The following is a 72,089-nucleotide window of genomic DNA, read 5'->3' as shown; positions in this document are numbered from 1 at the left end:
CCTCGCACGATAGTTTTCCCGCGCATTTTATTCGGTGCACTGTCAGTGTTGTTCAGTATGCAGTAATTTGTGGGCTCCTGAAGACGGTCGTACAGCCTTCATCAGTACGCGCTGCCACAGCCAAGAATTGGCGCCGTTCATTGCACATCGGTATATAACTGCTGTGTGATGGTGTATTGCTGTCTTCCCTATTGCAAGTCCCGTTCCGGGAAAACACCCGGTGTTTCTTTTCACCAGTTCCCAAGCAATGAGTTTCTAGCCCGAGTTTCTAGCGCTTTTGGACAAGATATTTAGACAAGATAGCATCAACTAATAAAGGGGAATTATAAGATGGACATAACAAAGATCGTAGCATTCTCCTCCGGATACGCTACTCGGCAAATACATAATTTCACTATAACTCCTTTTTCTCAAGCAGCAACTCTTTTAAGTATTCCTTTTTTTTCCCGCGCACAATAGTGGACTGGAACCAGCTAAAAAATGACGTCGTCTCTGCGCCAACATTTACTTCTTTGTTATCATGTTTACAGTGACATTATTTTGTTTGTGCCATGTTTGCAGTGACAGTGTTTTACTTCTTTAGTGCAACGTTGCGTGTGCCCAACCTGTACGCTTTGTATTTATTCAAATAACAGTTTTTTTATTAACCTGGGCATTTTCTGTACATATCAATGTATTCGTTATGCTTGTACCACCCTGCTAAAATCACCGAATGGTGATTGCAGTATTTATAAAATAAAATTAAGTAAATAATATCGTTTTTTTTTTCGATAAGGCCTCCGAACACCTGCCACGCAGGAATGTATTAGAAGTACTCGAAAGGGCAGTCCAGCTCTATTTACAACGTGCTTCCATCTTGAGCTGCCCTGAAGGTGCTGACGACAGTCATGCGATACGATCCGCAAATCTAATTGCCGAGAACTTTCTGAGAATACTCCTTGTAAATCAGTCAAACCAACTGACTGACGAAAACGACAAGCCTTCGGCCTATGTACACAAGCCTCCAGGGAAACACTTTAGATTGTAATTGTAAATAAGACACATTTGTGAGCTACTGTGTCCGCAAGAGTTTTCGCCTGGCGGTATGGCAGCCATTGGCAAAGTGTGGCAACCATTGTAAGTGCATACGAGCAATAAATACTTATTTTCATTCCTCAAAATGCATTTGATGGCGGAGATCTGTTCTCCCGGCGCATGCATCCCCAGTGAATTTAAAGAAGCTCGATGTATTAATACAGTTACACTGCATCCATTTATAAGAAGCCTAGACGAACAATTTACGCATCCTCTACAATTAGGCGACTTGTTCTTGAATGCACGGTGAGGTAAGAAGCCCGCCCGACCCAATCTACCAGCGTTGCGCGCGCTGCACAGATCGGCTGGGAGCAGCTGAGCAGGCATCGAGGCGCCCTAAGCAGGGTTAAATCCCCTTGATGTTAGAAAGTAGCGACACTCTCCCCCACACGCGCGCTTTCCTCCTCAATTCTCCTCGGATTTCTCCCCCTCACCGGGCCGGCGCGGCGCTGAACGCTCCAGTGGCTCGCTGCAGCCGCATTAGAATCAATGCGCGCGCTGGTTTACTCGGCCCTTTGAAGCGTTGTATGCGAATTTATCCCTTGTGAAACTGTCATGACGGAAGTACGTTTCCGATAGAACGTCGTGCCATTTTTTTAGGACGCTTCGATAAATACAAGTGGAAGCGCTCCGAAAAATGAGTGCCAAGCAGAGGCTGAGCTGTTTGCCTCTACGTCGCCACTTCCGTAACGCGGAGGTGTATTGGGCGCATATAATATAAGCTGCGTAGAGTAGGAACGAGAATTTGGTTCACTATCTTCGCTCTTAAAAGGCTCAGAGAAGGTAACCAAGAAGAAATGTGATAGTTTACTTAAAGTGAATTCGCCAAAATGAGTGGGCCAAAAGCCTTTGTACCAATGCCACTGTGCGAAATACGTGCTGTGTTTGCGAAACAGCCAACATAGAACTTTACACACGCGCCTGTATTCCGTCACTATGAAACGACGAGAAATTACATTCCATCACCTCTGGGAGTGCCCTAAGTCTCTCTCTCAAAAAAAAAAGGCTGATTGCTTACACGGAAACTGCTAAGACTGGCACTTGATAATTAACTTACAGACTTCAAGATGTCAACTTTATCAGAATTTAGGGAGATTATCAGAAGCGCGTGGCTTGTACTTAAGAGTATGCGCGAATAATACATAATACCACTTATCTACCTATATATTGCGGTTCATGCCTTCGCAACATAAAGTACATAAAGAAAAAAAAAGATGCTCGCAGTATTGAAACTTTGCAAAGATACAATAAGCACGCAATAAGAGTAAAATAGTTCCTTGGCTTCACAAGTATCAGGCGCAAGGATCACACGCAGACACACACGCGCGCACACACATACATGCACACACATACACGCACACAAGCACGCACATACACAAACACGCACACACACACGCACACAACTACAAAATATGAGTTACAGGCATTAACTCACAAATTACATACATTTGAAAACTAACGCACGCGCGAAAACACAAAAAGCTTTGTCACGGCTCGAAGAGTCAACGAAAATTTCAGCCGACTCACTTAAAAAAAACTATATGCACAGTTATCGGTGCTCTGTATTAAACTGAACGAAGAGTCCGGCTATGCGAAGAGCATTAAAATCCCCATGCAACTTCATCCACAAATATGAGGAAACCTGCAACATTCAGCTCGCAAAGAACGGCGTGCTTAGAAGGGGCGAAATCCCTTCTCCCGATGTTATGGAGCCACTGCTTCCGACGCACGACATTCCGTTCACCTCGGGAAATATAAAATAAGGCTTGCCCTTTCTCTGGTCTGCTGCTGCATTGAAACGCGCAGCAGCAAGGCATTTTCACGGAGAACGAATCTCAGATTCCTACGAAAGGATGGAAAAACTTGGGAAACACACGTTCGGAGCGGCAGGGCGACCACCACTTGGACTGCTCATGGCGAGCGGGAGAAACTAAAGGCGCGCGAAAGCAAGTTTCGCGCCGTTTTCGTGACGTCAGGGTCACCTGACGGGGTAGTCTCGAGCGCCGCAGCCATTTAGCGTGGCGGATGCGCTGCCTCCGCGAAAGAGGGGGAGAAAAAGAGGAGGTTAACCGCGCCGGCGAGGGTGTTGCGGCGTAGATCAAAGCGTGTCGCTGCTTTCTAACATCAAGGGGTTTTAAGCAGGGTGGGGTCGCAGCGCCCCCCTCCAAACAGCGGCGATAGGCATGAACTAGCCCCGATGCGAAGGCCAGTTGAGCCCGGCCGTGGTACAACTTAAGAAGCCAGGAGAGGCCCCGCCCAGATGACCGAAGCGCAGCAGCCGATTGCCTCCGCGACTAAATAGTCCCGCTGACGTGACTCGGACCAGTTCGAAGTGCGGACTGCCATGTTCTCCGTCGGCCGGGTCACCGGCTTTCCGGCTCATGACGTCAGTCTAGATGCGCGGCGATTGCTGGAGGCTCGTGTGCATCCGCCTTTGCGGGGCAAATGCCGCTGTTTTCTTAAGTTGTACCCGATAAGGTTTAACAAAAAATGCAAATTTTTTGAAACCTCCTTGGTTGTACCCGACCATAGGGTGCCTCGATGCCCTCTTCGCCCACCGCTCCCCTTCAACTGGGAAGTCGCGTTTGCTCTCCGCCGTGCGTTCACTCCCCGTGAAAGTGCGCGTCCCTCGCCCTCGCGCGCTTCCACTCGCACGTAAGTCGTGTTTCCTCTCCGCCGTGCGCTCGTTCCCTGAAAGCGCGCGTCCCTCGCCCTCGCGCGCTTTCACGCGTACGTACAGCATACGGCCAATGAGTTTTTTTTTCTATTGCCGGACGCGATCATCGAAGAGTGATGCCAGAGTGGCAAACGGCAAGGGTCCCAGACTACTTCCAGAAGGTGGCCTTACCAGGAGGGAACGCGCAACGTTGCTTCGACTGCGCACGGGCTGTGTCTGGACGGCGGCGCGGCTGCACGCCAAGGACGCTCCAGCTCACCGGCCTGCGAACGTTGCGGCGACCCCGAAACCCTCGAGCACCTTCCCTGTGCTTGCCGAGCGCTGGCACAGGACCGCTCAAAAGTCATCACTGCCTACAGACAACAGGGTCTACCTGCTGCGACAACCAGCGACCTCCTGTTCCCGTCGCCTCCCCACCTCCGAGCTCTCCACAGCCTCTGGAGTTTGTGGAGTTGAACGGGATCACCGCCCATCGCTAAGCGCTCGCCCCCAGCAGGCTATCGCCTTCGTCACCGGCCTCCTCCATGATCGGATGAGACTACTGCTGCTTTTCCTTCTCTTACCGTCCTCACATCTTTATCTCCCACTTCCCCTTCCCCTGACGCCGCGCCGTTCTCCCTATTGGGCAGCAGAAGTGGGCGTCATTTTCCTTAATAAACCACTACTACTTCTTCTTCTACTACTACTACTACTACTACTACTACTAGCTTCGCTTTAAAAAATTAATACCAGAATGCTTGGCTTTGATGAAAATCCGCCAGTATTTATTAATGAGCACGTGACAAGGCAAGGTAAGCAGTTACTAAGTGCTGCGAAACATAAGAAGAATGAGGTTGGTTGGAAATATGTGCGGACCACTGGAGGGAAATTAATGGCCAGGCGCAATGAAACGTCTCCTATGCTGAATATTTTCACCATTGATGATATCATCAAGATGGTAACCTAATATCTATTGCCTTTTTTTCATGAGGATAACTTTTATGGGTTTGAGTTCAGATATGGCTGCTGTCGATAAATGTCTGTATCATGATTACGTTTCATTTGGAAATACGAGTGTATATCTACCGGCTTACAAAAACATGTTTCCATCTGTCATTTAAACGTCCAAAGTAGAAAAAATAAGCAAGGTAGAATTGAAGAGTTGCTCCAACAGACCAAAACTAGTCCCGATCGATGTGCTTCCTTTTTTTTTTGGTTATCTGATAAGGACTACCTCATAGGGCTCGAGAACTACACGCATCACGACTAAACCGTACCTGCGCAAGAGGTGGCGGTCTAGCAGCTTATGTGCGAAATGATCTAAACGCGGAGATAATTGCAGATTTCTCCCTAATTATTCATAACGTTCAATACCTCACTATTCGTCTCAAAGCAGGAACAGTTGCTCTAGTCTTCAATCCACCCTGTGGCAACCAAAAGGCATTCTTTTTCTTTATGGATAAGCTGCTATTTTATCTGAGTGGGACGGGCAAAATGTTTGCCATACTAGGTGATTGGAACATAGATATGATGGCTGAAAATACAACAAGAAAATGTAATTAATTGCTGTACTCTTACACCTGCTCAAATATTATAACCTTGCCAACACTAGTCACATCACATTGTGCCACCTTGGTGGACGTCTGTATCACTAATATACATGTTCCCTCTGTGACTGCCGATGTCATGTCCTCTGACATAAGCGGTCATCTTCAAATATCTTGTTTTCTGCCTTGTTCCGAGAAATACAAGCAAAATGCTTCCGCATATTCCTGCCGCCTCATTGATACAACGATGCGAGCCCATTTTCGCTCTCTTATCCATGAAAATAACTGGGAACTGTGACCCAAATGAGGCATACCTGGCGATCGCATCGGGGAAGTCGGTGCTAGCGTTGCCGAGGCGTTCCCCACCGTTGTCGGGTTCCGGGAGGGCTAGACGACGCTGGTGTTTGGCCTCAAGATCGCGCTCTCTCTACTCAGAGGTCCGCGGCTCTTCGCTGACGTTTCGCCTGGGCTTCGGAAGCCCTCACAGTAGAATCGGCTCGTCGGTGACGAGCCCTTTCCAGAGCGCGTTCATTCTCGATGCATTTCCATAAAATTGCCTCAAAATAAACCTATCCCTTGCGCAAGACAATGAATGATTCATACACCTTTAAGCAATGGCTCATACCCCGTAAACGCGGCCTCCCCATTACGACGACAGAAGAGAAGTGAAATAGTACGCTGGAATGATTAGCGGCAATGCCGACAGGTGTGGAAGCAGACGACGATGACAAACGCGGCAGCAGTGGCACGAGCGCGTGCTGACCACCTGTGCATCTCTGAGAGCAGCTGGTTTTTTTTTTTTTTTTTAGCGTTACATCGCCGACGCAGGCTAGCGTATACAAGCTTCGCTTGAAAAATATTGCTTCCGATTTCTTCCTAATGTTTGTTCAGAATATCCCTCAAGCTGTAACTTCTAGTACGCTGAAAATTTTGCTTGTCATCTCCAGTAACGACGTTCGAAAGGCAGATAAAGTGCACCATACACTTGGCGTGTTTGGTGCACACTATCTGCAGACAGTATGGCGCTGAGACAGTGTTGCTTATGCTCTTTTCAACGCCAGTGGTCCGCGAGTTTCGCGGCGCTGGTTTTGCGCCGCCACCTTCGAGAGATGGTGCCACGCTGCGAGACCAGACCGGCAGCGCCGCCAGCGCCGGCACGCCACGGGTGGTTGTTTGGCCGAGACGAGGTTCAGTTCAAAACAGGTTCATTAGCGCTCAGTAAGCTTTCAGGCCTGCGTCGCGGCCCCAATCTGCTTTGCCGACAGCCATTTCATGCTTACATATACTCTCGATTACGGGAGAGGCGGCATTTATTCATTTATGGATTTCTGATGCTGCTGATTGCTGGATTGCGAGCCATTGCTGATGATGATAGTTTCTGCGAATAGACACGGACGTTCAGGCCAGACATAGATAAGCTTCGCTTGTAAAAATGACGCTTGCTGCCTGTAATTAAGCGTTGGCCGAATACATTTAGCCGGAAACTTCGTACTCTATACTGAAACTCGGCAAGAAGTTTTTTTTTCTGGTATGTGGCTTGTAGGCAACACTCGTCAATAAAGTGTTAAGTCCGGTGTCTTGCGCTGTTACTCGATTTTTATGTTACGGTATGATTATGAGGCGTGCCGTAGTTGGGGACTCAGGATTAATTTTGGCCACCTGGGCTTCTTTAACGTGCACCGAATGCACGGTGTGAGAGTGTTTTATGCATTTCGCGACCATCGAAATGCCGTCGTCGTGGAAGGAATAGAGCCCGCGTTCTCGTGGCACAACGCCATAGCCGCTAAGACACCGACGTGGGTAACACTGGTTGACATTGAAGCTGCACTGATGGCAGGTGCATAGTAAGACCGCCATCGCGCGGTTAGATAAATACTTTTGTGTAGCGAGAGCTATATTGGCCGTGTTCTCGCCGTTTGGCTGTGACCGGTGGCCGCACCGCGGGCTGAGCCATAGCAACCGCCGCAGCTGGCAGCGCCACTCGCCGAGCCATCTGGCATGACGTCAGAGGAGCAGCCGGTGAAACCACGTTGTAGAAACTTCTTCCTCGCTTCTAAACTTCTAAAGGTCCCTGGTTCGATCCCGGGTTTCGGCACCAGAAAATGTAAAACAAAGGAGTGTTCGCAATGAAAGGGCGGGAAGGGGAAGTTTATTGCCCGAAGGACCGTAACAACGCGTCCATACTGGCCGTTCGAATCAGCCCAGAAGCACCAGATCACGATCGAGCCGCTCGCGCTGAGCGCGCTAGTCGCCGTCGTCGTCCTCTTCCTCTAAGCTTTAACACATGTTGCAACAACAGAGGAGGATCCGGCATTGCATCGTATATATAGAAGGGACGGCTCGGTGGGATTCGTAGGCAGATATGGAAAGTGAGTCGGAGAGACTGAAAGAAGCCAGGCTTCGTCGTCGGAACAACACCAAGAGGAGGCGGCGAGCCCAGGAGACGGAGGAAGAACGAGCCGCACGCCCCGAGAAGCGTCGTAAGGGCCCATACGCGCTCAATCCGCACGCCCGCTCCGCAAGCATGCGGACCGGGGCGGAAGCCTGTCCCATCGTCTGGACGGGCGGACGCAACTTTGCCATCCGCATGCCTGCTCGTCTCTCATTGGCTGGTACGAGGCGGACGGCGTAGGACGTCATCACGGCAAACATGGCGCTTGCTCGAAGCGAAGCGAAGCGGTGGCGCGAGGCCTAGGCTACAGCCGCGTCAGAAACAGTCTATTTTGCTCGTTCTTGTGATTCTTACTAGAGTCATCCCGCCCCCACGAAGATAGTCGTTGAAGGCAGCAAGCCGGTGTACCCTCCCAGGCTTCATCAGTGCGAGCGATCGCCGACAGAATCAGACGGAGCGGAGGAAGTGTGTTGTGTTTGCGCGAGCGTCGGAAGAAATATTTCAAGCCGTCGACTTCGTGATTTCTTGTGCCATGCTTCGCGTGTGAATTGCAAACGAGAAGGCCATCACATACCCGTGTATTCGGAGTATACAACACATATTCAGGGCGTGGCGAAGTGAAAAGTGTCCGATCGGCGTACCCAGCGTACGCGACTTGTATGTGTTCCGTGTATGCAGTTTGTTGCCGCGAAGTGGTGAACGCCAGTCCTTTACAACCTTCAGAAGTGATGACAAGATCAGTAGCGATAAGATTTGTTTCCTCGTTATCGCTGTCATTCCTCGTGTGCTATACTGCGTGAGCCGTTTTGCCGCCGGCGATGCGCCGTGGTGACCGCGACGTTCGAGCCGGTTCGAGCTCTGTTGTTGCTGTTACGAAGTGTTCGCAAGCTACAAATCGGGATATATATGTGTCGCAGTGGTACTAGGCGTAAATGTGCTCGTTTTATGTGATGTGCGTATGCTAAGAAGTGAACTGTGCATAAGTGTTGCCGATCGCGTTTTCTTACGTAGTACCCCGAGAGAGAAGCCCTATCACACCGACCTTTCTGCTTCGTACATGTGTCGTTTGTTGCAAAAGTTGTTACGGCACTTTTGAAGATGCTTCTATCGGTGAGGGTAATATAGGGAACATCATAATAGTTACATACGTCAAGACATACTGTGCTGTCCTGAAATGTGGATGCGCCTGAGCACTAATGCTGTGAATGCAAATTTCTAGCAGCCTTGATTTGTATCATGTAGGCAGTGTTGTGAATATCAGGAATTTCTAGATTGCACGAAGGAAATAGCTTTATATATTGTGATGCAAGTGGCTTGCATACCCAAGAATGCTAACTACTTGGTTTTTGCTGGTGACTAAGCGGAGTCTGTGAAGAAACCAGTGGTATTGTAGATGAATATGGTATGAATGAGTACTGGATACTTCCTTATGATTAAGTACAAATTTACGTTCCCTGACAAAAAACAATATGCATGTAAAAAAAATAAGACAACACAGGTATGGTGATATATTCTGCTAGCAGCCAGCAGAATTGTATGCAAGAAATTTTGCCCAGAGTTCTTCCTCACTGGCTTGCTATGGTCACGTTAGTAATGCAGGCAGAATAAGCTAAACGAAAGTTTGCCGTTACTGTGTGCATCCACCTTATTTCGTTCTCTGGTTCGTGTCACCTGTTTTGGCACAAGCTTTCAGTTTAATGCAAACATTATTTATCACAGGGACCAGCATTATCTGACTAGGAAGTGCTATATTTTTTATCCTGTTGTTCGTTCTGCCCACAGTCATTACCAAACAATGTGTGTTAAACTGACTTGAGCCTGCAAAGTATGTCCATTAGGTGTTTTTCCAGTGCATTTTCATCTAGCTGTAAGTGTACTGCTACCTATTATTCGTGGATGTAGGATGTTGGACACTATGAGTGGCCATCTCGGTGATCTTTATTTTGCACAGGCCATGCTTCCACTCATTAACTGAACATTCTTCAGCTGCGCTGCCAGACTATGGAAAGAGGTGCCTCACCTCATCATTCTTAAGCATTTTCATGGCCACAGTGCATTGCACCTGAGAATTAAGCTGCTATCACAATAAAAAGGGTGCCTATTGGCTGTCATGAGAATATTCTAAACAGAAATTTCACAATTATGTCGGCACTAGATATGTGATTGAAGAGAGCCAATGAGAATGAATTGGTGGCAAAATTTTCCAAGTGACTCTGCCGATATCTGCTGATATTTGCTCCCTATGTTATATTAGCCGCAATGTTTTGGTCAGTGTGCTGCATTTCTTTTGCACAAGTTTATTACCCAGGCAGATAAGATATTGTCAAACCATCAATTTTAGTCATACACATGGACATTTCTTTATTTTGTCATATTTTGGAAATGGTAGCCAAGCCTAGCATATATTAGCAACATCAGCTTAACGTATGCATGCAGTTGAGTTGCTGCATGTGAGAAGTCATTGCGAAACTAATAGTGATTAATCCAGTAAAAAAACTTATTCGTATTTACGTATTGATTGTGTAAATTGTGCTGTTCATTTTATGCACACAGTAACACGTAAACACAAATTGTATGCGTACATTGCGTTTACATGCATGCGTGTGACACATAAAACAGCACAACTTCTAATATCAAGACATGTCACTACAACTTGACCCCATGAAAGATGCTCTATATGGTACTCAGCTGGTTTTATTTAAATTTTATCACGTGATGCGGTTACCTTTCTTACCTGTATGTAAACCAGTTTATGAACTGTATCTGCTGCATGTGAGAATGCATATTTTTGGCCAATGACAGTACCTGAGGCAGCAGCTTTTTATTTATCCTTTGCCATCACTTATTAGAGGGGTCTTGTTGATTATGCCATATAAACAACTCGTATAAAGTTCTGTGTTTAGTATACCAGCACTGAAATATTGAACACAGCTGCACTACTTTGCACACTAGTGAGATAATTCCACTGATCATCTTTCTGTCACATGTTGTTCTTCAATCATAAATTGTGACTGCATTTGGTGTCATGACTTCTAGGCTCATTTTCACTTGGGCCTTTCGATGAAGTGAAATCTATCCAACAGTGAATTTGTTGCTTTCAGTGAAAGTTGCTTTCAGTGTACTGAAAAGCCACAGCTTTGATTTGTCAAGTTATTTTACTGCACAAACACACAGCGCTGCAATAAAGTCTGTACAATGGTGAGCAATGCAGCAAGCAATGAAAGATTACTTGTGATGTGCAGATTTGAATAGTACATGTGAATGCATACCCAATTCACCAGTATTGTTTTCTTCTGGAACGATTTTATGTTTTGTACAGAGGCTGAGCCACTGTGGCCTCCTGACTACAAATTTCAGTGATCTCTTTCACGGTGTTCATGGGGGTACCATTCGTTTGGCTACTTGAATAGTGAATAGATAGATAATGGAGCGCACCAATCTTGCACTTTTAGGCAGAACACGTCACGCATTATTCACAAAGCTGAACCAAAATAACTATTCGTTGGTTTGTTATGAAACTAAAAATTGGCAATAACTGTTTCCTCACTTTTTGTGCGGGCCTGTCTTCCACCATATCATTGTCATGTGCATGTTAAATTGCTTCAATTCATTGTCATGTGCATGTTAAAGCAGCTACTAATTAAGAAAGACAAAAACAAAACCACTTACTACGTCAGATACCTTTTCACACCACGAGCGATCACTGAGCTCAATGCGAAGCTAAGTCATTTAATAATCTTGGTTTGCTGTCAAATAAAATACAGGTACTGGCCAACTGTTTGTTATGGTATGCATTTTTTTTCATTTTCCTAAAATCTGGCTGTGCATCAGCTAGCTAGGTTGTTGCTACATAAATACATAGACAACGCGTAGCCCATGCCCAACTCACTAAAATAACCTGAGTAGAGCTTACAATAGTTCACTTATCATGTGCATCCTGTGTGAACTTATTTTTCATATATAGAGTGATCGAAATAGAACATGCATGTATGATGCTGACAGTATCAAACAGCCTCAAGTCGATTATCTTTGTCTGCTGCCATGGCTGAGAGAGGGAGCATGCCTATCATGGTACTGCTTAATTTTTGTGCACTTTGGTAATGTGTTTTACACTGTGTAAATGCTGAATTAGTGTAAGTGCAGTATAATAGGTAATGAAAAGGCGGATGAGTTAGCCCGCAAAGAACATGATCACATAAAATTTATAAAAGTGTTTTTCACTAAAAGTGAGGCTTCAGCTTTGGCGAGCCGATATGTACTTAATGAACGGCATAGAAGATGGTCTTCAACTTCAGGTAATTGCAAGTTTTTGTTCTACATCAACACAGAACTCCAATCAAGGCTACCACAATGTCTACCACGGCATCTGGAGACCTTGTTTCACCGGCTTCAACTGAATGTAGCATACATGAACAATCTTTTTAGGGGCGAAGCTCCTTATAGCGGCACCCGTTCCGTCCCCGTCGTCGTAGTAGTAGTGTGTAACCAGTCTGAGAAAAATGAGAAAAAAAATTCCGAAGTTGTGTCCGTAGCGCGGAATCGAACCAGGGACCCCTCGCTTCCGAGCGCGCGGCGTTAGCCCACTACGCCACGAAGCGGACATGGACACACGCACCACGATGGCAATAAATACCCAACATTAACGAAAGGCCGCGTTTCTAGCGCGTTTCTAACGCGTTTGTGCTAGCGCGTTACGGCCCGTGTAAGAAACTGGTGTAAGACGCTGTGGCCTCTCCGCCTTACCTTCAACGCGTTTCGAACGCGCTGCCCAAAGCGGTGGCAAGTCAAGTTCAAGTCGAGGAGCGTTTATGAATACGGGGGGTATACTCTCTCAGCAGTCATGTGATGGCGTTGGCAAACGCGGTGCACGTTCCGGCATGTGTAAATGGCTGCGTAAGATGCTGTGGCCGCTCCCCCTTACTAGAGAGTACTGCACGTTTCTAACGCGTTTGTGCTAGCGTCCCCTTATGCGGGAGATCCGATGATTCCCTCCGGAGCTTCGCCCACTCATCATCATTCACCCCGTGGATATGCTGTGATTTTTTTTTTTTGCAATGGCCAGTCCACAAACCCATGTTGTGACAACTACATGTGGCACCGTGCAATCCCTAGAGCACATCTTGCTGGAGTGCCCAGCTTAAAGAGGCGAGCGACATCGATATAAAATGAACATGGAAAAGATCGACCAAGGCCCATTGACATGGGTGTTGAGTTCCTGGTTTTCCCCATCAAAACAGCACTAAGCCCTGGACTTATTGCTTTAATATATTGAGGTTTGCTGTCTATACTAAGACTCATGCGCATCGTCTCATCAGGAGTGTGATCTTATTTTCTTTTGCATTGGCCGTCTACCTTCATCACCTCGAACACTTACTCTACTGCTAACATGACACGAGCTGCATGTTTTTTGTTTTTTTTGTTTTTCTTCTGCTTACCCTTTTCTAGGGCCTTACTTCTTCGTCCCATTCGCTGCAGAGTAGCATGTAGGCAAAAATATGCTTGATGAACACTCTGAATTTTCAATAAAGAGCTTTCTCTCTCTCTCTAAGTAGTAAAGGGGCAACAGATTGGCCACCCAGGCTGACAAGAAAGAATGTAATTATGTGATTTCACTCGAAATAAGTTGTCTTATCAGCAATATAAATTATTATTAGCTTTAAAATAAATATTCTGCTTGAAAACATCTCATGAGTATGTGTCTGCATAAGGTGACCACTATACGTACAGTCTGTTTCACACTTAAGGGAAAACTTAGAGCGCCCGTTTTCCCCCTAAGTGTGAAACAGACTACATATTGCTTTTATGCCTGTCGTAATGAATTGTACACTTGCTGCTTAACCTTCAATTCCTTGCTGCGTCAAGTTAAGCACTTATGCACAACCTTTTTACACACTGTGAGAACTTCATCCATGACTAAGCCCATCTAAGGTTTTATTTTGTTTGGAAAGCTTACAAGCAGCAAGTATTCAATTTCTGAGAGGCACGTTTTATGCCGCGCTTCGTCTTCGGTGGTTTTATATATGCAAAAAAAAAAAGAAAGGAAGAAAAAGGCATTTCATGCATCCAAGGGCTTTTTAAGCACTCTTAAAATTGGCAGAGTGAAAAAAAAGCATGAAAAAGCAAATGCAAGCATTTGCTTGCACAGTCGTAAAACTGTATGACGAAACTGATTCTTTATTGGGCGAACCTGTGCCCACAAACGCAAGTATTTACACTCGAAGCACAACGAGTGGTTCGAAGCATAGCGGCGAACACACTCTGCGATCGTCGAAAATCTGATCAGCGGCGAAACGCGTCGGCTTTTACGCATGAGTCATCGAAGGTTCCACATTATTCCCTGGTGCCCGCTTGTCTTCCAGGAAGTTCTAGACAATTCGCGTCTGTCATGCAATCACATTACGTAAGCGTCGGTGACAACAGACAACGGATAGAAGCATCGATAACGTTCAAGAAACTTCGGAAACATGCAGGCGCGTCCTGCGCTTAGCTATAACGTTTAACATTTGGTAGTCGGTGAAAAGCGGTCACCGGTGAAAGATAAACACGTACACGTGTCAATATCAGCAAGGTGTACTCGGAGCCTCAGACGCGTGCTGAATAGTAAAGAGGGGTGTCGTGTCGACTACGCAGCTGTATTCCGCGACAGTTGTGCGTGTGTTCTGTTTTCTTGCAAACTGTCACTAGCACTACAGAAACAGCGCCATCGCACCGAACACGGGGATTTTGGTCGAATCGCTCGGCGATACTAGCGCTTTCGCGTAACGTAGAACGCGTCACGTTGGATGATTCTAGAGGTTTTGCTCAACTAGCCAAGGCAGCGTGCACTGAAAGTGATAGTGCGAGAATACGTCCCATGTTGCGACACGATGCGATTGCAAATACATATTTAAAAGGTGGCGCAGATAGGATGATTGTGTGGTGTTTCGAACAACGATGACAGCGCCAATGCAACACATGCGGATGCAGAACAGAATGTACAGCCTAAAGTCGCGTTTTCACTGTGACGCGGAAAGTTGAAGTCGCATCTGCAAAAATATGCCAGTGTCGTCTGCTATCAAAGGTAGTTGCCAACCTTGAACACTTTGCTCCGCCGAATGGTTGCCAGCTGTCAACAGACCGCGTCGTCCAATCGAAGTGCGCGTGCAATCCGCTCGTGCGGATGCAGCGAACGACGACTTTTTCGACACGATCCGCCTTTTGGCCTTCCGCCCTGGTCCGCAAGAGGGCGGAGGCATGCGGATTGAGCGCGTATGGGCCCTAAGTACGAAGCGGCCAGGCGAGTCGATTCAGATGAGGATAGCACCCGAAACGTGTTCAATTCACTGGACGACAACCCCTTATCGACCATCGGGCCATCTTTGTGGAAATTGAGAAATAACAAGATGAAGACTTTCAAATTTCAAAATAAATGCGTTACACTACAAAAATGTCTAGTCTTTATTGTAACCATAACTTAACTAGAGGTAACAACCAAACCTAAACACTTAGACGTACTAAACTAAACGATAAAGATGCAAGAGTAGAGAGAACCAAGCTAAACAATAAGATTAACCGCAACTCTCGCTACACACACCCAGGCATAACTGAGTTAAGCCACGGCTAATTTTTTCAGTTAATTTTTCTTGTGCGCACGGGCATGTGCTCCAAGTGAACAGGGTGACTTTCATTTGTCTTGTTTTCTTTGACACGTTTCAGTGTTCTTTCAAATAATCGGGGTTCTGTACCTATAACAATCACTTCAAAGTAAACAACAGCATTTGCAAATTGGCTCTCATCCTCTAGTTGTCTTGTTACTGTGTCTCCATTATATGTCCCCGGTTTATAAACGAAATGACTTCAGATCAAGTCAATTTACGCAAGGCTTTCGTAATGGGAGATCACTGCGAGCTGCAGGATAAAGGCAGCTATATGTATGTGACTGTGGTGTAGAAAAGATGTTAACGGGGTGATAAATATTTGTTCAAGGAGCAAAGCCTATATTGTCGCTGCATGGGCTTTCGTTTGTGGAATGATGAACGCTTCTATGTACTTACGGCAAAGCCGTAGTCGACCAACAAGTTGGCCACATAGTGCGTGAACCGGAACAGGCGCTCGTCGTCCCGAAACACCTTGGTAAAGTTGGCGCCGTCCTCAGGTTCTCCCCCCAGAGTCAGGTAGACGGGGATACCGTGTCTGCGGTGCTTGATTAGGGGCTGCGCACCCGCTGGCTGCGCCAGAAAATATGCCACGAATGCCTCATCCATCTCGGGGCGCCTCCACTGGACGCGGTCGTAGAGCACGGCCACAGAGGAGTAGATGACGGAGGAGCAGAAGTCGAACGGCATGTGCCCCGGAAAGTAGACGGCCCCCGCCGTACGGTAGTATCTGCGACAGTAGGCCCGTCAGGTCAAACACTAACCAGAACTGCACGCATTCTAAAAGTTAACGTGCATAGTGACATGTGTACCCGTTTATCTTTCTCGGGTGACCACTCGTCACCGGTTAACACATGTGAAACGTTATCGCTCAGCGCACGACGCGCCTGCATGAGCGGAAGTCTCTCGAATGTTATTTATTTATTTAGTACATACAGCAGACCTTTCGGTCCAAGCAAAGGGGAAAACAAAAGAGAACGAATTAGGAACAAGCAAGTACAAATTTATATGATTTTGAGTCACACCGTGTCTGTAAACTGTCGTTCCAGTCTGATATTGTTCGGGAAAAAAGAAAATTTACACGTATCAGTTCGAGCATAATATGGTGTTAGTGAGTCCAGATGATGCTGTCTTGTGTGCCGTGTTATTGCAGGCGTTATGCAAGTCGATGGTTTCATTTAAAGCCTGTTGTTGAAAAGGAGGAAAGGAATACAATCCTTGGCTGCTTTCGGCGTGATTCAAGAGTGGGTATGGAATTTTCTGTCATAATTTTAGAGGGAGAGTCCAGTCTTGCGAATTTATTAAACATAAAACTAACTGCCTTTCTTTGTATTTTTTCAAGACGCACGATATTTGACTTAGTGTAAGAATTTCATGATAGGCATGCATACTCTAACGTTGGTCTAATAAATGAAAAATAACACATTAATGTTACATTTGGAGGGGCATTTTTCAGTTTGTGTCTTAGGAAACAGAGCATGTGGAAAACACAACAAACATCATTAATGTGCATGTGCATTTCATTATGGTGCATCTATAGTTTTCTGTTGTCTCCGGATCTTGTGTAATCTGACTGCATGAGCGACGCGGAATGTGTAGTACTTGCTGGAAGACACGCGGGCACCAGCGATTACGCTGGAATCTTCGACGAGTCATGTATAAAGCCCGACGCGTTTATTGACATCAGATTTGGATAATCGCCGCTATCGTTGTGCTCCGAGTGTAACTTGCTTTTGTGGGCACAGATTCGCCCAATAAGAACATACGTTGTTTCGTGATTCACAGCACTGCAATACTGGTAGATTCCGAAAGGCACGAAGTTCAACTCGTAGAGGCCGTCCGGCTTGATGAAGGTGGTCTTCTCGCGATCCTTCTGATCAACTTCTATTTGTCAGTATAGTCATGCTTGAGATCCATCGACTAGAAATACTTAGAGTTGCAGAGCTTGTCCAAGGCGTCGGCTATGCGTGGGAGCGGGTATACACCCTTCTTCTTTCAACCGACGATGATCCACGGAGAAAAGCAGGGTTCCGTCATTTTACAACGAAGCTGTGTACGACTTGGATCCCGGGATTTTATTGTCTGCATCAGCAGAACAGTCGACAGAAAACCATTCCGCGAATTGAAGCGTTAAGCGCTACCTCCATTGGAATCACGCATTCACGACACACCCCAGTATTCGTTTCAAGGAAGAAAAGCACGGAACAAGTGTGATAACCACATCAGCACATTATTAGTGCGATATCAATATATGGACACTCCAGGCGCATTTCTGTCGTTGCCGTCGTCGTCGCCCTGAGATTCCGCATAAAGTTCACGGGCGATGAAATCGTCGCCGCGCGCCGTACGCTGCATGTGCGAGTGAAAGCATGTGACGGTGAGCCGGCAATCACGGCTCGTGCACGCAAGGGCGGGAGCGTTCTGCGCCGCGAGCGCTGTATCTTGAAAGCCATCTGCGACGGGGGCAGAGTCAGCCCTCCCTGTGTTTTTGCGGCTAAGGTCGCGTTGATGTGAGCGCCGGCACCAAACTCAATTCGCTCGCAGCTGCAGCCGCGCTGACTCACTCCAGCTTTTTGACAGCAAGTTTCCGGGCTCATCGAGGGAGCTGCGCTCATGTTTGCTTGTGCGCGCGTGACACCATGCTTGTTATTTTGCAGTCTTTACCTATACATTAATTTGCTATCGCAATCGATCCTCCGCCTCTCGGGCGAAACTGTGACATTGAACAGCGAAGCTATTTAAGCCAGCCGTAATTTGTGATTTGTAATAAGAAACAAAAGGAAATAAACTTTCTTGCCGAAGCGGGATGCGAGCCAGCGTACTCCCGGTCCCAAGGCGAGCGTCGTAACCACTAGGTTATACAGCCACGCTTGCAGAATAAGCATTTATGCGAACCATATGATTGAGTTCGAGGGTCGTCGTCTTCGTCCACAGCTGGCGCGTTCGCACGCTCGTGCACTGCGAGGTGAAGCGGTTTTTCGCGCTATGAGAGCGAGAGAGAGAGACACATTCACGGCGTGGGTCTGCTGGAATGCGTTGTCGACAGTGCAACGCGCAGTGACGGCCGTAAGTCGGAGACGCGCGACCAAAAATCATCATGAGTAATAAGATGAAAAGTTCCAGAGCACTTCCGGAAAATGCTACGCTAGGTTCGCCCACTTTCGCTGTGTCAAGCGTTGCGCGGCCGAGTGCAAGGCTAAGCGTTTATTATTATTATTATTATTATTATTATTATTATTATTATTATTATTATTATTATTATTATTATTATTATTATTTGGGACTTTACAGTGTTTTCGATGTCTAGTGCTGTTTACTTTTCAATGCAGTTGCCTTCTCTGCTAATGTAGGTCCTAATGTTTTCTCCACAATATTTGTGACTTATCTTGTACGTTACCTATGTTTTTCAATCTTTTATTACTTTCGTGCTTTCTTTTGTCTTTAGCACCATGTATAAGTATAAGTGCCTGCGCGCCTGTGACCCCCGCCTAGAGCACTGCACGTGCTCGGGCTTAAACGAAAGCCCGGCCGGGTCGGGCCGGGTAGGGCAGTTTTTTCACGGGCTTGGGCCGGGCTCGGGCACGGCATGTGCTTTTTGACCCAGGACTGGGCCGGGCTCGGGTATTTTGACGCGGGCCCGGGCCGGGCTCAGACTTTCTGGTGGTGTGCATGTAACGTGCAGCGAGTTATCCTCGCGCGTCTCGACTCTGAAAAACCTGTTGCCCCGGCGCAGCTGGAAGCTAGCAGTGATACTCCTGTGTACTTCCATTTTCTTCTTCCGTCGTATTTTGCACTGTTTGCACAGAATGTCCAGAAAGACCGAAGTCGCCTCAAACCAAAGGGTGCCATTGTATTCCTTACCTAAATCAATGTAATTAATGCTTTCAGTGCGGTGTAAGCGCGTTCGCGACTTGCTGATTCTTCAAAGGCGAATTGGTAAAACGATGACTAGTAAGATAAGATAATTCGTCATGCGGCTGAAATATGGCACTGCGTCCATCCATTATTGCACGCATGTTCACAACCGGCCGCTTAGCAGCAACGCTTTATTTATTTATTATTTATTCAAAATACCTTACAGGCCCATTGAAGGGCATTGAGTAAGGGGGGCAACAGTAATTACATGTTAAAAAAAAGATACAAAAAATAAATAAAAACAACGATACAGACGAAAAAAAAGGCAACAATACAAATATTACAAAAAGCAATGAACAACATCTTTATACAATATTAATACGCCACGAATTCAAGTTATCACGGAATGTTTCACGATTAGAGATGGATGCAATGTGATCCGGAAGACTATTCCAATGTGCAATAGCTCGAGGTAATGGTGATGAGTTAAATGTCTTCGTTATACCATGAATGCGTGCAAAACTAAGTGCATTGTGAATGCGTCGAGATGTGCGCATACGTGCATGAAGCGGCAAACAGCGAAATGTATTACTATAGATGTACCTGTGAAAAAGACATAAAAGAGCGATGACACGGCGCTCTTCCAATGACTGAAATGTAAGGTCTTGCTTTATTCGTGTAACACTTGAATGATAGTCGTAGTTGCCAGATATGAATCTGGCTGCCCTATTTTGAACACCTTCCAACATACGGATACCATGGAGGAACGAGAAGCTGCACCATGGAGGAACGAGAAACTTTCTGTCTCCATTTACTCCATCCATGCGCTGCGCTCACGACCGGTCGTGGCTGCGCTTCGGCTAGAGTGTACTAGAATACGGTTGAGTGGGACGAGCGGCTGGGGCGGCCCACGCTTTGCAGTGAGGTGACCGACGTGCAAAAACACTGTGGCGGCGCTGCGATTGAAGTGGACTAGGCCACATCAAGGTCGCGCCGTTGGAAACTGCTGGCGATATTGCTCGGCAGGGTCATTCTTACTACTTATCGCGCTGGTATTTGCGTTCAGATCGCTCAAATGGTGCTCATAATTGCCTATGACATGTATTTATGCCTTAAGAATAAATTCCTATCATTCTCTTCTTTATTTTATTTTTTAATGCCGCTCGGTGGTGTTTTTCGGTCTCGGGCCGGGTTCGGGCCGATTTCGAGCCGGGCTCGGGCCTAAGTAAAGGGGTGGCGGGCTGGGCTGGGCGGGTAACATGGATTATTTCCGGGCCCGGGTCTCACCATAAAAGTTTTGGTCGGGCTCGGGAGGGCAGCCCAACGTAAAGACGAGCCCGGGCCGGCCCCGGGCTGAAAAAATCGGCCCATGCAGTGCTCTACCCCCTCAATGTAATACCCTCGTAATGAGGGCTTTTGGGGGTATCTTGAATAACAATAATAAGAATAAGAGGCGCCTTCGAACAATCGATAAGGCGCCTTCGAACAATGCCAAGAAAGTAGCGTTCGCCGCACGCGTTTCCGAGGAAAGATTACGGTTGCATTAGTTGTAGTTGCCGGGAAGCGGTAACTGTAGCATACGAAGCAGCAAGTGACACACTACACTTTTATATGTAAAATAAGAACCAGCCTAGCAAGTGATTTCAATTGCGTTGTGATAGCGCGCTATGGGAAGGACACGCATAGTTAGGACTGCCGCAGAGCAGCGTGAACACGATGAGCGGCGACGGGAACAACAACGTCCCGATATCGGGACTCGCAGGCCCGATATCATGTCAAATAGCTGTCAGTTGGACGTGTTGGTAAATGCTCGTGATGGGAAAAGCGGAGCAAGAACACAGGACAAACCGCTTCTGTGTTCTTGATAAGTCTCTAAGTGCTTTCTCGTCTGTTCTTCATAAGTCTTCGTTTTAGTAGCGCTTTTCCCCCATGAACTATATCGTCTATAGAGTAACTTTAGCTACAAATCTCTCTAAAGTAGCAACGGAAAACCTCAATGTATACCACAGCGCTCACAAAGCAGTTATCAGTATCATTTCAGAGAAATAATATTTTCTTACAGAGCATTTATTTGCCGTGCTGTCAATCATTTCATGTAGTGCACTGCTCAATCGTTCAAGGCTACGTCACATTAATCTATCGGATCAGGTGAAGCTTCGCTGGCCAACCACGTGGATTGGAACCCAATTTTTCGTTCACCAAGACTACAGGAGACTACTACGGGTTCTTTGAAGGCTGGATCATTTCGCGTGCAGCTTTTCATCGGCTTGTTGCTTTATGGCTTCTCGCTCTCGTGTCGAAACTCGATACGGGCTCTGACGGAGTAACCTAGCGCATTCTTCGGTTATTACGCGATGCTTAGGAACTGTTGTTTGCCGAATGCTCTATAACATCGAAAAGAAAACTTTGTATTGTCGGAGAAGACTTTTGAGCTGTTACTGCTTACTCATGGGGAGACTCAGACTGATGTTGAAGACTGGTATTGAAACTATGGCCGTCGGGCTAAATGCAGCAAAGTCCTAGAGGACAAATGCATTGCTGGTTTCCATAATTTACTAGATATATATGCGATCGTCGTGCCCTTGATGAGGTGTGTGTACTCCTGGCTGAAGATTGCGAAGATTACTTTAGTTTTTCCTCCATGCAGTCGAGCCATTTTTCCTGCAACGCAAATTTCGCGGTTGCGCAAATTTCGGATGTTGCTCGCTCTCGACGACGCGACGCCTTCTACGTCTTCCGGTGTTTTGGTGCCGACGGAAATGATGATATACAGGAGCCCTCCACTACGGCGTGCCTCATAATCAGAACTGGTTTTGGCACGTAAAACCCCAGAAAGAAGAAGAAGAAGAAAAGATATACAGGAGCAAGGCGGGATTCTGACTTGATCTTAAAGCACACTCAATGTATTGTGACTGAGAGAGCTCTCCGGCGACATCACATGGTCTTTGGATAGCGTAATCAACTTGGACTTGAGGTCGATCATTATTTGAAGCATCGGGACGATGCTTCTTAAGAGGGGGGTGGGGGCATTGGCACTTGCACTTGTTTATCATTCTTGGATGACCACTCTTCACGGGTTAACAAAAGTTAAACGTTATCGCTCAGCGCCGGACACACCTGAACGTAGCGGAAGTTTCTCGAATGATATCTATAGTTCTATCCGTTTTCTGTTGTCACCGGGCCTTGTGTAATCTCACTGCATGCGCAAGGTGAATTGTGTAGAACTTGGTGGAATACACGCGGGCACCAGCGGTTATGCCGTTTACTAGTCCTGTATAAAAACCGGCGCACTTGGCCCGCTGAACAGATTTCGACGATCGCCGACTGTGCTCGCCGCTATCACTGTGCTTCGCGTGTCACCTGCTTTTGTGAGGACAGGTTCGCCCAATAAAAGTTAGTCCGCCCGCCATTCGCGTTTGCGTTCCACTAAAAACACAAACATATGAAACCAATAATTGAGAAACGCTTCAATACAGCGTCGGGATTAACCCACTGCTAAACAACGGGGCCGCACGTTTCAGCTTCGCTGTTTAACGATCTGTACGAAGTGCCTGGGCGGTGTTTTTGTTTCTCTAAGTTTTGTTATGATGCGGAAATACATACGAAAGAGATTATAAGATTGTTTCTCCGAGAACTCATCGAATACTGTAGGCCATACTGGTGCCGTGTTTTATGCCGTGTTGGTCGTGTTACTTGGGCCAGTGTAAAAAACAAGAAAAGAAAAACTAGCGCCTGCTTCTGAACCAGCAGCGAAGAAGAAAAGAGTTAGGTTACAATAAAGAACCCCAGGTGGTCCACATTTCCGGAGTCCCCCACTACGGCGTGCCTCATAATCAGATCGTGGTTTTGGCACGTAAAATCCCATAATTGAATTTTTAGCGAAGAAGAAAGAAGCAAATGTCGTGGTTGCGGAAAGACTACATCCGAGGACGAAGAACAGGAACACCAGTGCACCCTCAAGTGCTGGGCGTGCAGCGGGCCCTACGTCACCGGGAATCGAACGGGCAAGCAACGCTACCAGATCCCATACATCATACGACGTCGACGACGAAGGCGCCGGCAAAGGGCGACGAAAGCACAGATGGACGGAGAATCCGACACCACCTTACACAAGCGACAGCTCGGCGGCCGCGCCAGCTGCGCGAAGCGGCTCCATTCTTCTCATTACCCGCCCTCAATCCAGAGGGCATTCATTCTCTTTCAAGGAGAAGTTCCAAGCCGAGACAAGCAGAGAGCTCCGACGATTCCAGATCGAGGTCCCGGTCCTGCTCCCAGCCCGCCAAGCGGACCATGTGGGCCGACAAGGTCATGGACGTGACGCAGCCTTCTCAAAAAGGAAAGAAGAACACAAAGGAATGAAAGGTGAGGCGCAGCCAGACATAGGGTCGATACCCGTATCCATTCGCTCGAGACAGAAAACAGGCAGCTTAGACGCAAGCTCGAAGAAGTTGAAAAGCTTTAAAGAGCATTAGAGAACAAATCACAAACCGCGACGAGGCTAGCACCAACAACCCTGGACCATTAGCCGGGCAGCTGTAATGTAAGGCACCCAAACCAGATCTAGACGAGGAGGACGAGATGACGGAGGCTTGTGAAACCCTACCTCCGCCTTCCCCGCCAAAAATGAGAGTAAATGGGAAAACACCTTGAGTAGGATGATGGAAATGCTTTCCGCCATAGAGTCGAGGGTAACGTTGCTAGAAAGACTTAGGGCTCAGTCTAATAATAGACAAACAGAACCGTCTTTAGCTACCCCAAACGCCGACGGAGGCTCTAAAGGATTCTGAAAGATCTACAGTGAGCAAGATGGCGAATACTATTAGCAGCACCGTCAAAATTTGGCAGTGGCACGGCGCCAGTTTACATAGGCGCAAGGCTCCATTAGGTGAACTCGTCGGATCGGTGGCGGATAAGCCATAAGTCATTTTATTACAAGAAACACTGGGGAAGAAAGACATCTCTATGTCGGGATACCGCACTATCGCATACAGAGGCGAAAAGGGAAGAAGCATAGCCACCCTAGTTTAGATGAGCGTCTCCTTCGCGGAGTACGGCGTACCGAAATAAAAGGTCGAGCTCGAAGCCCAGCTCATCGAGCCCAGTAGAACTAGCAACGCAAATGCCTTCATTTTAACGTATGCAGTTATCCTGCGGACAGGAAAAGAGATTTTAATACCTTATTGAGTGCCGCAATCAGGATAGCCAGAAACGCACCCCTTCTGACTGCGGGTAACTCCAAACACGGAATGGGGCTTTAACAGCAAGAAAGGCACTGACTTAGCCAGTTGTGCAACCGATTCTAGCCTCACACTCATCACGGATCCTAGGTTTCCCACCAGAAGGGGTAACTCGGTCAGTCGCGACACCACACCAGACCTCGCGTTCTTCCGCGGTATCGAGGGCACGTGGGATAATCTCCAGGAGGACTTGGGTAGCGACAAATACCTTCTCGAAATCGTGGTGCAGGTCAAACCTCCAGTCAGATACGAATACGCTGACTGGATTATTTCAGAAATATTTGAGATTAAACAGCCCCTTCAAGTGAATTTTTCAAAGACCTAATCGCAAACCTTAAACATGCTGTCAAGAGCGCATCTAAGGAAATCACAACACAACTCGAAAGCCCCAAAATGGACTCGCGGTTAGCGCACCTCCTGGAGGCTAAACACGCCTTCGCGGAGAGGTGGAGAACGCAGAAGCTAAATCGCCGCCTTCGAGTTAAGCTAACGTCATTCAACACAGAAATAGAGTAGTACTCCATGCAGCTGGCCCTACAGCAGTGGGACGAGACCTGCAACGAAATGGACGGTCGCATGAGAAGAGGCAGTAAGTGGAACTTGCTTAAAAGCCTCCTCAACGACAAACAGTCCAAGAGCACTCTCAATCTTGCTGTCGATAGGCTGATTCCTTAACCAAAAATTAAACAGGGCTCAGTCTTTCAGATTTAGGCTTGTACAGACTAGATCGTACCTCACCCTGAGATCGCTCAATTGGTTAGATTCCAACTTCCCGCAATCGTGCTCCAAATATGGGCATGAGTACTTCTTTTTCGATCACATGCTCTGGCTGTGCCCATTCAATGCAGGCTATGATCTTCATGACAAATCCAAGTAGGACGCATTTCTGCAAAGCACGGACTTTGCGCATCAACGACAGGCCGTCCAGAGGGCCGGTGACGTTGCCGAGAGCCACCTCCTCCCGGTTCCGTCATGGGTGCAGCCAGCAACTTGATTGGGGAGCAATCTTCTTCCTCAGGACCTTTGAATAAAGTTCTTGTCAACTGTCAACTGCTTCTGCCTCGTAACAATATTGTTGGTCTGCCAATTAAAGCTAAATTTTTGGCCCAGGGCTTGCGTTTTGTACTTGCATTTGAAAGCCAGCACCGCCGCGTTTCTTAGAATTGTGCTACTGATAAAAAGAACAAGAATTCATATTCACTTTTCAATCACAAAATCTCTGCATTTTGAGTATTTCAGTCGAGATTCACCTCCGTAGAAAGCCACAGTGGCCTCTCTATTTATTACTAGCTCGAGGAGAACTGCGGGAATGCTCTCCGGCCGTAACTACGCAAACCTCTGATTAATTTTTGGCCATTGGTATTTAGGGAATGTCGTGTTAGTAGGTTGTTCTGGATTTTTCAAAGTAGTTTTTGTTTTCCCGTCATTGGAGTCTATGCCGTTCTTATAGGCAGTAACGGAGATAAGTGCAAAACAGCAAGTCATAGGTGTCTTGGAATGAGTGAAAGTGCTTAGCCCTCCGGAATGTTCATGATGCGATAGAGTAGATTTCCCAACGAAGTCAGCTCAGAGACGCTATTGCTACCTGCTGACTGCTTTGACGTCTTAGGATCTAAAGTATTATCACTGTAAATAAACACTTAAACGACGCGCTTAGTGGCTTGGGAACAGTGGATGAGCTTCGCTCTCGATATGGTGCCGAACAGAATTTTTTCGGTGGCTTGACAGAGAGAACATCATCGGAGTTACTATACTTAGGCAAAAAGCGAAGTTTTCCATCAAGTATGTTAGCTGCCCACACAATGTTTTGAACGATTGCCAAAAATAAATTTTGATATGTGCGCTCTGTATCCCAATGTAAGTGCGATACTCAACACGTACATTTTGCCTTGAATCTGTTAAGGAAGTGGAAGGTAGCACGTGTGGTGCGAGGACGAAAAGCGTGCCTCAACTGCCAGATAAACAATTTTGTTTAATGTACTAGTGCGCCACCTACAGGATATGTAACTACAAGATATGTAAGCCTACAGGATATGTAACTACAAACACACTTGACAATGGTAACATATGTTCTTCAAATGTAACTCAATGCAAATAAAAATAAGAAATGACATTCATTTTGCTACGTCAAGATACTAACAGGGACAAAAACGAACCCTGGTTGTAAAGAGGAAACGAAGTGACACGGGGGAACTGGTTTATTGTAACATCAAAGCAATTTTTTTTAAAAAAAGAACACAACGACGCATTGCGGCAGCGTGAACTATGGTTATAACAGATCCTCTCAGATCGCGTTTCCACGTTCCTGCTCGCTATTTGTCTATTGGTGTACTCTGCGTGTGCATGCGTCCCCTGCATAAGTAATTTCAGCATTAGTAATCGTGACTGAAGGTGTGCTCTCGGATTTCCCTTGTCATATTTACTTCTTTAGCAGCGAGTGTCGTCTTGTCAAAGTTATAGGTGTGCATCTCCACGTTTTGCAATGTACCAGGGAAATCCGAGACCAGGCAAATCCCGCAAATGACTAGGGATATCCGAGAGGCTTTAGAAGAGAAGAAGAAAAATGCTGGCTTTCCAGTAATCGAGAGTAGATGAATGAAGAAAACTGAAGACGACGAAGAGGTTGAGAACGCGAGAGGCGAAGGCTCGCGCTAGCGCCATCTTGACCAGTTGGTTCTATATACCGCATCCGACGGACGTCTGTCTCTGTCTCCAACATATTTTATGGTGTCGTGAAACCCGGGCTGGCATCCTTAACCGACCATGGACCGACTACGCCGTCAGCGCGACGCCATTCGAAGCGCCGCTACCCGTGTCATCGCTGCCGCAACCAAAGAGCGCAATCATGAAACTGAACCGATGCATACCGACTTGCAAGTGCTACTGAACGAACTTGATGAGAAAGACCATGGCCTCGCTGAAATCAACGCCAGAATCAAAGAGCTAGTGGTCGACGACGGCGAATACGAAGCGGAATTCACCGAGGCCTTCGAATACCATGAGATGATCCGCCATGCCATCAGCCGGGTTCATTTCCGCATGAATTTTCGCGCCGCCATTGGATCACTACCGACTGCCGCCAGCCCTTTGGCATGACAGCAGGCAGCACACCCAGTCTGTACACCCGGTAAGCAGGCGAACGTCAGCGTAAACTCCAGATCACTGACACCGACACTTCGTGTACTGTAAGCTCTAGACCGAGGCCAGCGCAAAGGTCAGACCACCGACATCGCGCCTACAACAACCGAAGCTCCAGACCGACGTGGTGGTACCTCGTCAGCTCTTCCTCAACAACGACAAGGTGATCCCCGATACGGGTCCCCAGATCACGACCACAAGCGAAAACGAAACGCTGCTTGAAAAGCGACCCGAAAACGAAACGCGCAAGCTGTTCAGCCTCGAGCAAGGGGATAAATACAAAACGGCGAAGTGAAACGCCATCGTTCTTGCTCATGGCTCGACCACCACCGCAATGTGGAGACCGACCATCACCGGCAAATCAGATCTCGAAACCGTAGCCCCGAGACCAGCATATGCACAGCGTCAGCGACCCCATCATACGTGAAAGCACCGACGTCTCCCACCAGAGGGCTCACATTCATCGACCGACCGCGCTATTTCCCGTCAACTACACCGCAGAGTCCGCCACTGCCAGATGTGCCTAAAGACTTCAAGCTTGACAACTTCGTCCAAAAACGACAAAAAGTGTGCAACTCCACCGGTACTGACATGACCTACTGTGTACCAGCGGACGCACTCGTGGCACCTACATGAAGAGCAAGACGGACATGGACAACCTGCTGTTCATATGCAGGCCAAGGAGACAATGAAAGGAACTCCTCTGAACTCTCCTTTGGTCACGTGAAGTCTGGCCTTCGCTTTCATCCTGGTGGGACGCCAGCAGCAACCGCAACCGCCGGTGCTGCAGCAAGCTCGTCAGGTTGCTGCAGACTCAAAACGACGATTAGAGAGTATACTTGTTGCGCTGAGTAAAACATGCCCCGACCGCGACGAAAGCGCGCCCTAACGGCTTTTCTCCGTCAAAACTTCAGCAGCCCTCGTCGTAGTCCTCGCCGCGCGAGGTCCGTCCGTCGCTACCCTGGCCGACATGGCCAACTCGTTCAAGCGCTTCCTGACCATATTCGGCTACAAGCTGGACCGTAAGTGAGGCAACCTCAAGGGTCACGTCAAGAAGACCGACAAAGGCAGTGCGCCAGCCTGAAGCAGCGTTCGTTTTCCCATCGACAGACAGCCTGCGTCGCAGAAAAAAAAAAGGCTTCGGCAATTTGGACGACCGCAATGTCGTGCTCCTGGAGTAGCCAGCCTCCGGGGCCTACTGTGACTACTGGCAGGTAGTGGCAGGTCCACAGCCTTCCCTTTCGAAGATTCAAGTCCTTAATCGAAAACCCCGTTGCTGCCTTGTTCCTGGAAAACCTACCTCTCCTTTCATCGTTAAGCTCGAATTCCTTCCAAGAACCGCCCTTCTACCAAAAGACTTTGGACTGCACTCCCGTTATACTGAAGTCCTCCCAAGCCCCTGAATTCAGCCCGTTGTTCGCTAACCATGCTTCAACCTTACGCCCGCATCTGTCGACGTCTTTGTATCTGATTTCGCGCACCACAGTGTCTCTATGCATGACCTTCGACGACGTGTTCGGCATCGGGAACAGCTGCTTCGGAAGATTTGGAAGCAGTGGAAGAAGGAATACCCTCTGTTCCTGCGCACTGCTCACCACAGCAAACCTGTACTGTCATCGAATTTAAACCGTGACGATCTTGTCGTCGTTGAGGACTTTACCGTGCCGCCTCTGACATGGAAGACTGTCACAAAAGAGCGCGTAATCCAAGCGCGCGCCGCGTGTCACGCAAGCCAGCGAAAGAACACGCCGGCCCAGCGGCTACTTCAACAGAGGGGGAGAGCGCATACGCCTCAAACAGCAACGCGAACAACGGCGCCTATAGGCCTTTTCATCGGGCGAGGAGGAAAGGGCGCGCGTCGAGCCTTTCCTCCTCTCTGGCTAGTGCGAGCCGGCGCGGCGCGGCTTGAATGTGTTGCCGGTCGCGCGCTGCGGAACGATTCGGAGGTGGTTTAGCTAGTTCTGAGTGCATTTTACGGGATGTCAGTTCTTACTAGGTCGTCGAACAACCACTGTGTAGCCTTTAGGTGCAGCAGTAGCTACAGTATCTGTAAATTTCTCTTGGATGTGCAAAAATGCGACGCGCATCATCAGCCGCGGTGTGTGTATGTGTTGTGCACTATGTTGGATGCATCGGTTTTCACTCGACGAAGAGTTGTTGTAAAACATTTGCATCAGCCACCGGCATCGTTCTCACGCATTTTAAGTCTAGTAGACTTCAAATCACTATGCATGTCTACGTTAGCCTCCTGCAAGATGCCGAAGGCTTTGCTCAACACAGCGATCACTGCGGTTGGCAAACAAACATGATACAATTGCTTCGTGTTTAGATCGGCATTACATTTTCTGCCCTGTAAGGCACAATATACAAAGGGGGTCGCATAAAGAGAATCCAACAGCTATTTGTAAGGACACAATTTCCGTAACGTGGGTGAATGCGTCGTAAATGGCTGAACTTGAGAGACAGAAAAAAAAAACGTTCATATGTCCTCCTTTTGTGGCAAAATAAAACAGACCACGGGATAACGACGCAATAAGACTCCGCATGGTCGTGCCGCATGCTTGGACCCCTTGGACCATACGCTACATAGAACAAAAAGATCTATAACACAGCATTTAGTACTGCCTCGGGCGCTCGCACGGTCTGCAGCTGGTCGTTCGACCACTCGAAAAGTGTGATTCACACTGTACGGTATGCGGTTATTTTTAACCAAACTATTTTATTTGTAGGCGGAAACCTTGCCCAGCAAACAAGGCAGTCGTCCAATGTATCTACACATAACTTGAACGCTTGTCAATGTAAACAGCACAGCTTATTCTCCAGCAGAACGGTACCCACGGTGTTAGGATCGTCAAATGTTTCGTAGCTACTCGTTGCAGCTAAACCAGAGCTTAGAATTACAGTGCTGAGAATGCTGCAGTAAGGTAACATTCGTGAAACGAATTTCAGAAATACCTAACTGATATCCGAGGCTGAGTGTAAGCTCAAACAAGCGCGCACACCTCGCGCTGGGTGCTCAGTCCGTCCGCCCTAACACCAGCAGTTACTCCAGCCGCTTAATTACTTCAGACTTAAATTCCTTCACTACGCCTCACAGGATCATTACTCACGTAGAAAACGCCATTTCATGCTAAATACACCGCGCGAGTGCGAAAAAAAATCCACCAGAAACTGCCTCCAAGCGTATAGAACAGCATACAACACGGGCGTTCGCCCAAGCCAGCATGCCAACTGCCCATAGATGGCGCCACTGCCTACGCAATGGCGGCGCCCATGAAAAATCGGTCTATAGTCGGGTACAACTTTAGAAGACAGGAGGAGGTACCGCCCAGTTGACTGAAGCGCAGAAGCCCATTCCTCCGCGACTAAAGAAATCATCATCATCATCATCAGCCTATATTTATGTCCACTGCAGGACGAAGGCCTCTCCCTGCGATCTCCAATTACCCCTGTCTTGCGCTAGCATATTCCAACTTGCGCCTGCGAATTTTCTAACCTCATCATCCCACCTGACTTTCTGCCGTCCTCGACTGCGCTTCCCTTCTCTTGGTATCCATTCTGTAACCCTAATGGTCCACCGGTTATCCATCCTACGCATTACATGGCCTGCCCAGCTCCATTTCTTCCGCTTAATGTCAACTAGAATATCGTCTACCCCCGTTTGTTCTCTGATCCACACCGCTCTCTTCCTGTCTCTTAACGTTACTCCTAAGATTTTTCGTTCCATTGCTCTTTGTGCGGTCCTTAACTTGTTCTCGAGCTTCTTTGTTAACCTCCAAGTTTCTGCCCCGTATGTTAGCACCGGTAGAATGCAATGATTGTACACTTTTCTTTTCAACGACAGTGGTAAGCTCCCAGTCAGGATTTGGCAATGCCTGCCGTATGCACTCCAACCTAATTTTATTCTTCTGTAAATTTCTTTCTCATGATCAGGGTCCCCTGTGAGTAATTGACCTAGATAAACATATTCCTTTACAGATTCTAGAGGCTGACTGGCGATCCTGAATTCTTGTTCCCTTGCCAGGCTATTGAACATTATTTTTGTCTTCTGCATATTCATCTTCAACCCAATTCTTGCACTTTCTCGATGAAGGTCCTCAATCAAACTAAAGAAATAGTCCCGCTCAAAAAATGCTTCTAAAACGCGTATTTGTCGGTGTAAATAAGATTTGTGTATCTTGACGAGTGGTTTGGTAAAACTATCATGATGGAAATGCTACCGCACATGCCGGATCGCGAGAGGAAAATAACTCCATGCCTTCTACAACGCTGTGCGTCGTCTGCTACGGAGCAAGATCGACGGCACCGGGCGTAGAAATCGCTGGCTTAATAGCATAAGATTGATATATACTAGTTGTGTATTTGCACAACCTTATTTTTTAATGTGTTGGGCTTATTTTTAATTAATATTTTTCCTTTTTTTTCACGGTTGCGAACCTGCGATCTCCTGAGTTCGCGCACGATCGCGCGCGGCATTCCGTGCCAGTTTTCCGCCATGGAGCCCAGCGAGGTGACATCGGAACGCGATCCTTTGTTGCCGAACGTGCCTTGTGTCGCCTCGATGACCACACCACCAAGGAGCCTCGGCAAGAACAATAGCGGCCACATCCTGAACAGCGATTCACGCAGCATGATCTTCCACTGCTACACGTTTTGGCGTAACAGGCAGCCTGAACGAAGCGTGGAGGACACGAGCAAGTTTGTCGCCGACATGCTCGGTGTCAGCGAAATTACTGTGTTCAGGGTGAGGGAGGAAGTTAAAGCTTCGCATTTTTCGGGTGGCAAACTGACGACGCCCTCGCAAAAGCGCCCACGCAATGTGAAGAAGACGCAGCGCGAAGTTTGACAGCTTCACGTTGTGCGCGCTGAGGTCATGTGTGCACGATTTCTTTCGCCGCAACGAGATACCGACGGTCGAGAAGATAACTACCGAGTTTCCCATCACTAAGGCGGTGTACTGTTCGTCGCCTGTTTGTCGAGATCGGCTTCAAGCACGAAAAAACAAGCCGCAACTCGCTGCTTATCGACCGGGATGACATCACCGATTGGCGGAATCGCTACCTCCGTGACGTGGAGCGCTACCGGGCGGAAGGCCGAAAGATGTTCTACCTGGACGAGACATGGGTAGGGTCACCCACCGTCACCCTAACATGGGTTACGGCGGGACACACTCGGTCGATCATGTGGACAGACACCGTGGTGCAGAAGCGCGGACGCCTGTTCGCTCGAGCAAATGGCCTGACGACGGGTCTAAAACAACCTTCTGGGAAAGGTCAGCGCCTGATCGTGACGCACATCGGCAGCGAGGATGGTTTCGTCGACGGCTGCTTGGATGTATTCCGAGGCCAAAAGACAGGCGACTACCACGAAGAAATGGACGGCAATCGCTTTGAGCCTTGAGGGCTGGTTCAATGACGTTCTGCAGAAGTTGCCAGCTGGTAGCGTCATTGTTTTAGACAATGCACCTTACCATAGCCGACGAGAAGAGAAATTGCCGACGACGGCCTGGAAGAAGGAAAATATACAGGAGTGGCACACAAGCAAGAACATCACCTACGGTGAAAGGATGATAAAGAAGCAGCTGCTTGAGCTGGTGGCATCTGTAAAGTCACGCTTTCTGAGCAACATCGTAGACAACACAGCTGTAAGGGCCGGTTGCATTATACTCAGGCTCCCGCCGTACCATTGCGAATTTAATCCCATTGAGCTTGTGTGGGCCAAGGTCAAAAATGGCATCGCTGCGGACAACAGAGACTTCAAGCTGTCCACGGTTGACGTCATCTTGAGGGAGAAAATCAAGCAGGTAACGGCGGAAGACTGGAGGAAGAGCATTCAGCATGTGATGGACTTGGAGGCAAAGTCCAGACTTGACACGTCTGGGAGTGAGCACATTCAACCCATCATCATCCAGCTGGGTGAAGATGACACTGAAGAAAGCGACTCCGACTGCGAGCTGTCTGGCATTGAGCCACTCGACGAAGCATAAAGGCTTCTTATTAACAAAAGAACAGCCCTTATTAGGGCTACCAAAATTTTGCCGGTGGGTTCGCAACAGCCAACCATCCATTCCGTGACCTCTCAAATAAATAAGCAGTTCCATTTATGGCGTATTCTTTATAATAGAAGCTCAATTCTGTTAAGCAACGTCCTGCACACATTGTGCTCGATTTAAGAAGTGGCATAGAAACACATTTAAATGCTGGCATATCTGAATTGAAACACTATTGTCAACCCTGATTATCGTTGGCGGGCTCAAAATGCTCATTCGGGCAGCCACCGTCGAGTTTGACGCGCCCCATAGTGAAATAGCAGCAGTCAGAGCAGGCTTTATGGTTCTGTTAGCAGTCTACACTGGAAATCGCAGTCATGTCATAGCGAGTGGTGGTGAAATAGCAGTAGACAACACGAAACTGACAGCCACTGTTAGCAGCTTGAATGCCAAAGCACATTCATGTGGTCGCATTGTTTATTTTGTTATCTGGCTCACACAAGTAATGCGAATAAGAGAACAAATATAAAACATCATTAGCTTAGTGAGGCCCAAAATGCTCATTCAGGAAGCCACCGTCGAGTTTGACGCGCCACATAATGAAATAGCAGTATTCGGAGCACGCTTTATGGCTCCGTTAGCAGCCTGCACTGAAAATTGAAGTGTTGTCATAGCCAATTTTCAATTTATTCATCTGACTCGAGCAAGTAATGCGAATGCAAGCACAATCATTAACGTGATTAACTTTGCTAGCATTTTTTGTCATATTTACGTACCGGAAAAATGCTCAGTAAAGTTGAACGTGTTTTAGTGAGTCACTTTGTTCATTACAAGCCGTAGGCAAAGTGACGGACAGATTCAGACAGTGATATTGGGGAAGTAATAAATGGTAAAAGTTGCAAAAGCTCTCACAGCACTGCTTTGCTGGACTCCATTCACTAGAAAACTGCATTTGTAATGATAAAAGCGTCAAGACAGGAAGTGATACCCCACTGCACAATATTATATATGTGTACCACCACATGTGACGGGCAGCAAAACCATCTGTTTATTAAGACTGAATGCAACAACATAGCAAGGTGCTGTTTCAGAATATGGCACCTTTTCATGTGCACTTCTGGCAAGCTACTGTATGCACTGATGCATAAACACATTAACAGGGGTAAGAGACGAAGTAACTGTGCAAGCCACGTGATGCTTTTAACATTTTGTATCTGTCAATGTTTCTGTTGTCACAGCTGATAGAACGTTCTTTCGTGAAAGTTGGTTAATCACGTTGCGGCAACAGCACAATAAGCAAGGTCAGAATAGTAGGAGAAAACAAAGCAAGGTGACAGACTGAGGAGGCAAGGTAGACAATAGAGAATGGCTTTAATGACATCGAAGAGGCCAGCCCTGCTATTCACAGGACTTGGTGCTTTGAATAAGACGAGTTAATGGAATTGTAAAGAAATTCGTAGCTGAAGCATGCTTACAAGAACAAATGCAAAAATAAAAGGGTATAAAAATAGGAATAAATACATAAACGCACGGAAGAACTCACATATTCACCCACATGAACACAAACGCGAGCGCGACAAACTAAGATCTAAAATACAAAAAAGGGCAAAATAACAAATATACACAAACACACAAGAAAATACGCACACACATTTAACGCAGACACGAGTAGAACTATTAGGAGTCAGTTCACAAGCAGCTGTGCCTACTTTGTCGTAGTTTTTTTAATGTACATATTGGCTCTGTTGCCTTCACTGTCATAGGAATTTTTTAGTAGCGACATATCACGAGAAAGCGCAAAGTTGTGTTGTGGGAAAGCAAGTCGAGCGCTGACAGCACAACTTATGCGCGATTGTGTCACAGCAGGCTTTCTACAGCTGGCGCGTGCAGTGAGCGAAGAGTTCTAAGCCACACAGTGACCCGAATTCATGCCAAGCTCCCTTGCAACGGCACCACTGTATCAGTCATAATTTTATATTAGCATTCAGGCTGACATCAAGGAAACAAACACTGCTTCCAAACGCCTGACCGTTAACAATCCAAAGACATTCGCCCAAGCAGCGCGTGTTAGTCACTGATTGTTAAGGCCCAACCACAGGCACGCTTCACCACGCGCCGGCACGCGAAAATGCGTCAAATGCGTCAAAAGCGTCAGTCGCGAACGGGGTGGCGCGTGCCGGCGCGCGGAGATTTTGCCAGCTGCCGATGCTAGAAAACCAGCGGCGCGAGCCGACGCGACGCCGGCGTCCACCAATCAGAGCCTGCAAACCGTCGCCGGCGTCTACCAATCAGAGTCCGCGAAGCCTCTGGCTGCTACGCCTGATGATAGCCGCCGATGCGAAGGCGCCGATAGGGTGGCGATAGGGTCGGCGCTAGGGTGGCTTCTAGCCACCCTAGCGCCGACGCCAACGATCGTCCGAGTGCTTCGGACGCACGACGCGCGCGACAGTGTTTCTGAAAGACAGTGTTGTGATAGTAGGCCGACACGACCCACGACCATGGGTGGTGGAAGTGCGACGAGAATTCGTGCCGCGTTCGAACGACGCCGCCGAACCCAACCTGCCGGCCCGCTGGATTCCGCCGATCTCAGTGCGATCGTCTGCTAAAACATCCAACCTAATCACGATTGCAGACGATTGCGGCAACGCCTGTGCTTGTTGTATGTATATTTTCTTGTGCTCGAAACGAATGGAAACTTGCTTTCGAAGTGCGAAGTCTGGATAATCAGCACTCGTCTACCGCCGATGTTGTTTACATTACGCGTAGGCCTAGCGCGTCCGTCGAGTTCGACCGGCGGTGAACGAGCCCAGCTGAAATTTCAGTTACGTTTTGCGCTGCTGTGATTTGAAATATGGCTCTCCTGACTTCGCGCTTTGTGTGGTGTGGTGTAAATGAACCGTGTGGAACTTCAGGTGGTGAACCGCGGCGTGTTTCGTGTGTGAATTATGTGGTCTCGGGACTCGGGTTTAACGGGCGAGCTCTGCGCTGTTTCCAGCGGCAAAGATAACTTGCGAAAGCGAAAGACACTAGTCGCCGAACAATGGGAAATACGCGTACATCTTCAGCCATGCCATCCGTTTAGTTGAAAGTGCACTCTTCGATTCGGCGTGTGAAATCTAGTTCAGTACAAGTTCACAGTACTCCTTCACTCACTTCTTTCAAGTGCAGGTGTCTTATGGGCTAGTTGGCGATAAATCGCTCGTGCAGCGCTCAAGAACGCTGACACACTGAAGGAAACGTGATACAACACTGTCATGTGTTCTTGTAGTTGAGCACTTGGAAAAAAAAATCTGCTTGCACTATATGCACCGTGTGCAATGCATAGGAGGACCTTATGCATGCTACTGCGTATACCAGGATTGCTTCGATGCCTGCTTGACAAGCAGCACGTACTGAGTCAGTGAAACTGCAATTGGCTTTTGATATATTTTTTGTTTTGTTTATGGAAAGAGCAGGTGGTGTGAGTGCATGCATTGCAGGGAAGGGGTAAAGGTGTCATCAGTGCATTTCGCAGTCTGTATGCTTAAGCTGCCCAAATCTCTTCAGCTTGCACTAAAATGCATCTCGCTGTGATACTATAAACTGTAGTCGGGAAAAAGATTAACTCAAAACCAAGTTCCTATGCATCTTCGCAGAATGTGTTTAATTCACTAGTTAACACTTGCACTGCAACATTATGCCAATACGCAGTGCAGCATATGCGCATGAAATGAATACATTTTGTAAAGGTGGACGACTAGGCCTACAATAACAAACTTTGTGTTAGCACTGAAATAAGTGCTGCCATGCATATCAGCCACACCACAACCTCTGTGCACCCAACCTACTTCCTCAGTGGCACCCCCATGAAGACCGTTCGGACCCTTCCCACCCTGGATGTAATATTCAGCCCTTCTCTCGACTTTTCCACACAAGTCACTAGGCTCGTCGCATTCTGGGATTTGTGACCTGTCTCTCCCTTCCCTGGGGACTTGAGGTTTTCAGAGCACTCTACACTTCTCTCGTACCACCACAGCTTGAGTACTGCTCATCATTTTTATTTTTTCATCAGTTTAGTCCCCTTACCAAACTCATCTCGCTGACAAACTTGAGCTTGTTCAGTGCCGGGCAATGCACACCCTCTACTCCCATCTTTTCGATCGTCGCAAGCTCATGCCAGCCTACAAGGATCACCTCAAAGCCCTTCAGTGGCGCACCCTGCAATACCAGCGCAAAATTGCACTTGTCTGTCTATTCTGCAGGGCGCTGTGTGGCTCTCTGGAAACACTTATATTTCTTGTTCTGTCCGTCTGAACAAGCCATCAGGACAGCCTGAGCCCCATCACACCTGTGCAGTCCAACGCCGCAACTCCATTCTTATACAGAGCTTTCTCTCCATTAGGACTCCCATTCCTTGCGACCATAGTGAAACGGCACTCCTGTGCATTGTGCACCGTCGACTTCCCAGTTATTGGCTTGTATGTGCGTGTGATGTGTTCTGCAAGTGAGCAAGCGTGTTTGTGTGTGTGTGTGTGTGAGCGAGCGAGCGCGTCATCTAGAGCAAATTCCTGCTCTAGATGGCTGACTATCAGACGCTCTAGCGTGCAGGCATGAGCCTTACTTTTTTAAAAAAGCCTTGCGAGCTGTCTAGAGTGCCATGGTACTGCTAAGGTTATTATTATTCTTATTATTATTATTATTATTATTTTTATTATTATTATTATTATTATTATAGTTATAATGATCCCTACAACCACATTGATGGTGTTGAAGCCAGCATGACACATAATTCAAAATATTTTTGGAGCCTCGTGCGCTGTCATTCTTCCAAAGAGAGCACCAAAGAGGTGTCTTCTTGATGAAAATGGTGATGATGTCTTGAACACTGGTGATGCCTTTGCAGAACATTTCTGTTGTGTCTATTGTGTAAAGGATGCTTCAAGTAACCTTCCTTCTCAGCCTGGTACAGTGTTTATGCTATCAGTCAATGAAGACCTTGTTTTCAAGTGTATGAAGTGCCTCAAACCTTCCCTTTCTTGTGGTGTTGATGGTATTCCTCCCACATTGCTTAAGACGTATAGAAGCGTCCCTGTTGTCCCAAGCATCTTCCATAGTTCCCTAAAGTCTAGCATATTTTTTAGCACTTGGGTAGGTAGCATGGATATTGCCCGTGCACAAATCGGGTGCTGCGAGTGCAGTTACTAACTACCAGCCTATATCTATCTGCTGCATTGAGTCAAAAGTGTTTGAATCAGTATTGCATTCCCTGCTTTCTGTTAGTGCTAAGAACATTTTAATAGATGGACAGCATGGCTTTGTATGCAGACGACTTAAGGATATTTAAGACTGTCAACAGTGTTCATGACTGCATTGACCTCCAAAAAGACATTTTCTCATTCTCAAGCTGGTGCAGAAACAATAATGGTATGTACGCTTAAATGCTTCCAAAACTATGGCATTAAGTTACACGCGCAAAACATACCATGTACAATTTTCGTACGCCCTTCGGGATGCTCCACTGTCCAGTGTCGATGAAATCAAAGATCTTGGTGTGTACTTCGACAAAACACTAAGCTTCTGTTCACACATTAAATATGCACAAAGTGCCCTTCACGCTCTTGGAATTGTATGTCGTATATTGCATGATGACCACTCACCTGTTCTGTTTCTGAAATCGTATGCTGCTGTGTGCCTTCCACTATATATATATACTAGAGTATGTCTCTGTAGATTGAGGTACAACATGCAAATCTAATTCTGACATCACTGCATGCATCCAGAATAAATTGATATCTGTCTTCCAACACCACTTTTGCCATTCTGGCGACCATAGTCCAGCACTCTCAAATGTACCTCAACTCACACCTCTAGACTCCCTTACACCTTACCCCTTCGATTAATGAAGTTGTTAGTCACTCATCCAAGACTTATTAAATCATGCCTTTTCGTTCCTAAAACTGTGCAATTTGTTGTGCTGCAACAGTATACCAGGTAACATTCCGCATTCTCTGCCTGGCCTTGTTCCAATAAAGACTGTCCTATATATGGCTCGACTCCAAAAAACAATAAGAATTGTGCCTGCATTGACATATTTCAGAGTTCATTTCCTATCTATTGTATATATGTAGATAATCATGTTGTATGATTAACTGCAGTTTACGCTTCCTTGTTTTCTTTTCCCTTATAAGTTTCTCTATCTCGCATTGTTTTGTTTTCCACATTTGTGTTCTCTGTACATTTTGTCTCGCATATTGCTTTTTAAGTGCACCAGTCAGAGGCCCTCTAGCTGTTTCAGGGCCCTATAATAAACATTTGATTGATTGGTTATTGTTACTGTAATATGAAATTGATCTTTAAATATGTACTAGTATATTAGTTTAGTTCAGTAGCTTTTGTGCAATATTATTATAGTGTGACAGTCTTTTAAAGCATCCATTAAGTGTAATAAAACTCTGTTTCCTTGATCATATGCATTGTGCCATTAATTTCTTCTGGGGTTTAATAATGGTTGGCTGCCATGTCCAGTGTTGTGCAATATATGGCACAGCAATTGTTACACGCCTCACATAACAAATTGAATGTCTTTCTCATTCGAAACATCATTGTAGGCTGAAAACAATAAACGAACTGGTATTTCTTTCCGTTATTTTTGTGGGGACTTGAAGTGTATAAATTTTAAAAATAACCTGTTTACAGATATTTTTTTCATATTATGCAAATGAGCTGCCAATACATTTGAATAAGTGCTTCAAGAGTACGAATAAGTGCTTCAAGGCCTCCCGATGCGGTGTTGATGCTTCAAAACAACCTAGAAAAATTAAAGGTTCCATGGGAAAGATTAGACAAACAATAATCAGGAGACAAGCTACGAAACTGGTAAATTTTGGCTGTTCGAAATGTCTCTTTGTGAGCGCCACAAGTGTTTAAATTATTTTTTTTTGCTGATTTTCTCAGAACCCACTTACGCGTTTCATTCATGCACCAAAAGCATAATTATATTTATGATACAGATTTTTCACTGATACATTGCGTAGTTCCTACGTAGTTCTTAGGTAATTCTTACATAGTTGGCTGTGCAACGAACTACAAAAAAAGAAAGAGAGATCGTACGAGAGCTATTGATGTGACATGCCATGCTCGTGCAGGTGTTTGCAAACTGATCTTGCAGACGACAACGCGAACGCAATCGCTGATGTCGATAGCTTGTGCAGTTATGTTCAAGGAAACCGTTGCGGCAGGCGTACATTCATTAACCAAACATGTTTTTTTTATATCTAAAATAGCATACAGATCACTGACTTATTGTTTCAAGCTCAGTTTACAGAAGGCTGTTTTAGGCCGCACTTGGACAGTTGAAGACAAAATGGTCAAGCAACAGTGCACCGCAGCCGAGGAGTGAGCGCCGGCACGCGTCAGAGCTAGTATCCTGTGGTTGCGCGCCCTTTTCCTCCAGCCGACGCGAAGCGGCGCGTTCGCTTGTCGGCGCGCGCGGAAGCGTGCCGACAAGGTTGCCGATGGGGCTTAGCATTGGTGGAAAGCAATCAATCGACGGTGCTACACAACACTCGAACGACGCTCCTAGACGCTCGGCTATCTTATCATACTGCTGCCAACGATCGGTCGTTTGCACGCTGAGGTGGCAGCAACGAATCTTTGCGTTGGAGGTTGCTTTCACAAATATTTTCTGTTGAGAAACTCGCAGGTTGGTTTCATCCGCGCACGCTTTTCTCATTTATCCTGATAATGGTTTTGCTCCATCACTTCACCACGTCCGACGAGAAACGCAGGCCACAGTACACAAACACACCCGCCGCACTTAGGAGCAAAACAAAACACCACGGAACCAACACGTACGATGTTTGTTTGCAGCGGTATGTCGCCGCGAGAACCTGTTTCCACACGAAGTGCAGCGCAGCGTCACCGATGTTCGCTGCAATCTTTCTTCGCCGGCTCACGGCTCAGAACAAACGCACACAGCACAAATTGTGCATCGTAAGCTCACAATAATATTTCCGGCATGACAGACCACCACAAACAATTCGAATTCACTCTGACGAAGGTAGACGCACAGAGCTGACGCGACTCGGCCCAGTTCAAAGCGAGGGCGGCCATGTTAGGCATGTTCTACGTCGGCGGGGACACCGGCCGTCCGGCTCATGACGTCACCTGAAGTGCGCGCCTATTGGTGCCAGCTCGTGTGCATCCGCCCTTGAGGGGCAAATGCCGCTGTCTTCTAAAGTTGTATCCGAGTTGTATCGACGAGGCGACGTTAACCGGAGAGAGAGAGAGAGAGAGAGCACACGCGCGCGCCGAGACACCTTCTCACCCGGCGAGTCGAGAGAGATAACTACAGCGTGAGCGCGTGCGCCAACAGCATGAGTCATCATCATCCCCCCTCGACAACACTCAGACGGCGGTCGAAGGTACGAGAAAAGACTCGAAGCTTCCCCAGGCTTTGGCCATGCTAAGAGATCACGACACCGATAACAATGTTCGAGAACGCCTATGGAAGCTATATAACCGCCGTGCGAGAATCGTTCAGTGGAATTCGGAAATTCAGGGAGTTCAGAGAGTTCAGTGCGCACCGGTGAAGTGATGTAACGTGAAGACCGAGCGTCTGCGGAAGAAGGGAATTCCCCGGCAAGCTAGTCGACGGGTTCATCGAGCGTCTGCATTTCCGGAAGAAGTTCCTTCTTCGAGATTTGCGCGAACTACGCCGAGATCGTCTGACTCTAAGATCAACCAGCACGGTGAATACGATTGGACACTTAGTGTTCCTATTTATTTTGTACTTTACGTGTGGGACTGTTAGTGCTTGTCGTGAATTATTTTATTGTGCTTGTTAATACCCATCTGATTTCTATTGTGTTGTGTCTAGCCTAAGTGTGCAAGTGTGTGTGTAACTGCCTTGTGTGAAAAATATATTTTGTTGTGTTTTGACAACTCTGGGCTCTGACTCGGTCTTTGGACAGCAACCGGCGTTCGCTGGCGCACCAGAGGGCCCACTCTTACATGTCCTTGCTTTTGTGGGATTATTTTCGGAAGCTGATAAGTCGGCTTTGGAATTTAGTCCGGCGTCTGCGCCTCGTTCACGGGGTCTGTGACGATATTTCTGGCGTCCGCGACAGGACCTTTCTGGTGCAAATTGTGTGTCCATAGTAGGGAGAAAGAGCCTAGGGTCGTTTACATTGCTATTGTAAACGATTTTGAGTGTTGCACCACGTTTTGCTAACTTGTGTGCAGAGAGCAGTTTGATGGTTGAAACATAGGCAGATATTTTTTGCACGCGGATAGATTTGGAAGGGCTTCATGGATCTCGAGAAATTAGTTGCCCTTGGTGAGAAGATGGGTCTTTCCGGAGCGGAACTACGGAAGTGGGTAAGCCAGAAGGAAAAAGAAGCTCTAGAAAGAGAGAGAGAGAAAGGCTAGCGGCCGAAAGGGCCAAAGAAGAAAGAGAAGCAAAGGAGAGACAGATAAGAGAAGAAAGAGAAGCGCAAGAGCGACAGATAAGAGAAGAAAGAGAGGCGATGAAGCAAAAAGAAGAAAGAGAAGCAAAGGAGCGACAGATCAGAGAAGAGAGAGAGGCTGAAATAGCTGAGAGAGAAAGACAAAGATAGCACGAGTTAGAACTCGAACGACTTCGTTTGCAGCAGCTCACAGACGCTCCCGCCCAGGAAAGAGTCGATAGCACTGAAAGGGAAGAAACTAGCTTCCGTCTGAACCCGAGCAAACTGCTTGTGGCGTTTGATGAAAGAAAAAGATCACTTGGATGCTTATTTGCACAGATTTGAGACAGTTGCTAAAAGCAAGAATTGGCCAGAGGATCAATGGGCCACTGCGTTGAGCACGTGTTTGAGTGGCGAAGCACTTAGTGTGTACGGTATGCTGACGCCAACCGATGCCTCTAATTATGGAAGCTGCTTTACTGAAGAGATTTAGGTTCACCGTAGAAGGCTTCCGAGGTAAGTTTATCACTGGAAAGCCCGCCGATGGCGAGACTGCCACGAAATTTGCCGCGCGGCTCAGTCACTATTTTGATAGGTGGACCGAACTTTCAGAGACTTTACAGGAGTACGGTGCGCTTAGAGAGCTTCTGATCAAGAAGCAATTCCTCATCAGTTGTCACCCGAGCCTGTCACTCTATCTGAAGGAAAGGAAAGCTAAATCGCTTCAAGATATGTTGGAATTGGCAGACCAATTTTTGGAAGCACAGGGAGGCACCAATCTCTCCAAGATCAGAAAAGAGAAGCCAGGGGACGCAAAGAAACCGACATCCGATGAAAGGAGAAACCCTCAGAAGCCTATTCCGAGGTGTTATCTCTGTAACAGACTGGGCCATCATGCTAGCAATTGTCGGACCAATTGTACGCGCCCCAACGACGTTAAATGTTTTAAATGTGGGCGAACTGGTCACAAAGCCGATACATGTCGCAAGGGAGGGAAAGAAACTCCCCAAGCATCCTGTGTGTATACCCCGCCAAAACAACAAGAAGACGTAAACGCCGAATTTGTCGAACTCCGAGACGGAAAAAGAATTCCGGTCCTTAATGCGGTGATGAAACAACGCCCAGAATTTCCCGATAAGAGAATGCCTGTCCTTGCCGGAAAAATGGCAGGAAAACAAATTACGGTGTTACGAGATACCGGCGCCAGCACAGTGATCGTACGGAGGTACTTGGTCAAAGACAGTGAGCTCACAGGCGAAACCACGTTAGTTTACCTGATCGATGGTACGACTAGGAAGCTTGCTGAAGCCAGGATTGAGCTCGATACCCCTACTACAGTGGGAATGTCACTGCGCTTTGCATGGACAACCCACTGTACGACCTAATCATAGGAAACGTCGAGGGAGTTCGCGCCCCAGACGATCCGAAACCTTTGGAAGAAGAGCCGAAGACCGAACCCTCGACGATTAAAGAGCCACGCGGAAAACCATCAACATCTGACGAGAACACCGCGGCGGCTGTCAGCCGAGCTGAAGCAAAGGTTCAGGCAAAGCCTTTCCAGCTCCTTTCCACGCCCGATTCCGAAAATAAACCGACCGGGACTCATAATCACAACTCGAAACCCTTCCATCGAAAAACCAAGGACAGTAAATTTAAACTTAAGAACCGTTGACGATTATCCGTGGTGCAAAGCGTTTTGATTGAGTGCACCGAATGACTATTGATGTATCATGGATATAGTGTTTCTTTATGTATTTGTTTGTGTTCTGTAAACTACCCTGTCATAGTTTTGTATACTTTTTTGCTCACGTTATATTTCTTATGATTGTCTTGTTACGCGAGATATGTATTATTGTATAGTACAAGTGTACATGTTATGCGAGGGACGTGTCATTGTGTAATCCAAGTGAACCTGTGTGACTTGTGCTTGTATTCAATGTATCGCGAGTGAAGTGATGTGTGAATTGTGGTGGACTGATTTATGGACTTACGGACTCGTGTGTAGTGGACTTTGGTGTGCGCTTCTTTTGTGTTTTCTTGAATATTATTGCATAATATTCTTAAAGTGGGGGGCAGTGTCACAAAAGAGCGCGTAATCCAAGCGCGCACCGCGTGTCACGCAAGCCAGCGAAAGAACACGCCGGCCCCGCGGCAACTTCAACAGAGGGGGAGAGGGCATACGCCTCAAGCAACAACGCTAACGGCGCCGAGACGTCTGGAAGAGACTCGCCGAAGAGACGTTAACCGGAAAGGGAGAGAGAGAGAGAGAGCACACGCGCGCGCCGAGACACCTTCTCACCCGGCGAGTCGAGAGAGATAACTACAGCGTGAGCGCGCGCGCCAACAGCATGAGTCATCATCACCCCCCCCCCCCCTCGACAACACTCAGACGGCGGTTGAAGGTACGAGAAAAGACTCGAAGCTTCCCCAGGCTTTGGCCATGCTAAGAGATCACGACACCGATAAGAATGTTGGAGAACGCCTGTGGAAGCTATACAACCGCCGTGCGAGAATCGTTCAGTGGAATTCGGAAATTCAGGGAGTTCAGAAAGTTCAGTCCGCCCCGGTGAAGTGATGTAACGTGAAGACCGAGCGTCTGCGGAAGAAGGGGATTCCCCGGCAAGCTAGTCGACGGGTTCATCGAGCGTCTGCATTTCCGGAAGAAGTTCCTTCTTCGAGATTTGCGCGAGCTACGCCGAGATCGTCTGACTCCAAGATCAACCAGCACGGTGAATACGATTGGACACTTAGTGCTCCTATTTATTTTGTACTTTACGTGTTGGACTGTTAGTGCTTGTTGTGAATTATTTTATTGTGTTTGTTAATACCCATCTGATTTGTATTGTGTTGTGCTTAGCCTAAGTGTGCAAGTGTGTGTGTAACTGCCTTGTGTGAAGAATATATTTTGTTGTGTTTTGACAACTTTGGGCTCTGACTCGGTCTTTGGACAGCAACCGGCGTTCGCTGGCGCACCAGAGTGCCCACTCTTAATTGTCCTTGCTTTCGTGGGATTATTTTCGGAAGCTGATAAGTCGGCTTTGGAATTTAGTCCGGCGTCTGCGCCTCGTTCACGGGGTCTGTGACAAAGACAAGCCGTGTCGTCAAGACGTTTCAAAGAAGAGACAGTATCGCGCGGTCCTTGCTGATACTACTGTCGAACTGACAGAAGGTCCGACGTCCTGTACAGCGGCTCTACTACCTGGAGGCGCACAACGTGCAACGCGACCGCGGGAGTGTGAAGAAAACTGAAGACAACGAAGAGGTTGAGAACGCGAGAGGCGAAGGCTCGCGCTAGCGCCATCTTGACCAGTTGGTTCAATAAACCGCATCTGACAGACGTCAGTCTCTGTCTCCAACAATGTAAGCATGAAATGACTCCCAGCAAAGCAGGCGCTCTGTCCCGTTGCCTTCTCTTGGGTGCTGTGTGTTTTTTAGCGCCTAAGATAGCTATAATGAATAAATACCAACTCGCCCAACATCCTACAGCAGATTGGTTGGAGAGGACAATAGCCACAATCTTAAAATGGGTGTTCACGATGGCACACTGGTCCATATGGACGCAATCGTTTACTGTTACAGACAGGAAACAATTGCGGCCATATTTCTGCTGCCTGTGGTGCCGCCGCCTTCAACCGCTTTTCTCCTTCCAACAGTGTAGCGCGCTCAGCGCCTCTCGCTGCTTTTTCTTCTTGTCGCGTCGAAGTGGTCGGCTGCAAATGTGCGCCTTAGGTAGGTAGCCGCAGTCCGAGGCGGTGTTGTCGCCTTCCTGAATGGCCGCATAATCCTGGTGTTATCGGCACAGTCGAGCAGTCTTCTGCACTCGCTTATATCTAGCTAAGCGATCGGTTTCCGGAAAACGCTTCTTATGTCTCCTTTCATTGCGTTGCATTGCTCGGCTAAAGCATTTGTGATGTCGACCTCATTTAAATGAAGAACGATGCAGAAGCGTATGCGGCCACGACTCGCCGCAGGCCTGAAAGCTTACTGAACCGAAATGAGCCTGTTTTGAGTTGAACCTCATTGCAAGTCTCGTCTTGGCCAAACGAGCATGCGCCGCGCGCCGGACGCTGCCGGCTTGGTCTTGCCGCGTGGCGCCATCTCTCGAAGCGGCGCGAAACCCGCGTCGCGGAACTCGCGGACCGCTGGCGTTGAAAAGAGCACAGGCAACCCTGTCTCAGCACCAAGTAGGAAGAGGAGAGAAAGAGAGAGGGCAGGGATGTTAACAAGTAATGCTTACGGTTGACCACCCTACTCTGGGGGACGAGAATGAGGGAGTGGTAAGAGGAGATAGAGAGATGAGGGGGCGGCGGATGAAGGACACGGCGAGCTCAGGCACGCACGCGGAGGGCCTGAGCAAGTTAAAGACCAAAAGACGGCAATAAAGTGTATGGCTCTCTGTAACTGCTTTTGCACATCGCTATTGGAAATGACAAATTAAACTTCTGCGTACTAGAAGTGGCGGCTTGACTGATATTTTTAACAAACATTAGGAAGAAATTGGAAGCAATATTTTTTTGTAACTTGTTTGTAAGTAGCGTATGTAATGCTGTCCTGTAAAAGGAGAGAGACCACATTTTCTTAAGTTTTGAGTAGTTGCCCACATGATCTCCTTTTGTTCTCGCAAGGATGCCCGGATGTTCACGTTTCGTTCTCGTCTTCAGTGCCCGCACAAAGGCTCTGGAGTTTGGGTCAAGCTCTCTTGAAGGTCGCCCACAACGGAAGCTAAAAGCATCTCATGCTTAAAAAGGCAACTGCGTGAACACGCCTTCAGTCATGCTTACTAATGCTGAAATTACTTATGCAAGGGGCGCATGCACATGCAAAATACACCGATAGAAAAATAGCGAGCATAAATGCGAAAACACGAAATGAGACGATCTGTTATAACCACAGTTCACGCACCCGGCAATGCGTCGTCGTGTTCTTCAAAAAAAGTGCTTTGATCTGACAATAAGCCAGTTCGTAGTTTGGGCTCCCCATTACCACCAGTGTTCGTTTCGTCCCTGTTAGTGTCTTCCAGCACATAGCGCAAGGGAAATCAATGTACACCAACTAGCTCAATGCGTCGTTCTTCTAAGGAATTGCATAAATAAAGGAAACAATTCTCGCAGAAGCGACAAGTTACAACAAGATGAAAACCAAGTGTGCAGATTTCATCAACAAAACATCCGCTAATGATCACTTTGATATTTTCGTTAACGCCATTCTTCAGCAGGTAATTAAACAAAAGTGAAGTTTAGGGCAGGTACAGAGTGCATAAAACACAGATAGTGAAAAGAATGAGAACATAAACAGCGCTGTCCGTGTTTCATTTGTGCTTTACTTGCCTTAAAATGTCTCCGTAAGGAATAGCTCGCATACAGACCCTAATTCAAAACTAAATCTAGAGGCCGATGCTATTATTTCGATTTGTGTCGTTCTTCCAGCCGTTTTTGTTAGGTCAACAGTATTGTTGACCATCCAGGTGGAAACGCTAAGATTACAAGAATGTCGCAGTTTTTAAGGCTACGGCAAGCACCGTCCTCTTGACAAAGAAAAGCATTGTGCAGAAATGTGACAACCTTTAGTACTCGGCTACATAATAAAGCGAGATTTTCTTTGCCTCTTCCTTCCAATTTTCTACTGCTGCCGCTGCTGCTGTTTCTCACGCCGCCGTGGGGGGTGGTTCAGACCGTATATACGCGTATACAAGACAGGAGCACAGCAGAGAGGAAAGGCGACGCGAGAAAATCGTTTGTACCTGACCATCGCGTCACCACGATATCCTCTGGAGCTCCCTGGGCGTCACCACAATGCCCTCTCGACTGCTGTAATTATACGTGAGCCCGCCACAAAAGCATCGCAGGAGCGGCAGTGCTTACTTTTGTACTAACACGCAACAGTCCGGCGAGGAAGTAAATAGAACGGTAGGGTGGAGCTGAAAACAGGAGGCGGATAGAATCGATGCAGTCACGACACAGGTCAAGCCTTGCCACTATTTGCTTGTGGCAGCTCACATGCATGGGGGGGAGAGGGAAAAGCCGACGAAAGAAAACAAGGAAAGGCTACTACTAGATACTGCAGCAGTTCTGGACCAATTGGAGAAATTCAAACTGACGGTGTTAAGACCTGCGATGACAACCGTGAATACGCTACTGAGAAGCGGAGGCGGGGGCGCCTAACAAGACCTTCGATTACAGGTTGACAACCGCGAAGATGCTACCGAGAAGCAAGCGAGAGCCGAGGGGAGCCCCTAACGACACCGTCCGAGCAAGTTAATTGTGAATACCAGCGTGCCAGGGTGTCACCGACCCGACAGTGGCCACTGCACCCTCTCCACGGCACTGCACGTGCCTGACTCACGCCCTTTTACTGTGTTCTTTACTTCTCTCTTTCCTCTTTCCTTTCCCCACTCTAGTCTTTTACTACTGCAAATAAACCAGTCTCGAAACGGATCCCAAAGAGTGAACTTCTTCCTTCGCGGCTCCTGCTCGCACGGCCAACGCCGTCCAGCTAAGTTAACGCGCAGCAAAAGTTATCAGTCGTTCAAAGGCGACAGTTATTAGATTCAGTCAATCGGCGCAAGTATTCATCAGACGGTTTGGTTCGTTTCTGCTATTTCTAAACAAATAAATAAATAGGTACATAAATAAATAAATAAATAAATAAATAAATAATAAATAAATAAATAAATAAATAAATAAATAAATAAATAAATAAATAAATAAACAGCGCGCAATCTTGTCAAGGGAACAAGTGACGCAGGGAGTTACAGAGGTAGAGCCGCATTAAAGCATCGCAGCGTCTAGCCTCTAGCCATCCAATCAACAGTTGTTGATTCGAAGAGGAGTGGTGTTACGCGAAGCAAACCTAGTGCGTATTGTTTCCAGTACAGCGGAGTAGCCGCCAGTAATTTTTTCGTTACTGAGATTTGATTATCTAATTGTAATTCATTATCTAACTCGAGCAGTACTCTCCTAATTATCAAAGTGTGGGGGGCAACATTGGAGAACATTGTAGAGCAGCATGAAAAATTCCCGATACAGCTTTCTCTTGCTCAATACCTGCTACATAAAAGTGTTTTTCCAGGCGTGAAAGAAGCCCTCGAATACACGCAGAATTGCCGCGCGACTGGCCGCTCGAGGTACTTTGCGTGTATTCGCGGGCTCCTTTCACGCTCGGAAAAACACATTTATGTGGCACGTATTGAGCAAGAGAAAGCTGTATCGGTAGTTTTTCATGTCGCTCTGCAATTTTCTCATTGACACTTTGATAAGTAAGGCAGTACGTCTCGAGTTAGATAATTAATTATAATTAGCTAATTAAATATCAGCAAGGAAAATATTACTGGCGGCTACTCCACTGCACTGGAAACAATACGCACTAGGTTTGCTTCGCGTAACGCTGTTCCTCTTTTTTAAAATCGTGCTGCATGATAGCTGGGACACCCTGTATATGGTGATTGTAGAGGAGGAAAGAGACGCTTAATTCTGCAGCCCTTCAGGGAGCACGGCGCAGAACGGGCTCTCCGCTGTGCTATTGCAATTGATGCTTCGCCTTTCGGGTGAAACTGCGACATTTTTTTATGGGAACTGTATGGTTGTTTTTAAAATTCCTGCAGGTTCCTCCAATCTGATTCATGCGTGCCGGTTTTGTGCGAAATCATCATATGGCCCATCGAAGGAAGAAGCCGGCGGTAGCAATGAAAGAGCACCTAAATTCCCATTGGCTGCAACGCCACGTCACGTGCGCGCATCGACGGAGCAAATCGGGCTAAAGGGAAGCGCGCCAGGTGTTGCGTGAGGGCATCGTCGCGACGCCACATGACCCTCGCTGGCTCTGGGAAGCCTGTGCATAGCCTCCTTTCTAGGGTCAGGCATATGCGTGCTTACAGGTCAAGTTTGAATTATCTGGCAAAGGGCAATTTTAAAATCGAAATTACAAACGTTTGAGCCCAGAGAGATGCATGGGTACCAGTAGACCTTCAGTGGAGATTGAATTAACTGGAGTCGAATTAGCGGAAGTCTACTGTACTCAATAATTTGTTTTATTTCTGTTCATTATATTAAGGTTTAACTGTATTAGATCGTGCTGCATTCCAATGGGGGCCGAAAGCGAAATGCTTGTGTACCGTGCATTGAGTGCGCAATAAAAAACACCAGGTGGATGAAACTTATTTGACCCCCCCCCCCCCCTCACCATACCATGCCTCATAATCAGATCACAGTTTTGGCATGTGAAATCTCAGAGTTTAATTTTCAGTTTAAGTTATTCAAGATTGTATTTGCTAATGGGGTTTTGATTCCGGGCAACGCTACTAAGGTGCAGGCAGTGCTTGTTTTATTTTTTCCCTCTCTCTTCATCAAGAATTGTAAAGAATCATGAAATGAAAAAAATACAGTTGAGACACCGAGTTCACAGCTTTACATATTGGCAGGCACGTTTGTCCACTACATTTTCAGGCATGGAGTGGTGCCTGAACCGGCAAACAAAACAAAAAAAAAAAATGTCGCCGAGAGCTAGTGGGCACAATGCGTTGGCGGGCTAGTTGGTGCAAATCCATAATTACTTGTTTAGCGCAAAAAACAACGGACACGTGAAAGACGACAGGACAAGCGCTTTGTCCTGTCGTCTGTGACGTTTCCTTTGTTTTTTGCGCTAAACAAGTAATTATAGAGCTAGTGGGCTTAAGGTGCAACCGAATTAAGAAGGCACACTAAGATTCAACAAAGTCACTCCCTCACCAGAACAGGAATTGGCCTCCCTGGTGCAGTATTCGGCCGCTACCTCCCTAACGACTCCTACAATTTACCCATGGCCCTCAGTCTCCAGCGGCTGCGGGGCACCTGACCAAGGCTGTGGTCAGACCTACGACGCGGGAGAGGGTGCTAAGAATCTCTGGGTCGGGACTGGCCGCCAATGGAAACTGAACCTGGCAACATTCAAGACGCGCACCCTCTCGAGTGAGGCTAGCTTAGCAGGACTATTTGAAGAATTATCAGGCATTGCCTGGGATATTATTGGCCTTAGTGAGGTGAGAAGAACCGGTGAGGCTTATACAGTGCTGACTAACGGCCACATCCTCTGCTACAGAGGTCTTCCAGATAGGAGAGAATTCGGAGTAGGATTTCTAGTCGATAAGGACATAGCGGGCAACATTGATGAATTCTACAGCAATAATGAGAGGATAACAGTTATCGTAATAAAGCTGAATAGGAGGTATAGAATGAAGGTTGTACAAGCCTACGCCCCAACCTCCATTCACGATGATGAAGAAATACAACAGTTTTATGAATATATTGAATTAGCAATGAGGAAGGTGCAAACTCAGTATACTGTAGTAACGGGCGACTTAATGCAAAAGTGGGGGAAAAGCAGGCTGGTGAGCAAGCAATTGGCAACTACAGCATCGATTCTAGGAACACTAGATGAGAGATGTTGGTAGAATTGGCGAAAACGAATAGCCTCCAAAAAATTAATACCTTCTTCAGGAAGCGCAGCAACAGGAAGTGGACCCGGAAAAGCCCTAACAAGAAAGAAGGAATGAAATAGATTTCATACTCTCTGCCGACCCCAGCATAGTGCAGGATGTAGAAGTGTTAGGTAGGATAAAGTGCGGTGACCATATGCTAGTGAGGTCTAGGATTTCTCTAAATTTGAAGAGAGAAAGAATAAAGTTAGTCATGAAGAAACAGGCCCACCTAGACGCAGTAAGGGTAAAAACAGACCAATTCAGGCTGGTGCTCGCAAACCAATATGCAGCTTTAGAACAGGTAGATGAAGACATTATAGAGACAATGAATGAAACCGTAACTAGGCTGATCTGAGAAGCAGCAATTGGAGTGGGAGGTAAGGCACCAAGGCAACCAGTAGGTAAGCTCTCCCAAATAACCAAGGATCTAATAAAGAAACGGCGAAACATGAAAGTGTCAAACTCGAGAGATCAGATGTCGAAACTGATCAATAAGAAAGAAGTAAGGGATATGCGAAATAATGAAGTGAAAAAGATTGAGGAAGCAGTAAAATATGGACACAGCATGAAATCTGTGAGAAGAAAACTTGGCATAGGACAAGGCAAAATGTATGCACTGAAAGATAAGCAGGGTAATATCATCAGCAATTTCAATGACATAGTAAAAGCAGCGGAAGAATTCTATACTGACCTGTACAGTTCCCAGGGAAACCAAGCTACTTTCATTAGAAGTCGTGATGAACCGGATACAGAGGCTCCTTCTATAACTACCGATGAAGTTAGACGGGCCTTGAAAGACATGACCAGGGGAAAAGCTGCCGGAGAAAGTGCAATAACAGTCAATTTATTCAAAGATGGAGGGGATATCATGCTCGAAATGCTTGCGGCCCTTTATATGCAATGCCTCACGACTCCAAGTGTACCAGAAAGCTGGAAGAACGCCCACATTATACTCGTCCATAAGAAGGGAGACGTTAAAAAATTGATGAAATACAGACCCATTAGCATGCTTTCAGTATTGTATAAAATATTCACTAACATAATTTGCAACAGAATCAGGGCAACCCTTGACTTCAATCAACCAAGAAAACAGACAGGCTTCAGGAAGTGATATTCCACAATGGTTCACATCCATGTCATCAATCAGGCAATAGAGAAATCTGCAGAGTACAATCAACCTCTCTATATATATGGCTTTCATAGGCTATGAAAAAGCATTTGATTCAGTAGAGATACCAGCAGTCATAGAGGAACTGTGAAATCAAAGAGTACAGGAGGCATACGTGAATATATTGGCAAACAAATACGACGATTGCACAGAAACCTTGGTTCTCCGCAAATAAAAAGGTACCTATCAAGAAAGGGGTCAGGCAAGGAGACACAATCTCTCCAATGCTATTCACTGCATGCTTAGAATAAGTGTTCAAGCACTTAGACTGGGAAGGCTTAGGAGTGAGGATCAACGGCGATTATCTCAACAGCCTTCGGTTTGCAGATGACATTGTCCTATTCAGCAACAATGGGGACGAATTAAAGCTAGTGATTGAGGACCGTAACCGAGGAAGTGTAAGAGTGGGGTTGAAGATTAACATGCAGAAGACAAGGATAATGTTAAATAGCTTGGCAAGAGAACAAGAATTCCGGATCGTCAGTCATCCTCTAGAGTCTGTAAAAGAGTACGTTAATCTAGGCCAATTACTCACAGGGGACCCTGATCATGAGAAAGAAATTTACAGAAGAATAAAATTAGGTTGGAGTGCATACGGCAGGCATTACCAAATCCTGACTGGGAGCTTACCACTGTCGTTGAAAAGAAAAGTGTACAATAATTGCATTCTACCGGTGCTAGCATATGGGGCAGAAACTTGGAGCTTAACAAAGAAGCTCGAGAACAAGTTAAGGACCGCACAGAGAGCGATGGAACGAAAAATCTTAGGACTAACCTTAAGAGACACGAAGAGAGCGGTGTGGATCAGAGAACAAACGGGGATAGCTGATATTCTAGTTGACATTAAGCGGAATAAATGGAGCTGGGCAGGCCATGTAATGCGTAGGATGGATAAACAGTGGACCATTAGGGTTACAGAATGGATACCACGAGAAGGGAAGCGCAGTTGAGGTCGGCAGAAAGCCAGATAGGATGATGAAGTTAGGAAATTTGCAGGCGCAAGTTGGAATACGCTAGCGCAAGACAGGGGTAATTGGAGATCGCAGGGAGAGGCCTTCGTCCTGCAGTGGACATAAAATATAGGCTGATGATCATGATGATTGGCCAGACTGATAAGGAAATCATGAACGACAGGCCAATACTTTCTCTCGGACGCTACGACAATCGAGAAAACATTGGACATGCGCAAGCGGCAACGCAATCCGCGTTCGACGCCCCACTACGCCGAAGTCCAAGGACTCTCCTCCGATCGTGCGCGAAGAGCTGGAAAAGTTGCTACCATCGTCGCAGCCTCAAGTTGCTTCAATCGCCGATATAGTGCGGGAGGAAATCCAGCAATCGTTCGGACTTCCCGAACCACTGCAGCCTCAGCCGGAAGCAATGAGCTACGCCGCTGCTGCACGCCAGACTAATGCCCCTCCGCGACAGCGCCTGAACCCTACGGCGCCGCCATTCCTTCGCCAGCCGGCACCACCACCACCGCCGACGCCGACGCCATCGCGCCCACCTCTCGGTCAGTGCTATTGCCCGACGAAGACCGACGTTTGGCGCACCCCCAATCACCGCCCACTCTGCTACCACTGTGGAGAAGCGGGCCACACCAGTGCCTCCTCCATACTGGCCACACCTACCGCCGCTGCCGGTACCGCGCGATGGGACTGCGGGGATTCTTCGTCAACGCGCCGCGTCCAGTGCGAGGTGAACGACCGCGCGACATCGCCGACTACCTCACCGGAGCCCAGTGGCAACCACGACGACCCTCACGCTCGCCGTCACCACGCCGCTACTGCTCGCCGCATCGCCGTCAGTACACCGGACCCACTCGGGGCCGATATCCCAGCCCTTACCCTGTGAACTAAAAGCTGCAACCGATGGAGGTGCGGTTGCCGTACGACGCAATGCCGAAGATCCCCCGCCGCCGCCGACGACGACGACGACGATTCGCGAATCATCACGACGCACTATCAGCACGCCGCCTGGCAACAGCCTTGACAACATTTCGCCGCTGAAAGAAGACCTGCCGACGCGACGCAGCCGTGATCCGACACCACGACTTAACTGCAACGCCAGACGACGGTCTACCGACCTAGACGTGCTAATCGATGGTCATAACGTCACCGCTCTCGTCGACACTGAAGACGACTATTCCGTCTTCAGTGGCGCGTTCGCTGCCAAGTTGAAGAAAGTGAAGACTGTCTGGCAAGGACCCGATATCCGGACAGCGGGAGGCCACTTAATAACGCAATAACACCGGCTGGAATCTGCACAGCGTGACTCACGGTTGACAACCGCACTTACCCGGCGAGCTTCGTAATCCTGCAACGCTGCTCCAGGGATGTCATCCTAGGTACGGACTTTCTAAAGCAACACGGTGCAGTCATCGACTTAAGGAGCAAGTGGATAACGCTTTCAACGCACAAAGCGATACCGCCGGATACAAACATCAGTTACCATGCCTTGAATGTGCTTGAAGAACAAGCCACCGTTCGGCCTCGCTCCCGCGAAATGATTTTCGTTGCTACCAAAGTGCCTGCAGACATGGAGGGTGTCATCGAGGGTGATCAACACTTACTGCTCGACCATGAAATCTGTGTCGCCCGAGGCATAGCTGAGCTACGTGTAGGCAAAGCAAGAGAGTGATGCTCACAAACTTGCGCCACGAATACAAGCACATTAACAAAGGCACTACGGTCGCCTAACTTCGATGAAATAGTACAAGCCAGCTGTGCTTTCGCCTTCACGGGTTCTAGTGCACGTGCAACGACGACTGTAGTACCTGAACCAGCTTTCTACGTCAATCAGAACCTTCCCTGGCATAAGAAAGAACAGCTAAAAGCCCTGCTCCTGCAATACAAGGATTGCTTTTCATCGTCTTCAAAAATTCGACAAACCCCTGTTGCCAAGCACCGCATCATAACCGACGAATATGTCCGCCCACTCCGTCAGAGCCCGCACCGAGTTTCGAAGCGCGAACGTGAGGCCATAAGGCAACAAGTCGACGAAAGGCTACGCGACGACATTATCCAGTCGTCCAAGAGTCCGTGGGCTTCCGCCGTAGTGTTAGTGAAGAAGAAGGATGGAACCCTACGTTTCTGCGTCTATTATCGTCGCCTCAACAATATCCCCAAGAAGGACGCATACCTTCTCCCACGGATAGACGACGCCTTGGATCGACTCTACAACGTAAAGTATTTTTCGTCGATGGACCTCAAAAGCGGCTACTGGCAAATCAAAATCGACGAGAGGGTCCGGGAGAAGACTGCCTTTATAACACCAGACGGACTGTTCGAGTTCAACGTGATGTCATTTGGTCTTTGCTCGGCACCTGCGACTTTCCAACGCGTCATGGATACAGCGCTAGCAGGCTTGAAGTGGCAGACTTGCCTCGTGTATTTTGACGACGTCGTTGTGTTTGCCTCAAGCTTCGAAGAACACCTCCGGCGCCTTTCAACAGTTCTTCAAGCAATCAAGACCTCCGGACTCACGTTGAAGCCAGGAAAGTGCCGCTTCGCATACGAGAAGCTCTTGCTTTTGGGCCACGACATCAACAAGTCTGGAGTGTGCCCTGACCCACAGAAAACTGCGGCCATCGCTGAATTTTCCTCCGCCCGCCGACAAGAAGGCAGTGCGTATATTTCTTGGACTGTGCGCCAACTACAGGCGCTTTGTCAAGTACTTTTCACGGATCGCCGAGCCACTGAATGTTCCTCACGAAGGCCCACGTCAAGTTCAAGTGGGAGACGCCGCAAGTCGAAGCATTTGAAGAACTGAAGCGACGCCTGCAATCGCCGCCAATACTTGCGCAGTATAGAAATGTAGATAAACTTACGCGAGAGGTTGTTGAAGCCACTCTGATAGCGAGGGCCGGTGATAGCTGCATCAGCTCCCCTTAGTTGCGCTGACTACAAATGAATTTGCGTTCCTGGATGCGGCTGGTTTTCATGTGCGATGATTGGGCCTTTTCTGTATGCGGGCCTACAAATACAGTTGTTTCTCGAAATAAACACTCAGTTGAAAGTCAGCGCTCGTCCTGTTCTCTCGTTCTTGTCCGTGTCTTCTAGCGCTATGACCACCTCCAAGGCGCTCGCTTGCCGCCGATAACTCGAACGACCGCTCAGCGGCGTTCAATTGGACATTAATGCTTTTAACTTTTAATTAACTTACAAGAAGAGATTAGGTGTCCTCGAGTTTTCTTCTAGTCTTGATTGTGCTTTGTATATATTTTGCGATGTTTTACAATTTTGAATATCTTGTGCCACAGAGTATCGTGAAGATGAAGGACGGTGAATGCAACTATCGGTATTACTTTGGCACTCCTTCCAATGTAGTTGAATCTACTACTTATTCCAGGGCGTGATGTACACGTTGCCAGTCCTGAATGTGCCACTGAGTTTGATGGCCCAACTGGAACCTGACCATCCGAGTCATGCTTGGCGTACCTCTTAAGGCGCATGTGTTCTATTACTTGCAGCACATCAGTTGTCCCTGAGAATGCAAGCAGACCAGAGGGCTCTGCGTCACTTCGAACGTCTGTACCGCGTGTCGGCTGCCCAAGTTTTACTTAATTGGCTGATTGAGCGCCTATTCTCTCGCATGGAAAAAGTGGCGGCATGCTTTATAAACATCGATGGCAGTTCTGACTTCAGTTACACCTCTGAAAGGACACAACAAATGTCTATTTCCGGCTTATCCAGTAATTTTGGAAATCGTCAAAAAGGCTGAATTGTATGTTTCGGTGCTACTCCCATTGGCTCAGTTACACTTATTTGAAAGGTTTGGTGATTATTTTTAAGTATTTACAGACGCATCTGTACACAGCGACGGCAAGGTGCCGCTGCATCTTTCTTCTCCGTTTCGACTGAAATCTGACGGGTGTCTCGTAAAATGCATCCTGCCTCATCAACAACTCCGAGCGATTAATGTTGCTCTAAAGTGCGTGAAAGAGGTGTTAAGCACATCGAAGGTGCTCATACGTAGGGGCTCCCGCGCTGACCTTAGACAGGTTGCAGAGAAGTTACACTGAGTTCCCATGTTATGCGTAGCATCAATGACAATTCCAGCAGTGCGAAACCTTTCTTTTTATTGTTTTGATACATTTGTATGTTACTTTGCAATTAGTGGAACCTGCGTGTTCTTTGTTTTTATTCCTGCGTTTCTGTTCAATTGCTACTGGCGCACTTGATTCGTTCTTATTGCTTTACTTTAGTCTTTGGTACCTCACATCTTACTCTTTCCTTCCTCTTTACTTCTCTTCCCTCTAACTTTTGTTTCTATCCCCTTCTTCCTAAAGAGTGGGCAGGCGTTGTGCCCCTGTCGGTGGAATATGCCAGCATGACCGTGCCTGTTTACCAGTATTAGGAATATTATAATATTATTAACCATAATTTCTGCAGTAATAGTAATATTAGTACTTTTTATTTATGCACCACAAGAATAAATACATAGTAGCCGGGCCTGTCGAAGTGTGACTAGGCCCGGCCGCGCCGGCAACAGCGATGAGGTCAGCGTACGCACATACAGGCGCCTTAGTGCCGAAAAAACATTGTGCAAACAAAATAAAAAATTAAGGACATGTTATTCCAACTTTGTTGTTCCAAGCATGCCGGTGTTTCTCCACTTTGGAACGAGTTCAAGAAATTAGTGTCATCATTCATTGACACGTTTGTTCCTTTGCGTAGAAAGATTACAAAGCGTCGGAACCCATGGATTAGTCGGGACATAATCGATCGAAAGCGGCGTATTAAACAAAAAAGGAAGGGTAAAACTACGTCAGCATTAATCGCCCTTCAAGAACAGTTGGTTACTAAATTGAAGCTTGCACGCAGTAAATTTTATGGGCAAACTCTTACAGCTTTCTTGAAGGAATCTCCTGAGAAATTCTGGCACTACTTGTCAGGTTCCCAACCATGTGTGAATTATCTAAAGATAAATAGTATTATGTATACAAACCTTAGTTTAGTTGTAAATGAATTCAACACTACTTTTAACCAAGCGTTTACAAGACCAAATGTTCAATATTTACGAACGCAATACTTCGACCTACCGCCCATTGCAAACTCAATGCCTGACGTAGTTCTTGCTCGTGAAGGAATACTTTCTCTGCTTTTAAATGTAAAAATGAAAAAAAAAAACTCAAGCGGCGCTGATGGCATACCGAATGCCTCCCTTGTACGGTACTCGGGAGATTGTGTCACATTACATTTATGTTCTGTTTAACGCATCACTCGACCAAAGCTTCATACCCGCAGATTGGCTCACGGCAAGAGTAGTTCCCGTATTTAAATCAGGAAAAAGGCTAACAGCTTGTAACTACAGACCTATTTCTCTAATCAGCACATGCTGTAAATTGCTTGAACATGTAATAGCTCACCATATATCTCAGCACCTTGAATCGAAAAAATTCTTCGTTGAGTATTAGCATGGTTTCCGGAAGACTGTCTCAACAACCACGCAATTAATTTAGGTTATACATGATTTTGCTTCAGCTCTAGATAATTGTAGGCAGATAGATGCGGTTTTTCTTGACATGTCAAAAGCTTTTGATCGTGTGCCACACACTTTACTCATTGACAGACTAAGGGATGCCGGGCTTCCTGAGAGATTGGTATTGTGGTTGCAGGCTTATCCGAATAATCGCTCAGTTTGTGGAGTGTGCGGGTGTTAGGTCTGCTGATGTGCCGGTATTGTCTGGGCTTCCACAAGGTTCTGTGCTTGGTCCTCTGTTGTTTTTAATTTATATAAATGCTATTGCTTCTAACATCGATCATTCTGTTACAGTAAAATTGTTCGCCGATGACTGCGTGATGTATAGTGTTGTCAATAGCTCCTCTTGCCAAACACTACTGAACAATAGCCTCTGTAAAGTTGCGGACTGGTGCGAACGAAACGGTATGCAAATCAATTTTGATAAAACAGTAGCTATTACAATAACCACGAAGAAAAAGCCACTGTCTTATGCGTACTAAATTGCTAATAAAACTATTCAGTCAGTAACGTCTGTCCTATATCTAGGAGTAACTATCACAAGCAACTTAAAACGGGACAAGCGTTTGAAGAACGTTTGTAAAACAGCGTTTAATAAACTTTGCTTTTTGCGCAGGAAATTAAAATACTCACCATCAAGTGTTAAACTCGAGGTATACCGCACTTTAGTTCGACCAGTCCTTGAGTACGCTTCCGCAGTATGGGACCCATACTACGTTAAAGATATTGCACAAGTAGAACGATTCCGCGCCTCGCTGCTAGATTTATTGTATCTGACTATCGGTCTTCTTCATCTGTTACTGACATATTGGAGCGACTGAATCTGGAACTCCTCCATGTCCGCCGAAATATTGCGAGACTAAAAATGCTTTATTTGATCTACCAGAACAGAATCGGTCTGCCGTGCGAAACTTATCTTTCCCGCGCATAACACAGGTCTCCTAGAATTAATCACTCGAATGTTATCCGCCCGTACTTTGCGAGGACGAAAATGTTTCAGAAGTCTTTTTTCCCGCTCATAATTGAAGAGTGGAATTGTCTGCCGGCGTCTGTTGTTGATTGTACGAATGTGAATTCCTTTGTGAAATCTTTGTCATTGCACTTGATGTAAACCTCTCCTGCTTGGGCAGCATTGCTGCCTGCAGTATTTTGAAATAAAATAAAATGAAATAAAATGTAGCGTGAACATTTTCTCACGCTTATATAGAAAAAAAATTTAAATATATGTTTTTCCAACGTAGCGAACATTTTTTCACGCTTATATATAGATGTACAGGTTAAGGCAACCAAGTTACACTAAATAAACATATACCCATACAAAACGGAAAACTCAAATGGAAGATGACATTTTCTTTAAAACCTTTTTTGACTGAACCGAGCAAAATTCGGCAGGTAGATCATTAAAGATTTTTGGCACGTAGACACTGTCACAAAAGAGCGCGTAATCAAAGCTCGCACCGTGTGTCACGCAAGCCATCGAAAGAATCACGCCGGTCCCGTGGCAGCTTCAACAGAGGGGGAGAGCGCATACGCCTCAAACAGCCGACGCGACCAAGATTCTAGAAGCATCGACAAGCTACGCGAAGGCGACGGTAACGAGAGAGAGAGCACCGAGACACCCTCTTACACGGCGAGTCGAGAGAGAGAGTACTATAGCGTGAGCGTGCGGATGAGTCACCACCTTCTTCGACGACGCTCCGATGGCCGCGGCTGAAAATGCGAGAAATAACTAGAAGATTCCCGGGCTTTGTTCCTGCTACAGGAGCACGACTCCGATAGGAAGGTTCGAGAACCCCCGGCGGAGACTATAAAAGCGCCGTCCGCGAATCAGAAAGGGATCAGACGGCGTCGGTGAAGAGATGTGACGTGAAGACCGACCGCCTGCAGAAGAATTAAATTGCCCGGCCAGCTAACCGACGAGTTCATCGAGCGTGTGCATTTCCGGAATAAGTTCCTTATTCGAGATTTGCCACGAGCTACGCCGAGATCGTTCGGCTCAAGACCAGTACGGGTAAATACGATTGGACACTGTGTTCCTATTCATTCTGTACTTTATGTGTTGGACTCTAAGTGCCTGTTGTTAATTATTTTCCAATGTTTTGCTAATACCCATGGATCTGAATTGTATTGTGATATGTCTAGCCTAATTGTGCACGTGTGTTTGTAACTGCCTTGTTTGAATGGTCGCCTCATCAAGGCTATCTAATTAGTATGTTGGAAGGTATTCAGAACAGGGATGCACGGTTTATTTCTCGTAATTATGCCCGTCATACCAGCGTAACCCAATTAAAGCTAGATATCTCACTCCAAGAACTGGATATACGCCGAACTATCTCCTTGTTATGTCTGTTCCATCGGTATGTTCACAATGATACGTCACACTTTCTGCCACTTCACACACCTGAACGCACGTCAAGCCGCCTTCATAACAAATTTGGCTTCAAGCGCGTTTTTGGCAAAACTAAAGCGTTTAATACATCTGCTTTTCCACGTGCCATCACCCTGTGAAATAGCCTTCCCGATGATATCGCTATGTTATCTAACCGGGATGCTTTTCGTGAAAAATTACACGCTCTGTATGACTAAATACTGTATAATGATGTGTCACTGTTGCACTGTTAGTGTTTCTATTATTCTCGCACTGCGGGACCTCTTTTTAAGTGTCTTGGCAGGATTTTATTTTAGTTCTACTTGTATTCGTTTGTTCATTGCTTTCACACTTGATATGTACTTATGTTATTTGTTTTACTGCTTTTTCCTTTCATTGTATTTTCTGATTGTAACCCCCCTTACTCAATATCCTTTAATGGACCTGTAAGGTACGATAAATAAATAAATAGATAAATAAAGAATATATTTGGTTGTGTTTTGACAACTCTGGGATCGGACTCGGTCTTTCGACCACAACCGGCGTTCGCTGGCGCTCCAGAGGGCCCCTTGCTTTCTTGGGATTGTTTTCAGAAGCTGATAAGTTGGCTTTGGAATTTGGCCCGGCGTTGGCGTCTCGTTCACGGGGTGTATGACAATATTTCTGGCGTCCGCGACAAGGACCTTTCAGGTGCAAATTGTGTGTCTATAGTAGGAAGAAAGAGCCTAGGGTCGTGTACATCACCATAGTAAACGATTTTGGCTGTTGCACCACGTTTCGCTAACTTGTGTGCAGAGAGCAGCTTGATGGTTGAAATATAGGCAGATAATTTTTGCACGCGGATAGATTTAGCAGGGCTTCATGGATCTCGAGAAATTAGTTGCCCTTGGTGAGAAGATGGGTCTTTCCGGAGCTGAACTACGGAAGTGGGTTAGCCAGAAGGAAAAAGAAGCTTTAGAAAGAGAGAGGGGGAAGCTAGTGGCCGAAAGGGCCAAAGAATAAAGAGAGGCGATGGAACGAAACAAAGAAAGAGAGGCGAAGGAGCGAAAAGAAGAATGAGAGGCGAAGGAGCGACAGATAAAAGAACAACGAGAAGCTGAAATGGCTGAGAGAGAAAGACAAAGACAGCACGAGCTAGAAGTCGGACGACTTCGTTTGCAGCAGCGCACAGACGCTCCCGCCCAGGCAAGAGTCGATGGCACTGAAAGGGAAGAAACTAGCTTCCGACTGAACCCAAGCAAGCTGCTTGTGGCATTCGATGAAAGACAAGATGACCTGGATGCTTATTGCACAGATTTGAGACAGTTGCTAAAAGCCAGAATGGGCCAGAGGATCAATGGCCACTGCGTTTAGCACGTCTTTGAGTGGCGAAGCACTTAGTGTGTACGGTAGGCTGACGCCAACCGATGACTCCAATTATGCAAGGGTGAAAGCTAGTTTACTGAAGAGCTTTAGGTTCACCGTAGAAAGCTTCTGAGATAAGTTTAGGACCGGAAAGCCCGCCGATGGCGAGACTGCCACGCAATTTGCCTCACCGCTCAGCCACTTCTTTGATAGGTGGACCGAACTTTCAAGGACTGCACAGGAGTACGGTGCGCTTAGAGAGCTTCTGACCAAGGAGCAATTCCTTATCAGTTGCCACCCAATCCTGCCACTCTATCTGAAAGAAAGGAAAGCTAAATCGCTTCAAGATATGTTGGAATTGGCAGACTAATTTTTGGAAGCGCAGGGAGGCACCAATATCTCCAAGATCAAAAAAGAGGGGCAGTGGACGCAAATAAGCTGGCATCCGACGAAAGAAGAAATCCTCAGAAGCCTGTTCCGTGATCTTATCTTTGTAACCGACTGGACCACCATGCTAGAAAATGTCGGAGCAATTTTACGCGCCCGAACAATGACAAATGTTTTAAATGTGGGCGAACTGGGCACAAAGCCGATACAAAACGCAACGGAGGGAAAGAAGCTCTTCAAGCATCGTGTGTGTATGCCCCGCCAAAACACCAAGAAGAAGACATAAACGCCGATTTTGTAGAACTCCCAGACGGGAAAAGAATTCGGGTCGTTAATTCTCTGGTGACAGAACGCACAGAATCTCCCGTTGAGGGAATGCCTATATTTACCGGAAAAATGGCAGAGAAACAAATCACGGTGTTACGAGATACCGGCAGCAGCACAGTGATCGCGTGAAGGGACTTGATCAAAGACAATGAGCTCACGGGCGAAACCAGTTTGGTCTTCCTGGTCGATGGTACGACTAGGAAGCTTGCCGAAGCCAAGATTGAGGTCGAGACCATCTATTACAGTGGGAATGTCACTGGTCTTTGAATGGACAGCCCACTGTACGAATTAATCATAGGAGACGTCGAGGGAGTTCGGGCCCCGGACGATCTAAAACCTTTGAAGGGAGCGCCGAAGATCGAACCATCGACGATCGAAGAAGCTCGCGAAAAACCATCTACTGCTGACGAGAACAACGTGGCAGCCGTCACCCGACCTGGAGCGACGACTCAGGCAAAGCTCTTTCAGCCCATTACACGCCCGATTCCGAGAAGAACCCGACCGGGGCCCTTAACTACGCCAACGAACACTAACAAGATGAGTCCTTCAAAGGATGTTTCTCGGAAGAAAAAAAAAGAGAGAAACGCCGATCCCCTTAGGCGAATTTAAATGTGTTGATGATGGTGGTGCAAAGTGTTCTATTGAGTGTACCGAGTGTTTATCAATACTTCTTTTTGGGCGAGTTGGTACATCTTGAAACTTTGGGTAACAGCGCAAACAGCTCTTCTTGTGGTCGTCTGTTTGCGCTGTTACCCAAAGTTTCACCGAGTGTTTATTTATGCATCATGAACAGCGTGTTGTTTGTGCTATGTAAATTACTCTACCATATTTTTGTATAATTGTACATGCCATTTCATATTTTTGCCTTGTTATGCAAGGGATGTGCTGTTGCGTAGTACTAGTGTACTTGTTACGCGAGGGATGTGTCATTGTGTAATACAAGTGCACTATAGTTACGCGAGAGATGTGTTATTGTCTAGTACAAGTGTACTTGTGTGGCTTGTGCTTGTACCCGATGTATCGAATGATGTGTTATCAGTGGTGTACTGATTTATGGTCCTACGGACTCGTGCGTAGTGGACTTTTGTGCGCGCAACTTCGTGTTTTCTTGATTATTATTGCACAATATTCTTAAAGTGTCACAAAAGAGCGCGTAATCAAAGCGCGCGCCGTGTGTGTCACGCAAGCCAGCGAAAGAAGCACGCCGCTCCCGCGGCAGCTATAGTACATGGGCTATGGGAGAAACACACGTGTAACCTAGCAGTTACCTCGAGGTAGCAGCTATGGACGCTGTTTCAGTCGTAGCTGGCCACTCAGCCGCTCAAGTGTGTTCAGTGTGTACTTGTACTTAGGCACACTTTTTGTTGTCCATATCTTAAGGTGTGAGGTCAAATGAAAATTCCATTTTTTCAAATGTCAATTAGTTGTTTTCCAATTTGTTAGATGAGGAATTTATTCTCCATCATATTGCTGAAAAAGGTTTCTTCCTGCGCAGTTTCTTTCAAAAGATACGTAAAAAATGTAAACCCACCCCATGCCTACGAAATCGAAACTGAAAGTGCCCGTTTTCTGTGCAACAGAAGAAATGCCCTGGTTTGCAGTTCTTTGCTGGTTATTTAACAATCGTATCATGTACAAAAACGTAATAATGCCGTAATAGCATTTTAAATACTTTATTTATCAATTAAAATAATAAACAACTCACCAGGTGGATGTGCAAGGCTTTGCACGTGTTGTTTACGTTGTGGAGGTTTCGCGCGCGCTAAAGGAGACGCGGATTGTTTGCTGGATGTGTTTGCTCTCCGTCGCTTACTTTTTCTTACTGGCAGCCACAGAATAATGAAGTTTAGAGCGCAAAGACAAACAAAATGAAAGTTTACCAGCAAGCAGTACAAGGAAGTCGGAGTGCGCGACGGAGCTGGAGACGTACTGCGAATACCTGAAATACCATACCGCTAATACTGCAAAGCAAGCGAGAAAAAAAAGTCGAGGTGCCACACGAGCAAAATGATACAAGAGCAAGACCCAAGACGGAATTGGCTACAAATATAGGGTATTTTAGCTCTCCTGATCATCTTATGTAGGCGCTGCGCTTTGAAATCTTTTAACACGAAAGTGTTTTATGCCGGGGTCCACCAAGACTTCACTGACGTATTTCCGTCACGGAAATACGTCAGCTTACAATTACACGAACATAATACAAAGAAAGAAACCAGAAGAAAAAGTTCCACAAACATGCAAAATTTGGAAATCGAACCCACGACCTCTCGGTCCGCGACGATAGATCGCCGAGCGTTTAACCCATTGCGCCACAAACGCATTTGCAGAGAGCTACACAGACGCGCCTTATATATCTAACACTCCTCCGTGTACCCGCGCTCTTGCTCGGGGCGGTGCCGCCGCCTACGAGCAGAAAAGAGAAGTACTGCATTATGACACTAACGCGCACCGACAGTGAACGCTTCGGTGGTCTCAGCACTACGACGCCTCGATGCCAGCATTCGAAGGGACGCTGGCATCAAGAAGCACTACCAACGCCACCTAGGTGGCGTTCACCGTACTCAGCACAGCAGAGCGTGGCCTCCGCAATTAGCTCTGAAAATGTTTCTGAAGTTGATCGCAGAGGCTGCAATTACGACGCGCTGTACGCGCTGATTTGACTCGGTGACGATTCAGTTACGTGCTTTGTCTTGCGCGTTGTATTAGTGTGTCAGTTACGTGCTTCGTCTTTCGCGTTGTGCTAGCGTGTGCAGCGTAGTGCAGCTTCCATATGCACGACGGTTGCTCATGGTCATCGACGTTGGTAGTCGTGATGGAGGAGACGTGCCACCAGGCGTCAGCGTGGGTGCATCAACGCCTAAGGGCGCTTTAGCCACAAAACACCAATAGACATTATATATCAATGTGCAATAAACATTACACTACTTCTGTGAAGACACGTTTCACTTTCGTGTTCTATACCGATTCCTATATAAGAGGGATCAACCACATTTTTTTGTTGATTTTCTCAGAACCTATTTTTTTGCGATTTCTTCAAACGCAAACATTTATAACTTTTTTTCTTAATGAAGATTTTTTAGTGAAACTTGGCCCAATTTTTTCTCATATTATTCGGTGCGCAATGTACCTCAACAAGTAAAATCTTGCCACAAGTTTTGTCTGCCTTTTACACCAATGCACACCCAATGGAAGCATACATTTTTTTTGTTATTTCATCACTGGGCTTCGAGGATTCATCTTATTCAGAAATTTTTTGTTCAGTGCACAGATAAAAGCCTCCCCTATACCACTACCAAAAATAATGTTTTTTATCGAATTAAATTATAGTTATGAGTATTGGCGTGAGTCCACCTTTAAAGAAGTTCAAATAAAGAAGTACTAAAAATAATACAGACTTTAAAACGGTCACATGGGCCTAAAAAGTGTGCTTTATGATGTAGACCAATAATTTTTATTGTTTATCTTTTTAAAACTTTTTTCCCAGCACTTGGCCTCAAACCTTAAAGGGATACGGACACGAAATCTGAAAGTTATACGAAAATGCTGAAAAGGAATCCCCAGTTTGCGATTACGCCGAAAAGAAGTAGTCAGCTCGCTTTTCAGCGGATGGCTTTATTTTTGGCGTTTTTGAACGCGCGTGCCACGCCACCCGACCGGCGCGGATTGGAAAGCATGACGTCACGACACCCTCGTCGGATAGCCAGCCGGCCAGCCGCGGTCATTCGAAGCGCGCCGACGCCGCCATCGCGACCCTAGATTCGAGTTCTGGTGCCTCTACCAGCGATGAGTACACGTCTGCAGACCAGGACCATTCCAACTTGGCAAGAAATATTGCCGCTTATGGTTACGAGCCTTCCGCGTCAAGCGACGAAGAGGACCAGGTGGCCGTGGACGTGCCGGTCAGGCAGCCCGGGCCAGCAACATGGTAAGTTTTTTTCTCTAACAAACTTAAAGTGCAGCGGCAGTAGCTCGCAAAGTGATGTTACGTAGGACGTAAAATGCCTAGTTTCGTGAGCTACGTTGAGGCAGAGACAGCTGTTACGGCTGAATCGTAGGTAGCATCGTAGCTCGTCGCTTTGCGTTTATCTACGCGGACGGCTTTCGACCGCTGCGCAGTTCGTTCTTGCGCGACGAAGCACGGCATGTGTGGAATTTTGCAGCTGTTTCATAGCCCTGTGTTTACGGCTACTGTCACATCCACGCCATTAGAAACCATTTGCTGACTTAATTCGTGATTTGTAACTTTGTGGAATAAAGTATTATTATTATTATTATTATTATTATTATTATTATTATTATTATTATTATTATTATTATTATTATTATTATTGTATGGGCGGGCGCGCTAGCGACCCGTCGACCAGATCACTTAGCTACATCGAATCTGTGGCCATAGAGAAAGGAAAGACTGACTGTAGCATTTACTAGGGAAATGCTGCGCGAACAATCAATTCATGAAACACGACACATGATCATGCAGAGACCTATGAAAATGCGTAATTTTTTTTTGCTTCAAGTTGAAAAACAACGGGTGAAACAACAATGTAGATAAATGCGCTGTGCGTATTAGACCAGTACACATGCATCCTACTGTGTGGCGTTCATTCACTGCTTGCGTTTTTGTATATTTTATTATATTTTATCAATTAAAATAGCGCTGATATGCTTTCATTTGATATCAGACGCAGCGTTATTGTAAACACCATGACATTTCTGTTTTCTGAGAAAAACATGCATTCGCAGGGTGAACAATTTCTGTTACAACCCGAGAATATCTGTAATTTCTCTTCATGAGGGTAATTTCTCTTCCAACAGGTGCTCCTGCGGTCACCGCTGCGGCGACATGCCTACAGAAAGAGAGAGGGTCTGTTGCACAGAGCTACAAAAGGTGGCGAACACAGCTGAGAGTTACGAATGCATTGCTAAGCACCCGCTCTTTGAATTGTATTGCCTCAACAGGCATATACTCGACGTGGAGTATCTCAAACTGAAGCATTACTTCCCATACCAGCTTGGAAAACGCACCTTGAAAGAGTAAGTACAATAATAAATCAGCACTTTTTACTCAGCAATGAGGCCAGAAAAAATCCTGAAGCCTAGTCACCGCTGCATATATTGTGTTATTGGTGCATGGCATGAACGAGACAAAGGGAATGGATTGAGGGCTTGTTTTATTTGTTAGACACAACCAAATGAACAGTGCATGGCATGTAATAGAAATACACGCAGTGCATTACTCAATCTATCTTGTCGTGCTTTTTTATTTATTTATTTTTGCAGACAATACCGACACACTGCCTAACGGCAGTTTGTTTGGTGGGTGTACAAGCGACTTGGTGAAGGTAACCGGGTCGTTCTACCAAGCGGTGCTGTCCACAGGATCAGGAAAGAGTTTCCTACGCCAGGAGGGCATTGCACTGGCTACGCATGATGGCAGTTCCTCCTCAATAAACGCCTAGAGTGTCCTGCCAAAATGACACGTCTTGTTCAGTGAACTATTTATTGCTGTGTGCAACAAGAGACAGGAAAATATATGAGGTTACACAAGAAGCTTCAAGATGCAACATGAAAGGAAAGTAGCCTTACGTCAGTCAAATATTAAAGCGCCTTGTATGCGCTGCCACGAGAGCTGAGCACGTTTGAAGTTGCTTGAAAGTGGAGGAGGCACTTGCATGCTCCAATGCCTTCCTGTAGGAGCTCTCATTGTGACACAGGCCCACAGCACACTTCAGCAAGTCGTTCACATAGCCTGGAAAAACAAAGCGTAGTCAATGTTTGTGCAAAAATATGCAACCTGAGTACCGTACGTGCAAGATTATTTGACTGGTGCGATAATGGCAGCCTTTTTCGCCTTCGGGTATTTCACCAGCCATCTCCCATCGTCAGTGGTTGCTTGCTGCCTTGCACTATTTTCGTTACAGTGAAGTGCGGCAAGGCGTGTTCTGAAAGGAAAGAGAACGATATTCGGTTCACATCACAATCGGCCAGCTAAACAGCTTAGGCACAAAACGTTTTACCTTGCTACCATACTGCAATACCCAAAATGGGTATTTTTGGAAGCAAACTGAGTGATGGTGCTGTGAAAGCATTCAACAGAAAATGTTTGGTCGCTCGTGGATAGTCGAGGAATGCCTTTGAGCAAAGCCTTGTTTAGGATGATGGCTTTCAGTTTTTGGTGCGCTGGTGATCCTAAAGGAATGCATTGGAAATAATGGAAGAATACTGAAAAAAAAAACATTTTAACGCCACATACCTTCTTCTAGCCACTTTTTCTTAGCGAATGGCTCATGCTCGCACCTTTGATAAAGGCTCTCATCATGTACGTGAATGTCGACGACATGACGGACAAGGGAGCGCCATAAGAACCATCTTGAAATGAAGCGCAACGGAACGGCACAGCAGAGAGTAAGACGAAAACAGGCGCTAACTAACAACTGATTTATTGAAGCCAAACCCACAGGTATATATATCCACAAGCTGCACAGGTGCACCGTGACAACGTACGCAGAAACCATCAAAAAATGATTACACCAGGCGCGAAAGTTATTTCATTTCTGCATTGTACAGTGCAATCATTGTATCGATTACACACTCTTGACCTGCTTTCCTGATAAAGAAAGCCGCTAACGTTTCACGAGCGGTTTTCTGTTTGCTCTTGCCTAGGATTTTCACACTTTCACACTTTTCACTACGGAAAAGTGAGTGAGTGAGTGAGTGAACTTTATTTGGTCCACGATAGACGCGAGTAAACTCGACGTCACCTGGCTAGGCCCACTCGGGGACCATCAGGTCAAACCTGATGGTGGTTCACAAGTGGGACAGCTACTGCAGTGGTAAGCAAGATGCGTTTTTTTCCTTATTGGCTAGATTTCTTGCATGCTCCCTGAGTCGGTCATAGATGCATCGCCCCATCTGGCCGATGTATACTTTACCGCAGGATAGGGGGATCTCATATACGACATTGTTGGCACACTTAACAGGACGCTTTTCATGGTTCTTTTTACAGCCCACATTTTTGTCTGCACAAGCGATGCGACGGCTCAGCTGAGCAAGCTTCTTGGGGACTGAAAAAACGATCGGCACGTAAAACCGAGTAGCCATTTTTCAGGCAATGTGTGACCTTGTGCATGCATGGAACTTCAGGCCTCTGAGAGCCCAGCACGGTTTCCGCGGCATTCTTGCAAGGACTGCGCTTCATTTTTTGGAGGAGCGTTTCCGCTACTGACACGACGACCGACTCAGGGAAGCCGGCTGAAAAAAGCCTTGCCAATTGCAAGTTCAAACTAGCTTGCACATTGTGAACGCACGACTTCCGAGGCGCGCATTCCAAACAGAGTGCTGCAATGCCTCTCTTAATTATCTTAGAGTGCGCTGATTTGTATGGGAGGAGCTCTCTTTGGGCCTGCAGGGAATTATGCCCAGCACACGTGGCTTTCGCTGAAATTCAGGCGTAAATCTTTCCTTCTTCTGGAAGCTCATATGTGAAAGTCAGCCCTTTGCCGTGATTATTGAAATCATCGAGAACACACTTTTGCGCATGCGGATACGAGATAGAGCATTTCTTGTTAAAAAGAATTAAGAAGTCGTCCCTATAACGAAAAACTTTGAGGACAG

General features: G+C 46.8%; 1 protein-coding gene across 1 annotated transcript; it reads left to right on the top strand.

Annotated features, from left to right (window-relative positions):
* The first annotated feature begins 28,503 nt into the window (after positions 1–28,503).
* Positions 28,504–69,513, top strand: LOC119466177 (uncharacterized). Its single transcript, XM_049658087.1, has 4 exons — positions 28,504–28,555; positions 64,774–64,928; positions 68,183–68,400; positions 69,291–69,513. The coding sequence occupies exons 1-4, from the start codon at positions 28,504–28,506 to the stop codon at positions 69,511–69,513; spliced, it is 648 nt and encodes a 215-aa protein (XP_049514044.1).
* Positions 69,514–72,089: the final 2,576 nt, after the last annotated feature.

Source organism: Dermacentor silvarum, chromosome 10, assembly GCF_013339745.2.
Source record: "Dermacentor silvarum isolate Dsil-2018 chromosome 10, BIME_Dsil_1.4, whole genome shotgun sequence".
Classification (NCBI taxonomy): domain Eukaryota; kingdom Metazoa; phylum Arthropoda; class Arachnida; order Ixodida; family Ixodidae; genus Dermacentor; species Dermacentor silvarum.
Note: the sequence above shows the minus strand (reverse complement) of the source record. Positions and strands in the feature narration are given on the sequence as shown.

Bases quoted from the DNA above. Each gene is read 5' to 3' on its own strand.
- LOC119466177 (XM_049658087.1), top strand. From the start codon at position 28,504: ATGGCCAACTCGTTCAAGCGCTTCCTGACCATATTCGGCTACAAGCTG. The intron at 64,929-68,182 runs GCAAAGCTCTTT...GATAGCCAGCCG, and splicing joins GACCTGGAGCGACGACTCAG to GCCAGCCGCGGTCATTCGAA. The intron at 68,401-69,290 runs GTAAGTTTTTTT...CTCTTCCAACAG, and splicing joins CAGCCCGGGCCAGCAACATG to GTGCTCCTGCGGTCACCGCT.